This window comes from Salvelinus fontinalis, chromosome 4 (genome assembly GCF_029448725.1).
Source record: "Salvelinus fontinalis isolate EN_2023a chromosome 4, ASM2944872v1, whole genome shotgun sequence".
In the NCBI taxonomy this organism is placed as follows: Eukaryota; Metazoa; Chordata; class Actinopteri; order Salmoniformes; family Salmonidae; genus Salvelinus; species Salvelinus fontinalis.
The window spans coordinates 18,176,724-18,248,812 of NC_074668.1; the positions used below are offsets into that span (position 1 = coordinate 18,176,724).

General features: G+C 43.6%; 1 protein-coding gene across 1 annotated transcript; it reads right to left on the minus strand.

Moving 5' to 3' along the window:
- Positions 1–1,517: 1,517 nt before the first annotated feature.
- Positions 1,518–49,222, minus strand: LOC129853230 (major facilitator superfamily domain-containing protein 3-like). Its single transcript, XM_055919032.1, has 6 exons — positions 49,164–49,222; positions 46,888–47,653; positions 36,020–36,167; positions 22,024–22,124; positions 14,379–14,488; positions 1,518–9,055 (listed from the first exon to the last, which is right to left on the minus strand). The coding sequence occupies exons 2-6, from the start codon at positions 47,576–47,578 to the stop codon at positions 8,864–8,866; spliced, it is 1,242 nt and encodes a 413-aa protein (XP_055775007.1). The 5' UTR covers positions 47,579–47,653; positions 49,164–49,222; the 3' UTR covers positions 1,518–8,863.
- Positions 49,223–72,089: the final 22,867 nt, after the last annotated feature.

A 72,089-nucleotide genomic window follows, 5' to 3' on the forward strand; every position in this document is an offset into this window, starting at 1 on the left:
CCACCATTTTTTTACTCCATCAGTAGCTATCACAAATTCGAACAAATAAAGATATAAATAGCCACTAACCAAGAAACAACTTCATCAGATGACAGTCTGATAACATATTTATTGTATAGCATACGTTTTGTTAAAAAAAAAAGGTGCATATTTCAGGTATAAATCATAGTTTACCATTGCAGCCACCATCACAACTCTCACCAAAGTGACTAGAATAACTACAGAGACCATCGTGTATTACCTAATTACTCATCATAAAACATTTCTTAAAAATACACAGCGTACAGCAGATGAAAGACACAGATCTTGTGAATCCAGCCAATATTTCAGATTTTCTAAGTGTTTTACAGCGAAAACACAATATAGCGTTATATTAGCTTACCACAATAGCAAACATCACAACAGCATTGATTCAGGCCAACAATAGCGATAACGAATAAACCACCAAAATATATAAATTTTTTCACTAACCATCTCAGAATTCTTCAGATGACAGTCCTATAACATCATATTACACAATGCATATAGAGTTTGTTCGAAAATGTGCATTATTAGCGCCACAAATCGTGGTTATACAATGAGAAAAGTAGCAAAGCTGCCCAGAAAATGTCAGGAGAAATCTTTGAAGAGGCACCTATTCTAATCAGTAACTATTCCAAAACTTGACTAAAAAATACAGGTTGGACAGCAATTGAAAGACAAATTAGTTCTTAATGCAATCGCTGGGTTACATTTTTAAAATTAACGTTACTTCAAAATACAGCGTGCGATAAAGCGAGGCTGCACTGCAATTAATGGTGGCATATGCATTTGACATTTTTCAACAGAACAACGAATTATCAGCATAAATAGTTCTTACTTTTTGATGAACTCTCATCAGAATCTTGGGAAAGGTGTCCTTTGTCCAAAAGAATCGTTGCTAGGTTGTATAACGGCCTCTTCAACGCTGCAATTAGCAGTAAACATTAGCATGCGAGAGAGAGATACCCAACCCCCTAGAACGCCAGGAAATGAAATACCCGAAAATCGCAATATACTGACATAAACTGATATAATTCGGTTTAAAATAACAAGATTATGATGTCTTTAAAGCCTATATCGAATAAAAACACAGCCGGAAATTTCTAAGATCTATAACCGATGGTTCTAGAACAATATGCCAAGGTCCTCAGTGCGTCAGAGCGAAGAGGGAAAAGAACAGACACGTCTTTGCCAAGTGATTTATAACCTTTGAGATCTACGTAGAAACTCCATTTCAAGTCTCCCTATTCGCTAACATCCAGGGGAAGGCGTATGCAATGCATCTCAACCAATAGAAGACAGGCAGATTTATACACAGGTCTCAGAGCAGCTTGCAAAATTTGGCATTCTCACATACACATAGGAAAATTGCTCTAAGTCCAGTTCTGTTTCACTCACAAATATAATTCAAACGGTTTTAGAAACTCGAGAGTGTTTTCTATCCAATAGTAATAATAATATGCATATTGTACGAGCAAGAATTGAGTACGAGGCAGTTTAATTTGGGAACGTCATTATTACAAAGTGCCAACAGCACCCCCTAATGACAAGAAGTTTTAATCTTCAGGCTTGAAATCAGATCCTGGTATCTGTACCGTGTGTACTAGTGGAATACATGCATTCAAGTAGAGTATTACATTCCATAGTCATTTAATTTGTACAGAAGTCATTTCCATATAGAATCTGTACTCTCTGCCAACATAATCAGTCAGCTATTTTTAGAGGTGTACTCTAATCTGCATGAATATTCCAATGAGATGGCAGAGGCGTCATGCCCATATGGGGCACAGGGGCTCTTGCCCCCTCACAGGACACTATTCATCACGATCAGACAGGATTCTTAAAAGGAAGATATATTGGAGACAATATTAGACAACTACTAGAAATAATGGGAAACTTTGAGAATGCAGGGAAACCAGGTATAATCTTTATAGGAGAAAGTATTTGAGAAAGCATTTGATACAGTATGTCTAGAATCTGTTTATAAGTGCCTGGATTTTTTAATCTTTAGAGAATCTCTCAAGATGGGTAAAAGTCATGTACAACAATTATTTATATAAAAAAATTATAATGGTTACATCTGAGAACTTTTAAGTGTCAAGAGGCATAAAACAAGGTTGCCCTCCGTCACCAAACATACAGTATTTATTATGGCCATTGAATTGTTGGCTTTAACAATCAAATCTAAAGATAACATTTAAGGGACCAAAAATTAAGGAATTAGAGTATCAATGTACGCATATGATTCAAGTTCTCTCTTGAGTCCTTAATCTTCAACCTTGAAGAGCCTCATTGAGGAACTGGATAATTTCTCCAGTTTCTCTGGACTAAAACCCAACTATGATAAGTGTACTATATTACGGATTACTTTAAATTGCTATGTGGTCTCTCGATTTAAATGGGTGGATGGTGAAGTTGATGTACATATCCTGGAAAAGTTGAGCAATTTTGCAACTATTAACTTTCATATCAAATGTAGCAAAATATATAGAATCTTGAAACCATGGAGATGGAAAAACCTATCCAATTACGGGAAGATTAATATTTATGAAGGACATTGTAAACAAGAACTGTAAAATTGTCACACAAGCAACTAACAACAGTGTATGGCGGTGCATGCTCAATACAAAATTATAACCAACTCATCGCGGCTCTGCTACAAAATATGAAAATACAATTACTTAAAGAAATGAAAGAATTTGTCTGTCACCCATTAAAATTCACCAATGGCTTAAATTGATTAGTATAAATTGAGAAATGTAGCAGTTTCACTTGAACTCAAAAGGTTTCACCGCAATGCCATATAAAATTCAAGTAAGTTGGGAACAGGTTTTTGATGTCCCATAACCTTGGCTTCGGGTCAATGAACTGACAAATAAAACAATTGCATTCAGAAATTATTCAGACCCCTTCCCTTTTTCCACATTTTGTTACGTTACAGCCTTATTCTAAAATGGAATAAATTAACATTTCCTCATCAATCTACACACAATACCGCGAAATGACAGTGAAAACAGTTTAAAAAAAATGCTATACCCTTTGCTATGAGACTCGAAATTGTTTCGATTGATCATCTTTCAGATGTTTCTACATGATTTGGAAAGGCACACCTGTCTATATAAGGTCCCATAGTTGCCAGTGCATGTCAGAGCAAAAACCAAGCCATGAAGTCGAAGGAATTGTCCGTAGAGCTCCGAGACAGGATTGTGTTGAGGCACAAATCTGGGGAAGGGTACCAAAACATTTCTGCAGCATTAAAGGTCCCCCAAAACACAGTATTCTCCTTAATTCTTAAATGGAAGAAGTTTGGAACCATCAAGACTCTTCCCAGAGCTGGCCGCTTGCCCAAACAGAGCAATCGGAGGAGAAGGGCTTTGGTCAGGGAGGTGACCAAGAACCTGATGGTCACTCTGACAGAGGTCCAGAGTTCCTCTGTGGAGATGGGAGAAACTACCAGAAGGACAACCATCTCTTCAGCACTTCACCAATCAGGACTTTATGGTAGAGTGGCTAGACGGAAGCCACTCCGCAGTAAAAGACACATGACAGCCCGCTTGGAGTTTGCCAAAAGGCACCTAAAGGACGTTCAGAACATGAGAAACAAGATTCTCTGGTCTGATGAAACCAAGATTGAACTCTTTGGCCTGACTGCCAAGCGTCACGTCTGGAGGAAACCTGGCACCATTGCTACGGTGAAGCATGGTGGTGGCAGCATCATGCTGTGGGGATGTTCTTCAGCGGCACGGACTGGGAGACTAGTCAGAATCGAGAGAAAGATGAACGGAGCAAAGTACAGAGAGATCCTTGATGAAAACCTGCTCCAGAGCACTCAGGACCTCAGACTGGGGTAAAGGCTCACCTTCCAACAGGACAACGACCCTAAGCACAGAGCCAAGATAACGCAGGAGTGGCTTTGGGACAAGTCTCTGAATGTCCTTGAGTGGCCCAGCCAGAGCCCGGACTTGAACCGGATCAAACATCTCTGGAGAGCTTAAAATGGCTGTGCAGCGATGCTCCCAATCTAACCTGACAGAGCTTGAGAGGATCTGCAGAGAAGAATGGTAGAATCTCCCCAAATATAGGTGTGCCAAGCTTGTAGCGTCATACCCAAGAAGAATTGAGGCTGTAATCGCTGCCAAAGGTGCTTCAACAAAGTACTGAGTAAAGGGTCTGAATACTTACGTAAATGTCATATTTCAGTTTTTATATTTAATATATTTGCAAAAAATTCAAATTCATTATGGGGTATTGTGTGTAGATTGATGAGGATAAAAAAAAAAACTTTTAGAATAAGGCTGTAACATAACAAAATGTTGAAAAAGTGAAAGGGTCTGAATACTTTCCAAATGTACTGTAGTCTACATATTTCATCATCAATTAATTTGGTATCTTGTGTCATGGCTTAATCGACTCCATGAAAACAAAATCTATTAATAGCCTATCAAACAGATGAAAGAATATTCCGCTTGAGTGTTATAAGAATCATTACTGAAGACAAAATGATCAGTGATCAGTTCTCAGCAGGGTTGTTGTGAGAAGATCTATTGCTCTGAGTAACAAGACTGAATCAGAGATAAAGTGAAAACTTTCACTGGCAGTTACAATCAAAGAAGATTAGACTGAGATTGCAGGCCGATGATGGCTCGCCAAACGCAACATTCCACAGCTGTGGATGGTCAGTCCTTGCATCCATTGCTCTGTCTATGAATTGGAAAGTGGATACATTTCTCCAGTGGTGGAGTAACCGCTTTGTTGTTGTTTGAATCCCAGATTGCCCCTTTAATGGACACGTTAACGGACATATTTTCTGAAAAGACCTCATTGGACAGAATAAGGGGCACACAGTTACACGCCCAGAAGCAAAAGATCAATTAACATTTTATAATTACTGCATCCTCACTTTTGTAACTGCAATAGTGCCGTCATTTTGTAACTGCAATAGTGCCGTCATTTTGTAACTGCAATAGTGCCGTCATTTTGTAACTGCAATAGTGCCGTCATTTTGTAACTGCAATAGTGCCGTCATTTTGTAACTGCAATAGTGCCGTCATTTTGTAGTTCAACTGTAGATATTTTGCAGTACACACTGCAATTACTGCGTCCAAATTAACATTGTTTATTTTTTTTTAAAGTAGGTATCCAGGTAACGAGGATTGCCTGTGTCAATGTCTTTTAAGAGTTACCTACATATTTGTTTGTTTTGATAAATCTGTAGACATTAGTGAGAGGAAACCATTTACCCTTTTTCATCTTTGCAGACACTGCTCTCCATATTTGAAAACACCTCACATTCCTGCGCATGATGAATGACTGTCCATCCACACCTGTAGCAGGAACCCAGCAGTCACTGTCCACTGATCTGATCGAGCCTACCTGGCCACGGGGGTTATGTAATCTCATGTCTATGGTGTACGTAAAAACCAAACACCTAGTTATCTTAGCTGTCTATGGTGATGTGTTTGGTAATGGGAGTTAGTTTGTATACTGAAGTACTACTGTATAAAGTGATAGAAGCTGGTCTGTAGGGAAAAGTCCAATAGAGAGGGTCCTATAGAGTCCTTTCTGATGGGTGGAGATGTGACAGGCTGCCAGCTCATATGGTGTTGTGCTTGAGTCACTTCACAGTGGGTCGTGGGCCCCTCTCGCCCCCATCCCTGGCCTCAACCCTATTCTCTCACAACCTCGTTTGAGCCATTAGGGCCATAGCAGAAGACGCCCCATGTTTCAAACCACCCCTCTCTGCACCCCACCTCCCCATCCCTTCATTCCTCTGCCCTCTACTACTACTCCATCCCATAACCCCCTCTGTGTCTCATAGACAACCTGTCGTGGCACGTTGGCTGAGGGCCGCATCACAGTGTTCAGGGTGTTGTGAAAAGCCCTCTCTAACGATGCCATGATTACATGTCTGTCCATCAGCCAGTGCTGTAGCAAATCATCAACTCTGAGAAGACAAGGGGCCAGGGACTTGAAGGGGTTAACTGCCTTTGTATGATTGATTGAACTGAAGCGATTCATCAGGATACTCTGTCTCACATTCAAGGTAGTCGAATGAATATGTATCTTCGTGTCATTTATCTTTGTTGTATCTGTATCATTTTCCAAAATCATATATTAAATGATCTGGGAAGAGTGTTAAGCCATGCCCTTTTAACTGGCAAGGGGAAAAAATTGGGCTGGTAGGGGTTATCTGGATTTTCTGCCAGGTTACCTATTGTACAGATGAAGACAAGTGTTGGGTTTTCCCTAATCTGATACATAACACCTGTAGCAAATACACGGATTACAACTGACTTGAAACAGACAAATTAGGCAATGTAATACTCAACAGTGATGTACTGCGGGAAAACTGAACACCCGACATCATCGCTCGATGTTACGTTAGAATTTAAATGGGTCTATTGATTAAATGGTCATTCATGTAGTCATTGTTCCAAACACCTGTGTTTTGATTCCCCGACAGAGAACCAAACCTGATCAATGTGTGTTGAAAATGCCAATACCACCTGTGATTTCTGAGAAATATCAATGCTGTAGCTAGAATGTGGTGGGTGTGTTGCATGGAGCAAGGGGAGAGGTATAGGAGAGAGATGGAGTCACACACACACACACACACACACACACACACACACACACACACACACACACACACACACACACACACACACACACACACACACACACACACACACACACACACACACACACACACACACACACACACACACACACACACACACACACACACACACACACAAACACACACAGAGCTATGGTTATCAGGAGGACCCTGATGTAATGAGATCTTTATCCAAAATGACATAGGGTGTGGATATATGAGAGACGTGTGTGAGGAAAACATAATTGTGTCCCAAGATTTGGCATGGTGTAATGTCCCCAACAATGGCTAGCTTCAATCCCATTCAGTCCACTGGATATAACTGGTATGATATATTAACTTTATGCTTCTATCTTTCAAATGTACAGGGGTTTATTATGATTCTTTTTTAGACTGATGCCAAAGTGACGGTATTAAAAACAGGTACGTTCAGGTAGAGGATTATTACAGGATATGACATTTGGGCAGCAGCTTTATTTAGTGACAATCTCTCAGCATATATCAGAAGCAGGGGTGTGCTTTGCAACAGGTGCTTTACATTAGTGTGGACTTGGCTGTATTGGTCAGTGACCTTGCTGATCATAACAGTTCATAACATGGCTGCTCTGGTTCTATCTCCCCACGGCTGTCCCTATCTGAAACTGCCTAGGCCTAGTGTCACTATGCCACCTCTGTGAACTGTCATCCCTTTGACTTGTCCCCTGGATTGTCATCCCTGTGACTATCTGTTATATTGTAATTCAGCCATCACAATGTGTGATACGGTAAACAAAAGACAGATGGTAGTCAATCAGTGTGAGGCATTGGTTGAATATGTCAGTCTATTTGCCAGTAGATGCCTCTCACCAGTCGAATGAACTGCACCACAATCTAAGTTGCTTCAACTGCTGTGATTAGATAAGGTGTGTGTTATTCTTAAGAACTTTACACATTATTTAACAACTCAAACAAGCAATATCAGCAGGTAGTTAAACAACCAGCATCTATGTAAAATTACATATTAATATAATTTCCCCCCAGAATTCATAAAAATGTACAATATATATTTTTCATTTTTTTTGTTGCCAATCTTGGAAAACTAACCACCATACAAAATGTAAGGCTACAGTACTGTTCTCGGTAATACTTTATTTGGATAGTCCATCTGTAGATATAGACCATCAGTAACATTTCAACTAACTATCTACTAACCCTAGCTGTAACCCTAACCTAAACCGTTATCATAACCCTAAGCTTAGACCGTACCCTAACCTTAACCCTAACCCTAAACCTAACAGTAACCATAGCAAGCAGTTGCTTATCAACAGATTGTTTGTTGATAGTATGACCATCTGTAGAGCATCTACAGATTTAAAATCCGGACTATATAAATAAAGTCTGACCTGGTTCTCTAATTGCGCTAACAACTAACCTCGGCTAGCAGAGTAATGGTTCAAGCTAGCTATCTCTAATCAAAATTGCACGCTAGCTAGCAAATGTTGTACTTTACTGCTCACTAGCTTCTTCTGCGTATCTTACAGTGTTGATAAGAGGTAGTAGGGATTCATTCAAAAATGTCACCACAGAACAAGTTCAAAAAGGAAACTGATATGACATATATAACCTTCATCGCTGGCTAATCAATGGCTAAGTATAACTGCTGGATTAAATTTTACTGCAGCCTTGGCAAATATGAAAATGGCTCAGATGGTACTGTATGTCCTCCAACAACCCCTTAACAGCTTTCCCATTTATTTATTTCCCTCCCTATCCCTTATGCTACTGATCCAATCTCCCAACTCAATATAGCTACTCATCAGTGTCCTGGAAAAATCTTGTATAAAAAAGTTCACTTTTCAGGAATCTGAAACAATGTTGTTGTTGCCATATATTAATGGGAATTCACAAGGCTTTTTGAATTACTTATATTAGTACTAGATTCATTAATCTTTCACAGAACATGGAGTGGAATGTTCTGTGAAAAGTTAAATTTATGTTTAAAAAAAGTGAGAGTTTTTCTAGGACGCCGACGTACGACAGAATTTGCTTCGCACTCATGCAACACACTTCTTCCTCCTCCTCCTCAATCTCAGTGATCACCATCTCTAGTCCTGGACACATATAGGGTGTGGAGGTTTTTGTTCCAACCCTACACTCACACACCTTGTTCAACGACTCAACTGATCATCGACCCCTTGAGTAGCTTGATCTGATGTGTTAGTAAGGGCTAGAACAAAAAGCTGATCACTTGGGCTCTTCCCTGAGCGCCCCTGTGTCTGTGGCCTTCCAGATGTGGAGGGCTGTCCCGGCAGAGAGGACCAGGAAAAGGAGGAAGGCGGTGGGGAAACCCACCCAGTCCACCAGGCCCCCTGCCAGGGCACCGAACATCAGCTTCCCCAGTACCTCCAGAGTGGACAGGAAACTGTAGTGGGTGGCCTGTAGAGGGAAGAGGAGAGGGTTAGGTAGGGACAAGCTCAGAGAGAAACTAGAGGCCACACCACACCAACACAGATTACCTAACATCCCAGACTCCACCTCTCAGGCCCACAGCAACACAACAAGGCAACATAGCCAACGCATCTCCATGGGTCTCCACCCTCCACTGACACCTCAATGTTCACACAATGGCAACCCTATTCCATATACTCAGGTGTATGACATAAAGACTCTACAAATGAAACAATGTAAACTGCTAACCTCTTAACTGAATGGATTAATTTCAGCAGAAACCACTAAGACATCTGCTGTGGCATGCGTAGGTATCAGTACAGTTCTGGCTATCCCTAAATCCACATGATCAAAGTGAGATGGATCTTAATCAATAAGGGGAGGGAGTGATCATGGTGAGCAGATGACTTAGATCATTAGAACTTTGGTGCGGTGAAAAGGCGACAAGGTCTTCCTTAGTTGTGCCTTTGACGCCATGTAACATAGCTCCTGTGTGGCTAATTGTAATTTAGCCAGTTACCTGACTCGGAAAATGTCACCGGCGACGAAACAAGAAAACCGTAAAGGAGACATTACCCAAGCATCTTTGTTGGGTCTCAGTATTGAGAAAAGTACTGGTTTGAGCCAGGTTCACACAGTTGAAGTGCCTGTAGACCCGAGTTAAGTGAAGTGCTTTTATTCGGGCTAACTTGCTTAAGAGATTCCGTCTCTCTCTCCTGGGCCATTGACAAGCACTCACGGTATCAGCTTTCTGTCACTGGATATGACCTTAAAAAGGTAGCTATATGTGTCACTGTCATGAGAACATTTCAAATTAACCCCAGAGGTTATTAGCTTTGTTTCATTATGTTTTTCTTCCTTAATTGCCCAGATACAGCCCTGTATCCTCCTTGGCGTAGTTTTCCTAGTCAACGACTCCTTGGTAGAACTGTGGTAACTCGTCCCCTTCAGAATTGATTGAGTGCCGATTGAGAGGCTGCGAACAGAACACCTCCAGGCAGCGATGGCCCAGTTTAAACAGGACAAAATAAGTTATGTCAAAGAAGAGGGGGAGAGAGAGGGAAATATAGATATGTAAAAGGGGAGAGAGGGTTAGCTAGGAGAAGAAAATGGCCTTGTTAGTCCCAGCTGAAGGGTGGGTGTTGTTTCTGTGAGGAGGACTACCTGTCCTGCCTGTTGACATCGTAGGATATAATCTAACTCCAGGAGTTTCCATTTTGCTCGCTAACATATCAGACCATTCCAGAGGCCGCCGGGTTTCAGAGAATTTTGTCTTCTTCTATAAAAATCATCTCCTCCAAGTGGAGGTAAAAGGATGCGAGCCTCACTCTGTAAATGTGTGCATACGCTCAAAGATTGGGCCACATGCAAAAATGTTAACAATTGAGCAAATGCATCCCCATGACAAATAGCACTTGATTTCTGACACATCTCAAGGAATGACTTTACCTTTTAAAACATGATTTGAAGTTGAACATAATTGTCCGTTGACGACAAAAATGTAACCAATGGAGTTCAGTTTTTTGGTAAAGATCATTTTATCTTTATTTAACTAGGCACGTCAGTTAAGAACAAATTCTTATTTTCAATGACGGCCTAGGAACAGTTGGTTAACTGCCTTGTTCAGGGGCAGAATGACAGATTTTTACCTTGTCAGCTCGGGGATTTGATGTAAGCTTTCGGTTACTAGTGCAACGCACTAACCACTAGGCTACCTGCCGCCCCAATGTACTGATGATGTTAGACATTTGTACTTACCTCAGTCACATTCACCAAAATCAAGGGATATACAGTTGAAGTCGGAAGGTTACATACACCTTAGCCTTAGCAAATACATTTAAACGCAGTTTTTCACAATTCCTGACATTTAATCCTAGTAAAAAGTCCCTGTCTTAGGTCAGTTAGGATCTCCAATTTATTTTGAGAATGTGAAATGTCAGAATAATAGTAGAGAGAATGATTTATTTCAGCTTTTATTTCTTTCATCACATTCCCAGTGGGTCAGAAGTTTACATACACTCAATTAGTATTTGGTAGCATTGCCTTGAAATTGTTTAACTTGGGTCAAACATTTCGGGTAGCCTTCCACAAGCTTCCCACAATAAGTTGGGTGAATTCTGGCCCATTCCTCCCATTCCTCCTGAGCTGGTGTAACTGAGTCAGGTTTGTAGGCCTCCTTGCTCGCACACGCCTTTTCAGTTCTGTCCACACATTTTCTATAGGATTGAGGTCAGGGCTTTGTGATGGCCACTCCAATTCCTTGACTTTGTTGTCCTTAAGCCATTTTGCCACAACTTTGTAAGTATGCTTGGGGTCATTGTCCATTTGGAAGACCCATTTTCGCCCAAGGTTTAACTTCCTGACTGATGTCTTGAGATGTTGCTTCAATATATCCACATAATTTTACCTCCTCATGATGCCATCTATTTTGTGAAGTGGACCAGTCCCTCCTGCAGCAAAGCACCCCCACAACATGATGCTGCCACCCCCGTGCTTCACGGTTGGGATGGTGTTCTTCGGCTTGCAAGCGTCCCCCTTTTTCCTCCTAACATAACAATGGTCATTATGGCCAAACAATTCCATTTTTGTTTCATCAGACCAGAGGACATTTCCCCAAAAAGTATAATCTTTGTTCCCATGTGCAGTTGCAAACAGTAGTATGGCTTTTTTTATGGCGGTTTTGGAACAGTGGCTTCTTCCTTGCTGAGCGGCCTTTCAGGTTATGTCGATATAGGACTCGTTTTACTGTGGATATTGATACTTTTGTACCTGTTTTCTCCAGGATCTTCACAGGGTCCTTTGCTGTTGTTCTGGGATTGATTTGAACTTTTCGCACCAAAGTACGCTAATCTCTAGAAGACAGAGCGCGTCTCCTTCCTGAGCGGTATGACGGCTGCGTTGTCCCATGGAGTTTATACTTGCGTACTATTGAATGTGGCAGCGCAATACACAAGGGGTGGAACAGTGGCAAAGGTACCCACAGGACAAACAGAATAATATTAGTCTGATGACTGAAACGAAATGTGTATATTTACATGTATGTCTTCTCTCATAGTTGCATTGAAAAGTTTGGTACATTAATTTAGGCCAAACTAATTTATATTTGCCGTAGTATACAGTTTCTTTTGGACAATTGCCTAATTAATTACAATTGTTTGATACTGTTTCTGTGAATTTTTTTACATTTTGGTTATCTTCCAATGAAGGTTAAACAACTTGCTGTACTTGTGCAGATGACATAAAGGAGCAATAGTTTGTTGTAATAAAGAAATCTTTAATGCTGCCAGCTAACTTAAGTCACAAGTTGGTTCTCCACCCGGTGTCAGTACAGCTTCTTTTTGTTAAAGGTATTGGATATTTTTTTCCTATTTGGCCAATTTTACGGTTTAGAAGGAGAGGATGTAGATGGCAAGAAATTCTGAATTCTGGATAAAACTCTCATATGCAGATAACATCTATGCTGGCTGGGTAGCATACAGGTTTTTAGCAAATGTTCGAAAAAGGCCCCTTCACAAAAGATATTGTGTCAAATCCAGTGCTCTTCAAATCCGCTTCTATGCATTTGTGAGGGTATTTACATGTCCTGTTTGAAATGTATAAAACCTGTCCATGCAGCATGCATAGGTCTTTATGAAACGCAACCTCTGTTTATGCTGAGTATAGGAGCTCTCAGCCATAAAACTCTCATATGCAGATAACATCCATGCACATCTTCAAATAATATTTTTGCAGGAATCTCCTTGCGAATGATTTTGCCGAAGATTGTATCTCCGCCGGGCTGGGCTTCATCTTCAAATAATATTTTTGCAGGAATCTCCAATTCCTTTTTAGATTCTAACTAATGTCTGAGTCTAAAGGAAATTAAGTTAATGTATATATAATTTGATATACAGAAGAATATACTTAACTGTCTTATGATTTATATTATCTTGTTTGATATTGTACATTTAATTAAAACATAAGTTAGTTGAAATCAAATAAAATAATTTAAATAAAGTAAGACAATGTTAGTTTGGCAAAAAAAACCTAAGCAAACATTTGTGGGTTACATCTTTTGTCCAATGGAAAATAATTGCAAAAAAGGCAGAGGACCTATGTAGCAAATTAGGCTAAAGTATCATTTGAGGGCTCACTAATGCAATAAAGTGAGCAGAAAGTAAACAAAATGTACACTAAATTGTTTGTCTTTCACAGATAGATGTGGATATATAGTACAAGTCAAGAGTTTGGACACCTGCTCATTCAGGTGTTTATCTAGATTTTTTTTCTTCTGTTTTCTGCATTGTGGAATAATGGTGACGGCGTCGGAACTATGAAATAACAAATATGGAATCATTTAGTAACCAAGGAGGAGTGAAACAGATCAATGTGTTTAGATGAAAACATGAAACATTGAAAACATGGAGCAGAAGAGTAACGTTCACATCAGGAGTAAAGGAGAGTGCTGAACCAATAAAGGATTTATTCAAGTATGTGTTGATGACCAGAAATATAATTTTTTTCCATTCTTTGAATGTTTTTACTTTTATGAAGAAAAAATACATCTTTAACTTTGTAAAGTAAAGGTGTGTTTAGAATTATTTTTGTTGTATTAATGCTATTTAATCTCTCCTCAGACTAATATTATTCTGTTTGTCCTGTGGGTACCTTTGCCACTGTTCCACCCCATGTGTATTGCGCTGTCATGGTGTATTTGTTGTACATTTTGTTGTACAGATGAATGTGGTAACTTCAGGCGCTTGGACCAGACTTGTGGAGGTCTCCAATTTTTTTCTGAGGTCTTGGCTGATTTCTTTTAATTTTCCCATGATGTCAAGCGAAGAGGCACTGAGTTTGAAGGTAGGCCTTGAAATACATCCACAGGTACACCTCCAATTATGTCAATTCACCTATCAGAAGCTTCTAAAGCCATAACATCATTTTCTGGAATTTTCCAAGCTGTTTAAAGGCACAGTCAACTTAGTGTATGTAAACTTCTGACCCACTGGAATTGTGATACAGTGAATTATAAGTGAAATAATCTGTCTGTAAACAATTGTTGGAAAAATTACTTGTGTCATGCACAAAGTAGATGTCCTAACCGACTTGCCAAAACTGTAGTTTGTTAACTTTGTGGAGTGGTTAAAAAACAAGTTTTTAATAACTCCAACCTAAGTATATGTAGACTTCCGACTTATACTGTATGTGATTATTTAATATCACTGAAAAAAATTCAGATCTGTCTTTAATACTTGTTTCTCACATAAAGGACCTGACTTTGCCATGGGAAACAATGTTCTAGGTTGACAGGTGTGTAGAGGGTGACTCTTACCTGTACACTCTCCTCCGCTCTCTGTGTGCAGTGCATCATGGTTGTGAAGGTGAGCGTTGTGATGAGGCCGCCCAGAAAGTGCTGAATGCTCAAACTCAACACTGCCATACCTGAGGGGCAAACACAGTAACAGCCTTGACACTGTCTCAAACTCAACACAATATTGCGTAACATTATGGGTGCTTATATTTGTCCTATTTCACACATGTGAATTGGGAATGTGTTTTTTGCATATACCACTCTCCCTAAGACCCTTGGAGAGGGGGGTCAAGGCCAGGGTGTGCCATTATCAACGGCGACCCTGGAACAATTAGGGGTTAAGTGCCTTGCTCAAGGGCGCATCGACAGATATTTCACCTTGTCGATTCCGGTATTCGAACTAGTGACCTTTCGGTTACTGGCCCAACGCTCTAACCGCTAGGCTACCTGCTGCATCCTGTCTTAAAGTGGTGTTATCTAAATTTGCCTCTTTCTTTTCACTCAGAGTCCCTACTGGATGGATGGTGTGAGAAGGAGAGCTCAGTGGCACAGCATATATCAGTGGAGTCTGATCTGTCGCTGAACCGAGACAACAAAGGTGGAAGTGAGGGGGGTGCTGTCTCCTCGCGTTCCCCCAAACAAGTTGTTCCCTCTCAGAAGACAGCAGAACACAGGCGACACAGAGTGTCTCTCAGCTCCCACTGACGTTGAATTATTCACCGGAGATGTCGAGTTTTGCAGAATAAGACTTCTCCATTTCACAGGATTCAGAGAGCGAGACACTAACTCAGCGTATCAGAGTGAGAAAATGGGGCACTCATGTAATATTGAGAATTTTACAGCAAAACATTTTTTAATCTTTGACATCATTGTTCCTGCTCTAAAGAGGGAGGCCTCCATTTCCAGAGGTTTCCAGAGTGAACAGCTCAACATAGGTTCAAACAGGTCACTGAGAAAGCTTCTGTTCTACTTTCAGCTTTCCTTCAATTTAGTCGATTAAAATGGGATGTTTGTGAGAGATGCTCAAAGCGCTGTAAACTGATCTCTTCACGCACCTCTTCTTCCACCACATACAGGGCCTTCAGAAAGTATTCACACCCCTTGACCTTTTCCACATTTTGTTGTGTTACAGCCCAACTTTAAAATTGCTTAAATTGAGATGTTGTGTCACTGGTTTACACACAATACTCAATAATGTCAAAGTGGAAATATGTTTTTTGAAATGTTTACAAAAGAATAAAAAATTAAAAGCTGAAATGTCTTGAGTCAATACGTTTTCAACCCCTTTGTTATGGAAAGCCTAAATAAGTCCAGGTGTAAAAATGTGCTTAACAAGTCACATAATAAGTTACATAGACTCTGTGTGCAATAATAGTGGTTAACATATATTTTTTTATGACTACCTCATCTCTGTACCCCACACATACAATTATCTGTAGTCCCTCAGTCGAGCAGTGAATTTCAAACATAGACTAGGGAAGTTTTCCAATGCCTCACAAAGAAGGGCAGCTATTAGTAGATAAAAAGCACACATTGGATATTGCTTTGAGCATGGTGAAGTTATTAATTACACTTTGGATGGTGTATCAATACACCCAGTCACTACAAAGATACAGGCGTCCTTCTTAACTCAGTTGCTGGAGAGGAAGGAAACTGCTCAGGGATTTCACCATGTGGCCAGTGGTGACTTTAAAATAGTTACAGAGTTTAATGGCTGTGATAGGAGAAAACTGAGGATGGATCAACAACATTGTAGTTACTCCACAATACTAACCTAAATGACAGAAGGAATACAAATATTTCAAAACATGCATCCTGTTTGCAATAAGGCACTAAAGTAAATTTGCAAAAAAAAAAGTCAAAGTAATGAACTTTAAGTCCTGAATACAAAGCGCTATGTTTGGAACAAATCCAACACAACACATCACTGAGTACCACTCTTCATATTTTCAAACATGGTGGTGGCGGCATCATGTTATGGGTATGCTTGTCATCGGCAAGGACTAGAAAGTTTTTATTAGGATAAAAATAAACGTAATAGAGCTAAGCACAGCCAAAATCCTAGAGGAAAATGTCTGCTTTCTAACAGACCCCGGGAGACAAATTCACCTTTCAGCAGGAGAATAACCTAACCATCAGATCCTCCTCTCCACCCTCTCCGAGTTGGGCATCTCCGGCACGGCCCACGCTTGGATTGCGTCCTACCTGACAGGTCGCTCCTACCAGGTGGCGTGGCGAGAATCTGTCTCCTCACCACGCGCTCTCACCACTGGTGTCCCCCAGGGCTCTGTTCTAGGCCCTCTCCTATTCTCGCTATACACCAAGTCACTTGGCTCTGTCATAACCTCACATGGTCTCTCCTATCATTGCTATGCAGACGACACACAATTAATCTTCTCCTTTCCCCCTTCTGATGACCAGGTGGCGAATCGCATCTCTGCATGTCTGGCAGACATATCAGTGTGGATGACGGATCACCACCTCAAGCTGAACCTCGGCAAGACGGAGCTGCTCTTCCTCCCGGGGAAGGACTGCCCGTTCCATGATCTCGCCATCACGGTTGACAACTCCATTGTGTCCTCCTCCCAGAACGCTAAGAACCTTGGCGTGATCCTGGACAACACCCTGTCGTTCTCAACTAACATCAAGGCGGTGGCCCGTTCCTGTAGGTTCATGCTCTACAACATCCGCAGAGTACGACCCTGCCTCACACAGGAAGCGGCGCAGGTCCTAATCCAGGCACTTGTCATCTCCCGTCTGGATTACTGCAACTCGCTGTTGGCTGGGCTCCCTGCCTCTGCCATTAAACCCCTACAACTCATCCAGAACGCCGCAGCCCGTCTGGTGTTCAACCTTCCCAAGTTCTCTCACGTCACCCCGCTCCTCCGCTCTCTCCACTGGCTTCCAGTTGAAGCTCGCATACGCTACAAGACCATGGTGCTTGCCTACGGAGCTGTGAGGGGAACGGCACCTCAGTACCTTCAGGCTCTGATCAGGCCCTACACCCAAACAAGGGCACTGCGTTCATCCACCTCTGGCCTGCTCGCCTCCCTACCACTGAGGAAGTACAGTTCCCGCTCAGCCCAGTCAAAACTGTTCGCTGCTCTGGCACCCCAATGGTGGAACAAACTCCCTCACGACGCCAGGACAGCGGAGTCAATCACCACCTTCCGGAGACACCTGAAACCCCACCTCTTTAAGGAATACCTAGGATAGGATAAAGCAATCCTTCTGACCCCCCCCCCCCCCCTTAAAAGATTTTGATGCACTATTGTAAAGTGGCTGTTCCACTGGATGTCATAAGGTGAATGCACCAATTTGTAAGTCGCTCTGGATAAGAGCGTCTGCTAAATGACTTAAATGTAAATGTAAATGTAAAACACAAGGCCAAATATACACTGGAGTTGCTTACCAAGATGACATTGAATGTTGCTGAGAAGCCTAGTTAAAGTTTTGACTTAAATCGGCTTAAACATCTATGTCTCTTGAAACAATCAATAACCAACTTGGCAGAGCTTGAAGAATTAAAAAAATAATAATGTGCAAATATTGTACAATCCAGGTATGCAAAGCTTTTAGAGTCTTACCAAGAAAAACACAGCTGTATTCGCTGCCAAAGGTGATTCTAACATGTATTGACTCAGGAGTGTGAATACTTATGTAAATAATATATTTCTGTATTTCATTTTCAATACATTTGCAAAAATGTCTAAAAACATGTTTTCACTTTGTCATTAAGGGGGTATTGTGTGTAGATGGGTAATACATTTTTTTTTAATCCATTTTGAATTCCAGCTGTAACACAACTTATTTATTTTTTATTTTCCCTTTATTTAACTAGGCAAATCAGTTAAGAACAAATTCTTATTTACAATGACGACCTAGGAACAGTGGGTTAACTGCCTTGTTCAGGGGCAGAACGACAGATTCGATCTAGCTGGCCCAACGCTCTAACCACTAGGCTACCTACCGCCCTCGAGACTAACTTAAACCTTTTGTCAATAGGGGGAGCAGTTAGCATTATTTTTTTCTGGGTGTCGCCAAATTAAACTGCCTCGTGCTCAATTCTTGCTCGTACAATATGCATATTATTAATTCTATTGGATAGAAAACACTCTCTAGTTTCATAAACCGTTGGAATTATGTCTGTGGGTGACCCAGAACTCTTTCTACAGCGAAACCCATGACAGGTACTGCGATGGTCTGAGAGCGAAGCTCTGGTCTCAGATCAGTTTTAAAAGTCTGTGTGTATCCTATGGAACGACATGAACTGCACCCGCCTTCCCCTGGATGTCAGTAACCAATGAGAAGTGGAATGGGCTTGCTACGTAGCTCTCAGAGGTTATAAAAGGCCAAGGAGTGAGGGGAGCCTTCCTTTCGACGCTGACCATTGCGCAGAGAGGGACCTCAGGATGCCATTTTTAAACGCTCAATTATCAACGTTAGATGTATCCGTCTGTAATTTAATTAGATATAGGTGTTAGAAGCATCATAACGAAGCTATTTTAAACCGAGTTATATCAGATTATGCGAGTATATTGCTATTTTTCGGAATTTCCTCAGTATTGCGCCTTGAGGATTTGGACACGTTGGGGCAAAATAGCTATTGTTAGCTATTGTTAGCTGCTATATCAGAAGTTGAATGCAACGTTTTACAACCAAGCAACGATTCTTTTGGACAAAGGACCACCATGCCAAGATTCTGATGGAAGCTCGTCGAAAAGTAAGAGCTATTTATGATGTTATTCCGTTTTTATGTGGAAAAATGTAAACTCCATAATGGCGATTAGTGACGCGATTATTGCAGCACTAGTCTGGCTGTAACGCACACTGTATGTCTAGTAACGTTAATTTTAAAAATCTAACTCAGCGGTTGCATTAATAACTAATGCATCTTTCATTTCATGTCCAACCTGTATTTTTTTTGTCAAGTTTATGAATAGTTTTTGATAAAAATATTTGTATTTTCAAAATGGCGCCGGGCAGATTGCTTGAGTAGTTGAACACTATTTACATTGTGTAAGCACGATTTGTGCCGCTAAATATGCACATTTTCGATCAAACTCTATATGGATTGTGTAATATGATGTTACAGGAGTGTCATCGGAAGAATTCTGAGAAGGTTAGTGAAAAAATTAATATGTTTTGGGGATGATAACGATATCGCTCTCTTTGGCTTGAATCAGTGCTCGGGTAACGTTTGCATATGTGGTATGCTAATATAACGATTTATTGTGTTTTCGCCGTAAAACACTTAGAAAATCTGAAATGTTGTCTGAATTCACAAGATCTGTGTCTTTCCATTGCTATGTGCTGTGTATTTTTAAGAAATGTTTTATGATGAGTAAATTGGTAATACAAGTTGCTCTCTGTAGTAATTCTAGTCGCTTTGGTGAGATTTGTGATGGTGGCTGCAATGGCAAACTATGATTTATACCTGAAATATGCACATTTTTCTAACAAAACCTATCCTATACCATAAATATGTTATCAGACTGTCATCTGATGAGGTTTTTTCTTGGTTAGTGGCTATCAATATCTTAGTTTAGCCAAATTGGTGATAGCTACTGGTGGAGAGAAAAAATGGTGGACAAAGAAAAATGGTGTCTTTTGCTAACATGGTTAGCTAATAGATTTACATATTTTGTCTTCCCTGTAAAACATTTTAAAAATCTGAAATGGTGACTTTATTCACAAGATCTGTATCTTTCATTTGGTGTCTTGGACTTGTGATTTAATGATATTTAGATGCTACTATTTAAATGTGACGCTATGCTAGCGATGCTAATCAGTGTGGGGGGGGGTGGGGGGTGATCCCGGATCCGGGTTTCTGAGGCGGTAAAAGTTAATGTGAAATAAGTCAAGGGGTATGAATACTTTCTGAAAGCATTGTATGTGTGTGTGTTGTATGTATAGGCCTTATGTACCAGGTCTTTATTGAAAAATGTATTTCTATCTCAACGAGACAAACCTGGTTCAATAAAGGTTCAATCAAGAAGGCCTGAATGTGAACGGGTTACACATATATTTTTTATTTATGTATAGGCCTAAATGTGGATGGGTAACATAAGACACAACGTGTTATTTGTTTCGCCATGGGGTCAGGGGGTTAGAGTGTAGCCGTTGTAGATGCATACGATGGGTATCCAGTAAAGTTCATCATGTGTAGCAAAGCGGATGGATCTGCGAGCCCAGTGGGTTTGTTCATAATAGTCTTGACTACCTGTGTGAGTCAGTGAGGTCACATGGAGGTGCCTGCCTTCATTCATCAGTCACACGTTTACCTGCCTCCTGCTCCCACTTTGTGCAAGGTGAAAGAAAGATGTCGAGCTACGGATAGACAAACAGATGTGGCTTGTGGGGGACTAGAGACACGGACAGGTCTAGATCAGTGGAAAAGGACATGCTGGTTAGAGTCAATGGTGTATGTCCATGGTTAGTGAACTGATGACATTGACCCCGTTTACATGCACACCAATATCCCGTTATTATTCGGGATACTCAAGTATTCTATTTTTGAGTTGACGCATATAAACATCATATCCCGTTTACAATAACCGCAAAAAGCTTGTATCACGGTCATAAGAAAGCCAGATAAGATGCCTGGGATATGCGGATGGGATACTGTAGCACGTAAACATCTTATGCCATTTACTGTTGATTTTCCGGCTCAGTTGTGCATATCATGGGTGTTGTGCATTTTAGGGTGTTGTGTGATGATCTTTTTATCTGATTATCAAACAAATCACTTAACAAGTAGCCTACCTGTGCAGTTCCAACCACCATTATTAATTCCATAATAATTTTGCCTACTATAATTCATTTCCGATATTTCAAATCAAGTTTCTGCTTATAATTTCCGACATTTGGTAGGCCATTTGTTTGTAAACTGTAGTTTGATAGCCTACATGCAGCTTTGCTTCTGTCATAACTTGTTGCCCCAGAACACTAAATAAATTAGTGCTCACCAGAATAATCTCTTATTTCAATAGAATGAATACATTAATCTAGTTAACACCAGTAAAGTTGTTTCGTTTAGGAACCGGGGAGGAAACACAATATCTGTGCAATTGGTCCTGTGCAAAATGTCCAAATGCCATCAGTTTGACTGGTTTTAAGGAAAGGAAAAGCTAAGAAAACGACTAAACAAGTTTCTGATAAGACTTTCTGATAAGACAGTTCGTCTTGGCTGCATATTTGATGTGGTTGAAATACTGTCTGCTTGCATAACAGTGTCAAAGACAAAACATTACACGCACATTCACATTTTCTCAAGAGATACTAAAAGAAAGAAATCAGACTTTTCCACTCCTGTTCCAGACACAAAATTAACATTTGTTGTCTAATTTTACTGTAAGAAATGCTGAAATTCTGCAGGAGTTAATATTATATTACTCTACATGTGAGAGGTTACAGACCTACAGTCAGTGTCCAGATTTCAGTTACTATTCCATTTAACCCATCTGAACTTCAATGAGGAATATTCTGTTTATTCATGGATACAGGGATACTCGTGAGCAGGATATCAAAGGTGCATGTAAACAGCTTATCCCGAACAAGACCTTAAGCGGGATATGAGCTACTATCTGGAATACTGTGCGCATGTAAACGTGGTCAAAGCTGCCTAGTCAAGTTGTGGTCAGAGTGCGGTCTGGTCTTCTCTCACCTTTCATGAGTGGAGAAGGTTCCAGCACGGTCAGGAGGGAGCTCTGGAACACCATGCTGACAGTCCGCATCACAAATACCCGCCTCATCAGAGAGCCAATACTGTGGAGACACACAAGACAGACAACCAGTCACAAATGCCATTTGACACACACACAGGCAAAGAATACTGTGTAGTATGTGTATGCTAACAAAAACAAACACCATATTTCCTTCTACAGTAGCACACACACCCACACTCCAGGGTTTCCATGAGGAAAATGTGGCACCAGACATTTGACTGGTAGCATTTTAATTTATTGGACATTCGAGAATTTTTTTAACCTCTTTTCTCCCCAATTTCGTGGTATCCAATTGGTTGTTACAGTCTTGTCCCATAGCTGCCACTCCCGTACGGACTTGCGAGAGGCGAAGGTCGAGAGCCGTGCATCCTCCGAAACACAACCCAGCCAAGCCACAATGCTTCTTGACACAATGCCCGCTTAACCCGGAAGCCAACCGCACCAATGTGTTGGCGGAAACACCGTACACCTGGCGACCGTGTCAGCGTGTATTGCGCCCGGCCCGCCACAGGAATCACTAGTGCGCGAAGGGACAAGAACATCCCTGCCAAACCCTCCCCTAACCCGGACGACGCTGGGCCAATTGTGCGCCGCCCTATGGGTCTCCTGGTCGCGGCCGGCTGCGACAGAGCCTGGAATCAAACCAGGATCTCTTGTGGCACAGCTAGCACTGCGATACCTGACATTTGAGAAATTTACCAAACCCATACGTAACATGATCAGGGCGTCCACCCACGGTATTCAGAATGACAGAAATCACATTTTAATTATAGTAATTAATCTTAACAAATCATGAACCTCAAGGAGGAACGGTGTGGATCTTCTTGCCGAATTCCATTTAAAGATGTTAGAATAACTCCCACATTTACTTTTGCTAAGCCAACAAGACGAGTAATGAACAACCAAACCACAAGCCTATGTCAATCTACTAACCCCAATTTCTTATTTGTTTAGGCTCTGTAATCCAGCACTTTGAATCTGAAATGATACAATGACTATGAAGTGCAGACTGTCAGCTTAATTTGAGTGTATTTTCATCCATATCAGGTGAACCATTTAAAAATGAATGGTAAATAATGTAATCATTGCGTGCTAGGAATATGGGACTACTTTAATACACATAAGTGAATTTGTCCCAATATTTGTTGTCACCTAAAATGAAGGGACTATGTACAAGAAGTGGTGTAATTTCTAAACGGTTCACCCACTATGAATGAAAATACCCTCAAATTAAAGCTGACAGTCTGCACTTTAAACTCGCTCATTGTATAATTTCAAATCCAAAGTGCTGGATTACAGACCCAAAACAAAACAAACAAAACATGTGTCACTATCTCGATACTTTTGGAGCTCACTGTAGGTTACTGGTTTCAATAATATAAAGTTTTTATAAAATAATTGCATCCACATTTGGTCTTATTTTGGCTAGACTACTTTAAAGAATGGTAAACATGCCTCATAATATGTAGTATAATGTTCAGGTTTCAAACTATTTAGTATATGTTTTCCAAATGCATACGGCCTCCAGCTCATTGCAAAGTGGTGTGTGACGCACTGAAGCCTACCTGCCATTATAGGCACTTAGAATGGCGAATGGGAAGTGCACTTCAAATACCAGTTGAGAAATAAAAATAGTATCTCATTTTTATCATGCTATCAAAATTGTTTTTAACATGAGATTTTAGTTAGAATTGTTGCACAATTGATTGGGCTTATAAAAGCACATTTCCCTCCAGCAGCACCAGGAGCTGTAGCTGCAGGTCTCGTGCTGTCAAAGATGTTCAGCTTAAACTAGGCTCTGTATGCTAGGCTCTACATGCTAGGCTTTGTATGCTAGGCTCTGTATGCTAGGCTCTGTATGCTAGGTTCTGTATGCTAGACTCTGTATGCTAGGCTCTGTATGCTAGGCTCTGTATGCTAGGTTCTGTATGCTAGACTCTATATGCTAGACTCCGTATGCTAGGCTCTGTATGCTAGGCTCTGTATGCTAGGTTCTGTATGCTAGACTCTGTATGCTAGACTCTGTATGCTAGACTCCGTATGCTAGGCTCTGTATGTTAGGTTCTGTATGCTAGGCTCTGTATGCTAGACTCTGTATGCTAGGCTCTGTATGCTAGGCTCTGTATGCTAGGCTCTGTATGCTAGGTTCTGTATGCTAGGCTCTGTATGCTAGACTCTGTATGCTAGGTTCTGTATGCTAGACGCTGTATGCTAGACGCTGTATGCTAGACTCTGTATGCTAGACTCCGTATGCTAGGCTCTGTATGCTAGGCTCTGTATGCTAGGTTCTGTATGCTAGACTCTGTATGCTCGACTCTGTATGCTGGGCTCTGTATGCTAGGCTCTGTATGCTAGGCTCTGTATGCTGTGCGTGTGTGATAAATAAGAATCATAACGACTAACAAAAATATACACATGCCAATTTAATTCCACTAAATTATGGAAATTAACCCATAGACCAATAAGCATGACTGGTCAAATGTATTTACATCAACTGGCATTTCCATCAATGAATAGGCTAAAAGGCTTTATTTTGCTATGGGATTTTTTTTCCTCTCCCAGACAATTGGCCGGTGCAAATTTTATTTATCAGCTTAAAAAATATATATTGGGGGGGATTGGAGGGACGCCATGTGCGACTGACGTGTTTTCCGTTTGCTCCCGTGGTATTTTTAAAGTTTATGTGAATTTTGCAGCAGAACCGTATTTATTTTCATATATTATTTTGGTGATCCCTTCCCGTAAAAACCAAGACTACTTTACTTCCAAATGTCAGCATGTCGACGAAACATAAGGCTAAAAGCATGACTTTGAGAAAACCCGGCCTACAAGACACACTCTCATCACCGCCCTCTCCTGAGCCTGACGGCCCGGGGACTGACACTTTACCCGGGGGGGCGGCTTGGCCTGGCGGCGCTGAAATGAACATTCTCGAGGCCATCAAACTACTACACTCTGAGATAGTTGAAATGAAAACGGAGGTGGTTAATACGATTGAGGCCCGAATAAAGGAGGTTTCTGATACTTTAAAAGCAGATCTAACCATCCTGCGGAACGAGACGGTGCCAGCAATCACATCACTCAAAACAACAATGGCGTCGCACACTACAACGATTGCAGCACTGGAGACCTCCGCTACAAATGTCTCCGACTTAACTACATCCCTGGAGGCTGACGTGAAACGCCTCGCTGCGGATTTGAAAAAGGTGAAGGAGAGCTGTGTAAGTTTAGAGGGATTCTCTCGCCGCAATAACCTGAGACTTGTATCAGTCCCAGAATCAGCGGAAATGCCTCGCGCCACGGATTTCGTTTCTGGGCTGCTGAAGGATGTTCTTGCCTTAGATGAAAAGCCCCTGATTGATCGTGCCCACCGGTCGCTGCGCCCAAAGCCCCGGGATGGGGAGAGGCCCCGTGACATAATTCTTCGAGTGCACTTTTTCCATGAGAAGATGGAGATTCTCCGACGAGCCCGCAATACCACTCTGAGCTTTCAAGGACAGAGCTTCTCCATCTACCAGGACTACTCCCCCACTGTTTCCAGGCAGCGCGCAGCTTTCGGGCAGGCCAAGCGACTACTTCGGGACCATCCAGGTGTGAAGTACGGTCTGCGATTCCCGGCCCGTTTATGGCTATCTCATGATGGTAAAGACTACACATTTGATTCTCCGGATGAGGCTCTCTCTCACATTCAACGTCACATCAAGAAGTCTTGAACTTGCTCATAGTTCAGCAACTGTTGCTTGCGAACTGTGGATAGTAAGTAACCCACCTGTGGTACAATTATGTTTAGCTACAACATGCTAATTTTGTATAGTTGGGGAGTTGGCGAACCCATTCAGGCTTATTTGATGTGATTAAATATTTTGATCATCTAGTGTGCTTGCCTTACAAGCATTCAGTCATTTTAATTTCATTGTATTGAGGTTTTACTTTACTCCTGTGTTTCTAGGCTGTCTTGCTCACCTATTCAGTTTGTTTACATAGTGTCTCAATGACTCAAAATATTCTTGGCTATTTGTTTACTACATCCGTTTGCATTGACCCAGTAAACAGTAAAGGCTTCCCGAGGCGACACGTTTTTTGGGGTCCTCACTTAAATTTTAAAAGTTCTGAGCGTCATTTATGCCCAGCAAGCGTTCAACGTTGCGCACACGTTGTTTTTTGGTATTGGTTGTAAGCTGTCTCAGCATTCGACTAGACAACTATTATAATAATAATCATTATTGTTATTTTTGATTGTCTTACTACGATTTCCTTACTTCAAATTAGGTCTTCGGCTGAGAGCCTTTATACATTTTATTTATTTTCTCTCTCAAATGCCTGTTATAAGACTGGGAATATAATTATATACATCTACAAGTGGTGCTTTTGTAATTTCGTTTGCACAAGGGATTCACTTTTATTTATTTTTTTATTTAAAAAATGATTCTCTTTTTTTTTTTTTTTTTTTTTTTTTTTTGCTGTTTGATCCACTAACAAAACGCGACTTTAAAGAGCGGGACTGTGGGTTTAGGTTTAAGACCGCACTCTCACAGACATACTGTGCGAAGAGAACATGTTCTATTTAGGCTTGTACCTCGTTTGGGGAGGTACTGTCTGGGATGGGGGGAGGGGGGGGGGGGAGGGGTTGAATTGTTCAGTTCTAATGTTGTCATTCTGTCTTTTTCGTTTTTTTTTCTGTACTTTTTCCAAACATCTACCACCGTACATTATTACTCTGAGACAAGTTATTCTGGGGTTTTTGGGCGCTCATTGCTTTTCCATTCTATGCTCTAATGACAGGGTTGTATAACGGGAATGCCCAGAGGGGCCGAAACAATGCGATCAAGTACATTTCGTGGAACATCAAAGGGGTTAATAACCCAGTGAAGCGTAAGAGGGTGTTGACACACTTAAAGGGTTTGAATGCAAATATTGCATTCCTACAAGAGACTCACTTGAGGACTGGTGAGCACTTTAGGATGCGTAGGGACTGGGTTGGTCAAGTGTTCCACTCTAACTTTCATAGTAAATCAAGAGGGGCTGCCATTTTGGTTGATAAAGCTACTCCCTTTGTAGCTTCTGAGGTTATCGCTGATCCTAAGGGACGATACATCATAGTAACCGGTAAGCTGTTTTCTACCCCTCTTGTGTTGGCTAGTGTTTATGCTCCCAATTGGGATGACACAAGTTTCATTTCTTCCTTTTTGTCTGCTATACCCAATTTAGATTCTCATTTGTTGATTTTAGGGGGGGATTTCAACTGCAAAATGTCCCCAGTTCTTGACAAGTCCTCACGAACAACTACAGGCCCATCTAAATGTGCCCTACTTATTCAAGCCTTTCTTCAGAAATATGCCATGTTTGAGGCCTGGCGTTTCCTACATCCTACAGATAGACAGTATTCCTTTTATTCTCATGTCCATCAAACATACTCCCGGATTGATTACTTCTTTTTGGACAAAAAACTTCTGCCTAACCTTCGGCAGTGTACTTACAAGAGTATTGTTATTTCTGACCATTCACCATTAGTGCTTGAACTAGAGTTTCCCCAGCGACCTCCTATGTGTTATCAATGGCGTCTCAACCCCATTTTACTCTCAGATAAGGAGTTTGTCAATTTAATTTCTTCTGAAATCACCTTATTCCTAGAAACTAATTCAACACCAGGTATGTCCTGCTCTACCATATGGGAGTCTCTCAAAGCATACCTACGTGGCCAAATTATCTCTTATACAGCCAACCAAAACAGAGTTCGCTCTCAGCGACTTCGGGACCTGAGCGAATCCATAGCCACATTGGATGAGAAGTATGCTACTGTTCCTTCCTCTGATCTGCATAAAGAGCGCCAACTACTCCAATCTGAATTTGATGAGCTTTCTACCAGGCAAGCTGAACAGTTACTCTTGCGAGCTCGGTACAGAGTGTATGAACAAGGCGACAAGGCCAGTAAACTCCTTGCACATCAGATCCGTAAGTCTGAGGCCTCACGTTTAATCCCACAAATAAGGACCCCGTCTGGTGCCACCACAGTTATACATAAAGAGATCAATGATCAATTCAAACAATTTTACTCTGCGCTATACACCTCTGAATCCCCTCAAAACCCTTTGCTGATTGATTCCTTCTTTAATGGCCTGAATATGCCTTCAATTGATACAGACACCCATGACTGTCTAGAAGAAGAATTTACACCTGAGGAGATTGCAACAGCAGTGTCCGCAATGAAAAGTGGTAAATCACCGGGTCCGGATGGTTTTCCAACCGAATTTTACAGGACGTTTTCTGGTCTGCTTTGCCCATTCTTGTCTCGACTATTTGCAGAGTGCCTTGATACCTCAAAGCTACCGCCTACTCTTTATCAGGCTTCAATTTCATTACTATTAAAGAAAAACAAAGACCCCCTGGAATGTGGATCCTATCGCCCAATCTCGCTTTTAACCTGTTGGGGATGGGGGCGCTGTTTAGACTATTTATGCTAATGTGGCTAATTTTTTAAACGGCTTCCCACAAAATCCTTGATCGTACAATATGCATATTATTATTATTATTGGATAGAAAACAGTCTATAGTTTCTATAGGAGTTGAAATTTTGTCTCTAAGTGGAACAGAGCCCATTCTACAGCAATTTCCCTGACATGGAGTCAGATTTGAGAAATGTTGGCCACTTTTCTGAAGTCAGTTAAAAGGGCACTGTCGTTGCTATGACTATACGGACACTTCTTACGTCTTCCCCTGGATGCCTTTACGTGATGACGATTCCAACGGGCTCGATTGCGCGTTCACAGGCCCTACAAATGAAAAAACTCTGAAGCTAGTCATTCTTTGGGAGCTGCGTAACGCGCGTGGAAGACACCGACCCTCTCCTGTTCCAAGCGTTAGTTTAGCCTGTTATATTTCTCCGGTCATCTTTTCACTCGTTATAGGAGTTACAAACATCATAAAGTAGTTAATTTAAAGCGTTTTATAGCAATTTATATCCGTTTAGTGCGATTTTGGGACATTTATTTTTGCAACGATGTGAAAAGTTGGGCACGCTTTTCAGTTCATCCCGAACGTAGTTGACATTTCCACATGGCAAGAGGACAGCTTTCCACCAAAAGACGATTTCTCCCAAGAAAGGATCCTTTGCCCAAGATACTGATGGAAGAACAGCTCAAGGTAGGACATTTTTATTATGATAAATCGTGTTTCTGTCGAAACATTTTAGTGGCTTAGGACGCCATGTTTTTTGACGTAGCTTCGCTTGGCGCAAACTGTATTGAAAAGTAAGGATAAATTAAAAAATGTAATAACGCAATTGTATTAAGAATTAAATTGTCTATCAATCCCTGTCCACCCTATGTTTTTTAGTCACGTTTATGAGTATTTATGTATAAGAGTAGATCACTGTCTAAGTGGCGCAAGGACATTTTCTGACCAGCTGAGCTACATTTCACATTGTCTAACCATGATTTTGGTGGCTAAATATAAACATTTTCGATCAAACTGTATATGCATGTTGTAATGTGATGTTACAGGAGTGTCATCGGAAGAATTCTGAGAAGGTTAGTGAAAAAATTAATATCTTTTGGCGATGTTGACTTTTATCGCTCACTTTGGCTAGAATCAATGCTGGGCTGCTAATTGCTATGTGCTAAGCTAATATAACGATTTATTGTGTTTTCGCTGTAAGACACTTAGAAAATCTGAAATATTGTCTGTATTCACAGGATCTGTGTCTTTCGATTCGTGTATGCTGTGTATTTTTACGAAATGTTTGATGATTAGTAGTTAGGTAAACACGTTGCTCATTGTAATTATTCTAGTCCATTTGTGATGGTGGGTGCAATTGTAAACTATGCCATATACCTGAAATATGCACTTTTTTCTAACAAAACCTATCCCATACCATAAATATGTTATCAGACTGTCATCTAATGAGTTTTTTTGTTGGTTAGGGGCTATAAATATCTTAGTTTAGCCGAATTGGTGATGGCTACTGGTGTTGGTGGACAAATAAAAGATGGTGGATTATGCTAATGTGTTTTTAGGTAATAGATGTACATCTTTACATATTGTGTCTTCCCTGTAAAACATTTTAAAAATCGGAAATGTTGACTGGATTCATAAGATCTGTGTCTTTCATTAGCTGTATTGGACTTTAATGTGTGAAAGTTAAATATTTTAAAAAAATATTTTTTTTGAATTTCGCGGCACTGGTTTTTCAGTGGGGGGGGGGGGGGGTGTGCCGCTAGCGCCACGCTGATCCTAGACAGGTTAAACTGTGATTACAAAATTCTAGCCAAGCTTTTAGCCATCCGTATGGAAGGCTCGCTGCACCAAGTAATACACTCTGACCAGACTGGCTTTGTGAGAAATAGGCATTTGTTTTTCAATATTAGGCGCCTTATGAATATACTGTACTCCCCAGCGTCGGAGGACCCAGAGGTAGTGGTCTCACTTGATGCAGAAAAAGCGTTTGACCGCGTTGAGTGGGATTACCTAACAGCTACCCTTTATAGATTTGGCTTTGGTCCCAAATTCATTGCGTGGATAAAGATTCTTTATTTTTCCCCCATGGCTTCGGTACGGACTAACAACTTGTCCTCTGACTATTTTCCCTTGCACCGCGGATCCAGACAGGGCTGTCCACTCTCCCCCTTGTTGTTTGCTTTGGCAATCGAACCTCTCGCCATTGCACTACGCTCTAATGATGCCATTCAAGGAATAATCAGGACGGGCTCAGAGCAGAAAGTCTCGCTATATGCGGATGACCTCCTTTTGTTTATCTCTAACCCTGATACCTCATTGCCACGCGCCTTATCTGTTCTTAAAAGGTTTGGATCAATCTCAGGGTACAAGCTGAATCTAGGCAAGAGTGAGCTTTTTCCTGTAAACAAGGCTGCTTTAAAGTGCTCTTTTACAAGTTCTCAGTTTAGGATTGTCCGGGATCAATTCACCTACTTGGGAGTTAAAGTGACAAGGAAATATTCAAATCTGTTTCAGGAGAACTTGGTTGCTCTAGCAGACAGTTTGAAACAATCTTTTACTTTTTGGAAGTCGCTACCTCTTTCTCTTATCGGAAGGATTAATGTCATTAAAATGAGTGTGTTGCCCAAATTTCTATATTTATTTCAATGTTTACCCATTTTTATTCCAAAATCTTTTTTTATTTCACTGGATCAAACATTCATACATTTCATTTGGGATGGCAAGGTACCACGGATTGGTAAAAAACATTTACAGAAGCCTAGGTCATTGGGGGGTTTAGCTCTACCAAATTTTCAGACATACTATTGGGCTGCAAATTTCAGAGCCCTTCTGTACTTGCTGCAGACTGATCCTACTGGCCCCAGACCACTCTGGGTCCAGATGGAGTCTGAATCGTGTAAACCTGCTGCACTTTCTTCTGTGTTGTGCTCGTCTCTCCCAGTGTCCCTAGGCAAAAGGTGTGTCAACCCAATTGTAAAGCAGTCTCTTAAAATTTGGAATCAGTTCCGTTTAGCCTTTGGCCTCCGAGGCTTTTCTCTATCAGGCCCAATCAATCAGAACATTTTATTTCCTCCATCTTTGAATGATGGGGCTTTTGGCATCTGGCACTCACTAGGCCTCTCCTCACTAGCCCAATTATTCTTTGATGACACATTTGCCTCTTTTGCTCAGCTACAGGAAAGGTTCAACCTCCCCCAATCCCACTTTTTCCGCTATCTCCAGACTAGGAACTTTGTCAGAGCTAACACACCTGAATTTCCCCATAGGCCTGCGAATACAGCTATAGAGAGCATCTTGGAGCTGAACAAGCTTCCTAGGGGCACAATTTCAGATGTATATGCAATCATTCATGACTTACAGAACCCCTCTTTGGTGCCTTTAAAGACTCGATGGGAAAAGGATTTGGGGGAGGAACTTGGGGAAGACACCTGGGAATCTGTACTGCGCAGGGTGCATTCGTCCTCTTTTAGCACTAGACACAGCCTCATTCAATTCAAGGTGGTTCACCGTATCCACTGGTCTGGGGCCAGACTTGGAAGAATATTCTCTGATTTTGATCCTACCTGTGTCAGATGTAAAATTGAACCAGCCACACTGTTGCATATGTTCTGGGGCTGTCATAAACTGTCAGGTTTCTGGGAATTAATATTTAAATGTTTCTCTGATATATATGACACTGTTATAGATCCGTCTCCCCTTACAGCCCTTTTTGGTGTACTGCCCATAGGTACCCCCCTGTCAAGAATCCAGTCGGACACTGTTGCTTATACAACTCTTTTAGCTAGACGGCTAATACTACAGAACTGGAAGATGGCAGCTCCCCCATCTTATACATATTGGGTGAGAGATGTGTTGTGCTCTCTGAAACTAGAAAAAATTAAATTCAATTCACGTGGGAACCCCAAACTGTTTAATGAGGCTTGGGCTCCATTCCGGTGTTACTTTAAACAGTCCATCCTCTGATGGCATTCCTATTAAAACCAAAATAAGTCTGTATTTGACCCCCCTGTGACTTACTTAGGGGTTGGATGAGCATTTCTCTGTGTTTTTTCTGGGGGGGGGGGGGCATTAAGGTTGATGTGCTTATTGATTGTGACCTGCGGATGCCTTGTTCATCTTGCCGGGGCAGAGACTAAGGTGTGAGCTTGTTTTTCCCAGTTATTTTTATTTTTAAATTTTGTTCACGCCTACATAAAATTATTATTATTCATTTTTTATTTTAAAGCATTGTAAACTTTTCATTTTTGGTCCAGTGGATGGTTGGTCTGTGGCCTTGACTGTCTGTGAGTGGTTGCATTTCTCCACCCCATCCCTTGACTGTTTACAGGAACAATGGTGAGGTGGTTGCTCTGTCCCTATACTATAGATTGCCCCTTTAACCTTTGTAGCCTTCTGCCTGGTGTGTTTAACTTGTCTAAAGTATGGTATCTTTAAAGCAATTTTTTTAAAATGTATTATTTGTTTTTTTTTTCTAGTTGAGTATATTATTTATATTGCTTTGTCTTGTCTGTGTGTGTAAAACTTAATAAACAGAGTTTTCAAAAAAAAAATATATATATATTGGCCATAAGCCGGCTATTACCGGCTAACGGAAACCGTGACACACACACAGACACGACGTGTCCCCAGACGCTAATTGATTCCTTGTTAGTCTAAGAGCTGTGTCTCCCGATAGGCATGGCTCATGGGGTAATCAATAACCCAAGGAGCTCCCCACTTCTCACCCTCTTAGAGCATTGCGTTGTGTGTGTGTGTGTGTGTGTGTGTATCTCCCAGGGATTACCTCTGTGCCAATCAGTCCCCAAAGGATCCTGTCAATCAGACAAACCAGACACGTGTCACTGTCTGGTATCTGACATCTATACCATCTGACAAGGACATTACCACATGGACATTACCACAGCTTAGTTTGATTTAACTATGACATGAGAAATAGACCAACTATACTTAAATCTGATACATTTACATTTACATTTAAGTCATTTAGCAGACACTCTTATCCAGAGCGACTTACAAATTGGTGCATTCACCTTAAGACATCCAGTGGAACAGCCACTTTACAATAGTGCATCTAAATATGCAAATAGTATCTGTCCATTCTGTCAGTCTTTACGTCTACAGGCTCTACAACACCTCTCTCATTTCTCCTTCTTTACCCTTTCCACCAGAAAACCAATCTGCTGTCATTCACATGCTAAAAACATTCTTTCCTTCATTTTTATTCTCTCCTTCTCAATGACACTCTTTCAAATCTGTCTCTCTGAGGAGTTGCAGTAGTGATGGGGTGACAGGAGAACCTGCCTCGCTACTGACACCTCACACGGGCCGGGCTGCGATACCATATAGGCTCTCGGGTTGCCGATGGCGATCTGTGTGAGGAGGTCAGTCTCTGACCACGCAGGCGTTTCTGATGGGGCCCAGGATAAATGTTCAAATTTGATTTGAGAGCATTGAGACGGCTTGGTGGATTAGCTTTGTGTAGTATGTATATGTGTGCTTGTGTGTTGGGAGGTGGGGGAGAGTGGTGGGGAGTCATTCTGTGGGAATCTGGACTGGGTGTACAGTGTCAGGTGAACGCACCTCTGTGTGTGAAAATGTGACTATTCTGCCCGAGTCCTAACGAAGACATCAAAACTATGAAATAACACATATGGAATCATGTAGTAACCAAAAAAAGTGTTAAACAAATCAAAATATGTTTAATAAAGATTAGGGGGATAAAAATTAGGGGGAAGGGTAGGAAGGAGGACAGAGGAAGAGTGAGAGAAAAATAGACGGATGTTGAGGATAGCAACAGAGAGTCTGAGAAACAAACTGCACAATTCCTTCTCTTTCCCACTCTATCCCTATTCCTTGATAGGATGTTTCTCTCTTTGCTTCTGAACTATTCTCTACATTTTGTGAAGGTATCCATTGATTCACTGCATGGCAGCTAAGTGAAATTGTTCTCTCTCAGACCCAACTCAATCAGGGCACTGTGACGCCCTACCCGCATTTCAGTGCCGATGGGGATGCAGGCATCTTGGATAAGGCCATCAAGGCCAAAGGTGAGGTTGTCTCTCTCTCTCTCTCTCTCTCTCACACGCACGCACGCACGCACGCACCCCCCCCCCCCCCCCCCCCCCCCCCCCCCCCCCAAGTGGGTGATATCTGTGCACAGAAAGGGACGCTAAAATGGGCACTATCTGAGATAGTGTTGCTTCCAAACGCTAACAGGAGAGTGCTGCCTCTGAACGCTAACAAGAGAGTGCTGCCTCTGAACGCTAACAAGAGAGTGCTGCCTCTGAACGCTAACAAGAGAGTGCTGCCCCTGAACGCTAACAAGAGAGTGCTGCCTCTGAACGCTAACAAGAGAGTGCTGCCTCTGAACGCTAACAAGAGAGTGCTGCCTCTGAACGCTAACAAGAGAGTGCTGCCTCTGAACGCTAACAAGAGAGTGCTGCCCCTGAACGCTAACAAGAGAGTGCTGCCTCTGAACGCTAACAAGAGAGTGCTGCCTCTGAACGCTAACAAGAGAGTGCTGCCTCTGAACGCTAACAGGAGAGTGCTGCCTCTGAACGCTAACAAGAGAGTGCTGCCTCTGAACGCTAACAGGAGAGTGTTACGTCTGAACGCTAACAGGAGAGTGCTGCCTCTGAACGCTAACAAGAGAGTGCTGCCCCTGAACGCTAACAAGAGAGTGCTGCCTCTGAACGCTAACAAGAGAGTGCTGCCTCTGAACGCTAACAAGAGAGTGCTGCCTCTGAACGCTAACAAGAGAGTGCTGCCTCTGAACGCTAACAGGAGAGTGCTGCCTCTGAACGCTAACAAGAGAGTGCTGCCTCTGAACGCTAACAGGAGAGTGTTACGTCTGAACGCTAACAGGAGAGTGCTGCCTCTGAACGCTAACAAGAGAGTGCTGCCCCTGAGCGCTAACAAGAGAGTGCTGCCTCTGAACGCTAACAGGAGAGTGCTGCCTCTGAACGCTAACAGGAGAGTGCTGCCTCTGAACGCTAACAGGAGAGTGCTGCCTCTGAACGCTAACAGGAGAGTGCTACGTCTGAACGCTAACAGGAGAGTGCTACGTCTGAACGCTAACAGGAGAGTGTTACGTCTGAACGCTAACAGGAGAGTGTTACGTCTGAACGCTAACAGGAGAGTGTTACGTCTGAACGCTAACAGGAGAGTGTTACGTCTGAACGCTAACAGGACAGTGTTACGTCTGAACGCTAACAGGAGAGTGTTACGTCTGAATGCTAACAGGAGAGTGTTACGTCTGAACGCTAACAGGAGAGTGTTACGTTTGAACGCTAACAGGAGAGTGTTACGTTTGAACGCTAACAGGAGAGTGTTACGTCTGAACGCTAACAGGAGAGTGTTACGTCTGAACGCTAACAGGAGAGTGTTACGTCTGAACGCTAACAGGAGAGTGTTACGTCTGAACGCTAACAGGAGAGTGTTACGTCTGAACGCTAACAGGAGAGTGCTGCCTCTGAACGCTACCTGAACTGGGAGAGCAGCAGGCCACCGAGGGAGGAGCCACAGATTGAGAAGCACATGGCGATCATGCCGTTCCAGAACCCCAGCTCCCGGGCTGTCATGTGATGGTCCAAAAGGAAGAGAGGGAACATGGTCACCGCACCCTGCTCACCTGTGGATAGAGAGAGAGAGAGAGAGAGAGAGAGCGACAGAGACAGAGACAGAGACAGAGACAGAGACAGAGAGAGAGAGAGAGAGAGAGAGAGAGAGAGAGGACAAACCAGTTGGAGTTCAGGTTAGACAAAAGAGAGTTAGACTCTAAACACAAATCTGTTCATCTGTAGTTTTAGTCGTTTTATCTACAACATAGCCAAGAGTCAACTACAAAGGATTAGCCATTGTTGGAAATAAACACACTCAAAAACACCCACAATCCACCTTCCTGTGACAGAGCTATTTAAAGGAAAAAAAGAAGAAGAAAACAATAGTGGATGTCTTCACTGTGTATGACAATTCCAACTTTCTTAAACACTGTGACAGTGAACAAAGCAGTTACTTTTAATAGACTGGACAATGTTATATTGGTGCTTTCTTAATCTAACAACATACACTATTCCTAGATAGTATCAATAATAGATGTAAAAAAAAAAACAATGAATAACATGCGTCATTTTTCAAAAGGGCCTAATGTAAAACTTCCTCAGATAACACAAGCCTCAGTCACAGAGCTTTCGGGTGAAATAAAAGTCTGTCAGTGAGACAATAGTGTCTCTGTCGCTGTGTGGTTTCGAAAGCGGGACAATGTTCTGCCGAACGACACTGTAAAATATTCAGCGCTGACGCCATTATTAATGGAGAGTGACTTCACAAAGACAGGGAGACGGAGTGTTGAGTGACAGCTCAGAGACTGCTGTCAAAGAGACGACACACACACACACACACACACACACACACACACACACACTTGGCCAGAAGAAAAACAAAAATAGAGAGAGAATCTTTCACATGAAATGGAGAAGGATATCAAAAAGAGTTCTTAGAGAAGACGCTGAAAACCTCCTGGCACACGGGAACGCTACGACAACGTACACGTTATGACAACGCTATGTGACAGCCAAGCTAAATGTATGGCAGGAGAATGAGAGGGATAAACAGAGGTTGCTATGATGACATATTCATTCAGCGTCTATATTCTATATTCCAAGGCAGCACTAACAGCTATCAGCTACTGTACTACTCACTATTTCCCACCATCACCGGTTGAAACCTGGGGAACTTTTTATCATCCAACAGGGTAGATAGTTTGAGCATTTGTCATTACGGCAAGACATTACTTAAATGGGCAATCTGCCATTGCTACATCAATTTTTTGACTTTGAAATGATCGATATACACCCATTGATTCTTGAAGAATATATACTGAGTGTACAAAACATTAGGAACACATACCTAATATTGAGTTGCACCCCATTTTGCCCTCAGAACAGCCTCAATTTGTCAGGGCATGGACTCTACAAGCTATTGAAAGCGTTTCACAGGGATTCTGGCCGATATTGACTACAATGCTTCCCACAAATGTGTCAAGTTGGCTGGATGTCCTTTGGGTAGTTGACCATTCTTGATACACATGGGAAACTGTTGAGAGTGAAAAACCCTCAAACTAGTGAGCCTGGCACCTATTGCCATTCCCTGTTCAAAGGCACTTAAATCTTTTGTTTTGCCCATTCAACCTCTGAATGGCACACACACAATCCATGTCTCAATTGTCTCAAGGCTTAAAAAGCATTTTTTTTACCTGTCTCCTCCCCTTCATATACACTGATTGAAGTGGATTTAACAAGTGACATCAATAAGGGGTCATAGCTTTCACGTGGATTCACCTGGTCAGTCTGTGTCATGGAAACAGCAGGTGTTCCTAATGTTTTGTACACTCAGTGTAATTCAAATGCCTCAAGAGCTTAGTTAAATTCTTTTACTCCATCAAGACCCCAAATATACATTTGTTTTACTCTTTTGTTTGTAAACAGTGTAGGTCTTATTGTAAACAAACACTGCATCAAAATAGCCAAAAAATATGGTTATAACTATAATTTTGATGTCATATTTAATTTTTACATTTGAGTCATTTAGCAGACGCTCTTATCCAGAGTGACTTACAGTTAGTGCATTCATCTTAAGATAGTTAGGTGGGACAACCACATATCACTGTCATAGTAAGTACATTTTATAGTGTTAGTTCACAAAATGCATTTTTATGCAGGGGGGGGGGGGGGGGGGGGTGCTCTGCTGTCCTAGCTTAAGGGGGAAGCCAGTTCCACCATTGGGTTGTGCAAGGGAAGAGAAGAGCTTGGACTGGGCTGAGCAGGAGCTGTCCTCACATAGGGGTTGGAGGGCCAAGAGACCAGAGGTGCTCAGGTTGGGGTGTAGGGTTTGAGCATAGCCTGAAGGTAGGGAGGGGCAGTTAGTCACTCATGGGATGGTCAGTCCTTGCATCCATAGCTCTGTCTATGAATTTGAGAGTGGTTACATTCCTACAACCCGATCCCTGAGCTATTTACCAAAACACTGGATAGGGTAACACCTTTGTTGTTAATTGAACAACAGATTGTTCTTTTAAAGCCTTTATGGTGTCTAATAACCCACAGGCTACTGTTGCACATGGAAACCATGTGTTTGATGTATTTGATACCAATCCACTCATTCCACTCCAGCCATTACCACGAGCACTGTCCTCTCCAATTAAGGTGCCACCAACCTCCTATGCTTGATTCTTTACCAGTGGTTCTGTGTCTACAGCTTTCAGTGCTCCCACTGCTTCAAACTCATTATTTCTTTAAAAGGGGAGTGCAGACAAACACAACAGGGCTGATTATTCAATTCTATAAATATTCTCAAAGCAACAATTGTCCATTTCAGTGGGGATTTCATTAGGCATCCACAAAGAAGAAACTAGTAGAGAGGGGGGTATGGGAGAAAGATAGAGAGGCAGAGAGTGGGATAGAGACAGAGGGGGAGAAAGACAGAGAGAGAGAGAACAACAGAGACAGAAAATGGGAAAAGGTGGAGAGAAAAATAATGGATGAGAGAAAGACAGAGATAGAGGGGTAAGGGAGAAACATGAACAGACAGAGAGAGGGGTAAGGGAGAAACATGAACAGACAGAGAGAGAGGGGTAAGGGAGAAACATGAACAGACAGAGAGAGAGGGGTAAGAGAGAAACATGAACAGACAGAGAGAGAGGGGTAAGGGAGAAACATGAACAGACAGAGAGAGAGGGGTAAGGGAGAAACATGAACAGACAGAGAGAGAGGGGTAAGGGAGAAACATGAACAGACAGAGAGAGAGGGGTAAGGGAGAAACATGAACAGACAGAGAGAGAGGTAAGAGAGAAACATGAACAGACAGAGAGAGAGGGGTAAAGGAGAAACATGAACAAACAGAGAGAGAGGGGTAAGGGAGAAACATGAACAGACAGAGAAAGGGGTAAGGGAGAAACATGAACAGACAGAGAGAGGGGTAAGGGAGAAACATGAACAGACAGAGAGAGAGGGGTAAGGGAGAAACATGAACAGACAGAGAGAGAGAGGGGTAAGGGAGAAACATGAACAGACAGAGAGAGAGGGGTAAGGGAGAAACATGAACAGACAGAGAGAGAGGGGTAAGGGAGAAACATGAACAGACAGAGAGAGGGGTAAGGGAGAAACATGAACAGACAGAGAGAGAGGGGTAAGGGAGAAACATGAACAGACAGAGAGAGAGGGGTAAGGGAGAAACATGAACAGACAGAGAGAGAGGGGTAAGGGAGAAACATGAACAGACAGAGAGAGAGGGGTAAGGGAGAAACATGAACAGACAGAGAGAGAGGTAAGGGAGAAACATGAACAGACAGAGAGAGGGGTAAGGGAGAAACATGAACAGACAGAGAGAGAGGGGTAAGGGAGAAACATGAACAGACAGAGAGAGAGGGGTAAGGGAGAAACATGAACAGACAGAGAGAGGGGTAAGGGAGAAACATGAACAGACAGAGAGAGAGGGGTAAGGGAGAAACATGAACAGACAGAGAGAGGGGTAAGGGAGAAACATGAACAGACAGAGAGAGGGGGGTAAGGGAGAGAGATAGTGAGAATGATTTATGGAGAGAGACAGGGTTTATAGAGGAGGAGGGATGCAGAAAAATGGGCAAAATGTGGAAGAATGAGACTGAGGAGAATGAGGAATTTGGTACAGGAGGGGTGATGGGGAGAGGAGGGTTGACAGGTTGCTGGTAGGAAACAAGAGGTGTTTGTGTACGAGTAAGAAAGAAAGAAATAGTGAGAGAGAGAAGAGGAGGAGGGATCAGCATGAGAGGGTAGGTGGGGTGAAGGGTCAATTAGGACACAGAATGGTCAGGTAACAGAGTGATCACATGAAGCTCAGAGACTAGAGGCCAGGATCAGATGGGATCACGAGGACACTTAGGAGAAAACAAGACACAAAACACACCCTGGGAACACGACAGAGAGAGAGAGGCCCAGTAAATCAGTAAGCTACAGTTCTACGTACACCTTCCATAGACAATAGACACCCCACACCCTCACATGACCAGCCCTATTGACACACACACACTAACAGCAATCCCTACAGGTGTGCACTTTGCAGGGTGTCACAGAGTTTGTTGAACCCCTAAGGAACTAGGCTGAAGCATGGGGAAAAAACTTGAACCCCACCCACCCTACCCAGATGGGTCACTTTGCTAAAATGCTCTTACGTTACCAACTATGTTTTACTCCCATAACCACATGAACTATAACTGTCCTCTCTAACCTTTCTACAGAAAGCTGTTGCGCTCCATAGTACCAAGAGATCCACACCATTCCATCAATCAGGGGTCCTAACATTCCATGTAGGACTGGGCGATATGGCCAAAATAACATATCACATTCTTTTGACTGCATGGCAGTATGTAACGGCAGTCTAGCTCTTCCTCCTCCTCGGACGAGGAGAGGCGAGAAGGATCGGAGGACCAATGTGCAGCGTGGTAAGTTTCCATGATTTAATGAACATGAAAACAAGACACTATACAAAAATACAAACAAACTAACCGTCACAGTCCCGTGTGGCACAAACACTGACACAGAAAACAACCACCCACAAAATCCCAACACAAAACAAGCCACCTTTATATGATTCTCAATCAGGGACAACGATTGACAGCTGCCTCTGATTGAGAACCATATTAGGCTGAACACAGAAACAGACAAACTAGACACACAACATAAAATGCCCACCCAGCTCACGTCCTGACCAACACTAAAACAAGCCCAACACATAAGAACTCTGGTCAGGACGTTACAGTACCCCCCTCCTGAGGTCCGGACTCCGAACGCACCCCTAAAACTCAAGAGGAGGGTCTGGGTGGGCATCTGTCCGTGGTGGCGGCTCCGGCGCAGGACGAGGACACCACTCCACCATTGTCTTTGTCCCGCTCCTTAGCGTCCTTTGAGTGGCGACCCTCGCCCCCGACCCTGGTCTAGGAACCTTCATAAAGGTCCCCCCTAGATAGAGGAGTAGCTCAGGACAGAGTGGTAGCTCAGGACAGAGAGGTAGCTCAAGACAGAGAGGTAGCTCAAGACAGCAAGGTAGCTCAAGACAGCGAGGTAGCTCAGGACAGAGAGGTAGCTCAGGACAGAGAGGTAGCTCAGGACAGAGAGGCAGCTCTGGACTGAGTGGGCGCTCCGGACTGAGTGGCAGCTCCGGACTGAGTGGCAGCTCCGGATTGAGTGGCAGCTCCGGACTAGAGGGCAGCTCATGATTGGAGGGCAGCTCATGACTGGAGGGCAGCTCATGACTGGAGGGCAGGTCATGACTGGAAGGCAGCTCATGACTGGAGGGCAGCTCATGACTGGAGGGCAGCTCATGACTGGAGGGCAGCTCATGACTGGAGGGCAGCTCATGACTGGAGGGCAGCTCATGACTGGAGGGCAGCTCATGACTGGCGCGCAGCTCATGACTGGCGGGCAGCTCATGACTGGCAGGCAGCTCATGACTGGAAGGCGGCTCTGGCAGCTCCTGACTGGCTGGCGGCTCTGGCAGCTCCTGACTTGCTGGCGGCTCTGGCAGCTCCTGACTGGCTGGCGGCTCTGGCAGCTCCTGACTGGCTGGCGGCTCTGGCAGCTCCTGACTGACGGACGGCTCTAGTGGCTCTTGACTGACGGACGGCTCTAGCGGCTCCTGACTGACGGACGGCTCTGAAGGCTCGGGACAGACGGGAGGCTCTGAAGGCTCGGGACAGACGGGCGGCTCTGAAGGCTCGGGACAGACGGGCGGCTCTGAACGCTCGGGACAGACGGGGGGCTCTGAAGGCTCGGGACAGACGGATGGCTCAGATGGCGCTAGGCAGATGGATGGCTCAGATGGCACTGGGCAGACGGATGGCTCAGACGGCGCTGAGCAGACGAGCAGTGCAGGCGGCGTTGAGCAGACGAGCAGTGCAGGCGGCGTTGGACAGACGGCCGACTCTGACCTGCTGAGGCACACAGTAGGCCTGGTGCGTGGTGCCGGAACTGGTGGTACCGAACTGGAGACACGCACCTCAAGGCTAGTGCAGGGAGCAGGAACAGGGCACACTGGACTCTCGAGGCGCACTATAGGCCTGGTGCGTGGTACCGGCACTGGTGGTACCGGGCTGAGGGCACGCACCTCAGGGCGAGTGCGGGGAGGAGGAACAGTGCGTACAGGGCTCTGGAGACGCACAGGAGGCTTGGTGCGTGGTGCCGGAACTGGAGGTACTGGGCTGGAGACACACACCACAGGGAGAGTGCGTGGAGGAGGAACAGGGCTCTGGAGACGCACTGGAAGCCTGGTGCGTGGTGTAGGCACTGGTGGTACTGGGCTGGGGCGGGAAGGTGGCGCCGGATATACCGGACCGTGAAGGAGTACACGAGCTCGTGAACACCGAGCCTGCCCAACCTTACCAGGTTGAGTGTTCCCCGTAGCCCTGCCAGTGCGGCGAGGTGGAATAGCCCGCACTGGGCTATGCTGGCAAACCGGGGACACCCTACGTAAGGCTGGTGCCATGTACACCGGCCCGAGGAGACGTACTGGAGGCCAGATGTGTTGAGCCGGCTTCATGGCACCTGGCTCGATGCCCACTCTAGCCCGGCCAGTTCGGCGAGGTGGAATAGCCCTCACTGGGCTAAGCACGCGTACTGGGGACACCGTGCGCTCCACCGCATAACACGGTGTCTGACCAGTATGACGCCCTCTCACTCCACGGTAAGCCCGGGAAGTTGGCGCAGGTCTGCTACCTGACTTTGTCACACTCCCCTTTAGCCCCCCCCCCCCCCCAAGAAATGTTTGGGTGAGCCGCTCTGCATTGCTAGCGCCTCATAATGCCGCCTCTCCGCTTTCACTGCCTCCAGCTCCGCTTTGGGGCGGCGACACTCCTCTGGCTCTGCCCAGGGTCCTTTACCGTCTAGGATTTCCTCCCATGTCCATTCCTCCTTGTACCGTTGCTGCTGTCGCTGCTGCCCGTTTCCACGCTGCTTGGTCCGAGTTTGGTGGGTGGTTCTGTAACGGCAGTCTAGCTCTTCCTCCTTCTCGGACGAGGAGAGGCGAGAAGGATCGGAGGACCAATGTGCAGCGTGGTAAGTTTCCATGATTTAATGAACATGAAAACAAGACACTATACAAAAATACAAACAAACTAACCGTCACAGTCCCGTGTGGCACAAACACTGACACAGAAAACAACCACCCACAAAATCCCAACACAAAACAAGCCACCTATATATGATTCTCAATCAGGGACAACGATTGACAGCTGCCTCTGACTGAGAACCATATTAGGCTGAACACAGAAACAGACAAACTAGACACACAACATAGAATGCCCACCCAGCTCACATCCTGACCAACACTAAAACAAGCACAACACATAAGAACTCTGGTCAGGACGTTACACAGTATTTGACGGTATTCTATGTTTCTGAATAATACAAGCTATAAATATGTTTTATGACGAGTGCATAACCCTAGGATGGCAACATATTCATTCTAATTGGTTTAATGGTCTTTCTCCTTTCTGATTGTTTTATACTCAACCAAAAAATATGATACATCACCCAGCCCTAACTACATGCCACCAGTGTATTGACCAATGATTGATATCTATGCTGTTGACGAAGCAAACAAACACTGACTATGCAATGTAGGGGAGCAGTGTTATGGACAACCAAACAGGGTCACTGGTTGGTTTGGCTCCAGTATCGAAAAAGTCCTGTTATACCGTCCCAATACTGTCCTCTCTCTTTAGGCCTCTTTGCCTTTATTCATCGCTGTCTCTGTCTCCCTCTGGGCACCATGTGGTGGTTCTTCATTAATTCATCGCCCCTTCAGCCTCCCTGCCGTCCTCCTTTTTCCCTCTTAAAAATTACCCCACATGCCCCCCCCCCCCTCTTCCCCTCACCCATGCTCTGCCATCATCTCTCCCGTGTCTCACAGTCTATCCTCCCAGTATGGCTGTGCATGACAGAGGAGGGGGGGATTCCCATAGCAGGAAACAACAGGACATTTTAATTATTGCGTGGATTAAAATTAATGGACATTTTTGTAGGGGTTGATACATTCTTTGTTAGTGCAAATCAAGTCTGACATTTTGAAGTGGAAATTACCTGCAACAACAGGGTGATCAAATTAAGATCTTACATCTGTAGATGTTGGCCGCAAGTTAACCACTGACTGATACAGGGTCAGTTGTTCTCTGTTTGATTAGTGGTTAATGTTATTATTGTAGGGTAGGTTAATCTGATCCTAGATCAGTGGGTACTAAACCTAATAAGCGCAGCTCTATCACTTTCCCATCTACCAATACTAGCCCATCCCTCCACCGGTGTTCCCCGGACTACAATACACAGGTTCATTCTCCTTCTATCCCTTTTGCCCCCGACTCTCTCTCTGGGATTCTGCCCAGACAGCAAGTCCCATGGCCGCGACCTCAGATGACACAGGGGTCATCCAAACGGCTCCCTCTCATTGGTTGTGCGGTTCTACACAGAGCAAACTCACTGTGTTCATTAATAGTGTGTGGGAGAGAGGGGTCTGAGATGAGATGAGTGTGTTTGTGTGTTGGGGGAGGGGGGGGGGTTTAAGGCAGACCTTTCACTCCAAAATCTCACACACAAACAGTCTCACATTCACACGGGTTTCACCCGACAGTTGCACACAAACAGTATGACTTTTTTATTCTGAAATAAAGAGCGAACAACTAAGCCGGTTATTTGTAAATGCTGATTATATTAGATATGATTATTATGTTAATATTGATAACATCATGAGGATGAGGATGTTAACGATAATATCATGAGGATGTTAACGATAATGGCGATGATGAAAATTATTGCTATGGAGATGGTGACAGTGGTGATGATGACGATGCTGGTGAACCCCTCAAACAAACTGTCTTACTGTCCTGTCTAGTGTCTGCCTGGGATCATCTAATTACTGTGCCACCCCTAACACACTCTCTCTCAAACACATACGAACACATACAGGAAAAACAATGGCACACACATTCACAAAGAAGCACATGTATGCAAATGTATATAGAACATGTTTTCCCAACACCCAAACAAACACACACACCAGTGTGACGCTGCGTCTTCCATTTCAGTTTCCATGAAAAAAACACCAGACACACAGACACTCTAATCCTTACATAATCCCCTCCTGCTGCCAGACACCAAACTCTGTTCCTATCAATTCTCACACACACACACACACACACACACACACACACACACACACACACACACACACACACACACACACACACACACACACACACACACACACACACACACACACACACACACACACTGCTTAACACCAAACTGTGTTGATCATAGAATGTTTTCCCTTGCAAATATAAACTTGGACACAAATAAATGTTTTAAAGGACAACATTCCTAACATCTCACTAGCCCTAATATATACCTGTTACTTTGTACATAAAGGCTATTCACTGAGTTCAAAATGTCATTTTTTCCAAAAATGTAACTTTAAGTAGGTTCTGGACTCATTACCAAATCCCTGGGAATAACTCACTCATTCCCTGTATTCATCAACAGACTAGATGATCAGTCTAGATCAGGGTCATCGTTAGTTACCCCAGACACAAATGTTATTTTAAACCTAACCTTAACCACACTGGTAACTTTATGCCTAACCTTAAATTAAGACCAAAAAGTACATTTATACAATATAGCATTTTTTTACTTTGTGGCTGTAGTAAATAGTTCAGGGCCCTCTTGGATATGGCAACAGTGGTAAGAAATGAGACCACAGCCCACTGTCTTGCTTACTTCATTTTTACATTTTAGTCATTTCGCAGATGATATTATCTAGAGCGACTTACAGGAGAAATTAGGGTTAAGTACCATGATCAAGAGCACAAACAGATTGCATTTTTCACCAAGTCAGCTCAGAGATTTGAACAAGCGACCGTTTGGTTACTGGCCCAACGCTCTTAACCGCTAGGCTACCTGCCACCCACTTCACAAATGAGGCTACAGGTCATCAGGCTGGTATTCAATAGGCACCAAATGGAATAAAACAGACTGAAACAGGCAGGGACTATGGGAACTTGTCCAATAACAAACTATTTTTTTTTTGTATTCTGTTGCTAAATGTTTTGCTACGTTTTGCATTAATGAATGTAGGACTACTATTAGAAGAAAACATGTTTTGGCTAAGTCATTTATGGAATAGTGGGTTTCTTATGTAGTAGCCTTGTAGTGGATCAGCTTTAGTGTACAGTAGCTGAGAGTGCAGGTTAGTGTTAAGACTTTTAGCTACTTCTCCATTTGGTACAGTAGGTGAGTGTGCATGGTTGTCAGACTGACTAGCAGATTTACCCAGTTTGTATGTGAAAACGTAGATCATGGTCCAGGGTGTCCCAGGTACTGACAGCAGCTTCCGCCACACCCTCCAGGGATGCACAGCGTCCGACTGGACCCCCCTCCTCCCCTCTGCCTGGCCCCTCAACAGCTCATTGTCCAGCACAGGGGCCCCCCACACAAACAGTGCCACCCCGAAGTACACAAAGGCCAAAAGCATAAACATAGGGCCCCACCCAGCCACGTCAATCACAGCCAGGAGCCCGCCCCCGGCGAACACCGAGCCGGCCTTGTAGCCCACCACCTGAGCCATGTTGCCCAGGCCCAGCTCGCTGCGGCCCTTCAGCAGTCCCACAGCGGCCCCGTCCACTGTGATGTCCTGAATCGATGCCAGGGCGTTCATGGCCAGCAGAGTCCCCACCACTCCCCAGATGTGGGCCTCCGGGGCCAGAGCGGCACTGGAGAGACAAGTAAGCGCCAGGCCAGAGACTGTGGCCACCAGCCAGCACCGTTTGGTGCCCACACGGTCCACCAGGGGTGCCCAGAGGACCTTGAGCACCCAGGGGAAGTAGAGGATTTTGGTCAAGCCGATGTGGGTGAGGGAGTGGCCCGCCCCACGGAGGTAGACAGGGAGCAACAAGGACTGGAGACCATAGGGGATCCCCTGCACAAAGTACAGGAGGCCCAGAAAAAACAGCTTGTCATTCATGATTAAATAGGAAAGGGACAATTCGTCAGGTCATGACGATGTTCAACCAGGAGCTGATCAAATGGGTCGATCAGCCTAGGAGAGATGGGGAAGAGAGAGAGGGGATCATTTCCCTGACAGAAAACATGAACAAATGGGTGCCGGAGTCTGGTCTAGTTAGTCCGGCAGACTCCAGACCACACATGCAAGCTAGTGACGGGGTTCCAAATTCCACCTTGCTCCCTATACTCTTTCTCCCTCTGTATCTGTCACCTTGTCTACCTTCCGACTGCCAAGGTACATGAAAAAATAAATACTAAAACATATATAAAAATAAAATCATGAGCAAATGTTATTCCCCTGATAAAGTTTTGGGATTTAGTATATGTATTAAATGAAGGAAACTCAGGCAGAAGCACATTATACACTGAACAAAAATATAAATGCAACATGTAAACTGTTGGTCCTATGTTTCATGAGCTGAAATAAAAGATCCCAGAAATTTTCTAAATGCACCAAAAAAATGTTGATCTCAAATTTTGTGCACAAATTTGTTTCTCTTCCCTGTTAGTGGGCATTTCTCCTTTGTCAATATAATCCATCCACCTGACAGGTGTGGCATATCAAGAAGCTGATTAAGCAGCATGATCATTACACAGGTGCACCTTGTACTGGGGACAATAAAAGGCCACTCTAAAATTTGCATTTTTGTCACACAACAGTGCCACAGATATCACAAGTTTTGAGGGAGTGTGCAATTGGCATATGGACTGCATAAATGTCCAACAGAGCTCTTGCCAGAGAATTGAATGTTCATTTCTCTACCATAAGCCGCCTCCAACGTAATTTTAGAGAATTTGGCAGTATGTCCAACCGGCCTCACAACCGCAGGACCTCCACATCCGGCGTCTTCACCTGTGGGATTGTCTGAGACCAGCCACCCCGACAGCTGATGAAACTGAGGAGTATTTTTGTCTGTAATAAAGCCCTTTTGTGGGGAAAAACACATGTTGATTGGCTGGTCCTGGATCTCAAGTGGGTAGGCCTATGTCCTTCCAGGCCCACACATGGCTGCACCTCTGCCTAGTCATGTAAAATCCATAGATAAGGCCTAATGAATTTATTTCAATTGACTGATTTCCTTACATGAACTGTAACTAAGGGAAATCGTTAATTGTTGCGTTTATATTTTTGTTCAGTATAGATTTTGGCAAACTGATGCATCAGACAGCTGTCAAGCTTTATTCACATGCAATAATTAACTTTCATAACTAGTTCATTTTCCTTTTAATTAAACGTATAACACATGGGGCAGTGTAGATATCCGTTTACGCCCCAAACTTGACCTTAAGATAGTAGCAAGCTAAACTGATGTCTCGGTAACTTGGCTAGTTATACCACACGCAAAAACCAATAAACATGCATGGCCAAATAGCTAGTATTCAAGCTAACGCTGTCATACTACCAATTCAGAGTTAGTTAAGTATCAGCGCGTGCCAATAGATAGCAAATTCCGTGGTGAATTTGTATAAATATTATATTTTAAAACGTTAATCTGAGTGCAATCTGTTATGATAGTTGTGTCGTTAGCTAGCTGGCTACATACTGGAAAGGGAGAACCTGTTTTCAGCGTCTCGTCAGCAACACTAACAGAGTACAGCCGGGTCACGGAATTTCTGAATTTTTCCAAATAAAAGTCCCCCAAGTAATAGTAGAAACGTGTCAATAACCTGTATTTGTCTTAACATTAACAATGATTCCTATTTGTTCATATTTAAGTGACATTTGCATTAAATGTGGGTTTTAAAACTTGTTACACTGTCAAATAAATGGCCACAATACAAATCACCATATGGAATACATATTGGTTTATAGAGCAAAAACTATTCTGGGTGTCGCAGTAAAAGTATTGTAGGAAAAACTCAGTAGGGTCTGTAGAATGTATATACTGTATGTGTGGTGTCATTTCATGGGGCTCTAAACAATACAGAGTGTTGCTGGCCTTTTACTCAACCCATTCCATTAGCCGCAATGGGAATAACTGTATATGGAATACATATTGTCTTATATATAAAAAAAAACTATTCTGTTTGCCTCAGTAAAATAATTGAAAGGAATTATCAGTAAGGTCTGTATAATATATATTTATGGTGTTATGTCACGGTGGACAGAGGTCTATATGCCCAGCAACACTTTTTACACCACACACTCCATTGGTCACAATGCAATACACTACAGGCCAATAGATTACATATTTTCTTATAGAGAGAAATTAGGTTTAGGTGTCGAAGTAAAATGTACAGTACCAGTCAAAAGTTTGCATAAACTTACACATTCAAGGGTTTTCTTTATTTTTTACTATTTTCTATATTGTATAATAATAGTGAAGACATCAAAACTATGAAATAACACATATGTATTCATGTAGTCACCAAAAAAGTGTTAAACAAATCAAAATATATTTTATATTTGAGATTCTTCAAAGTAGCCACCCTTTGCCATGATGACAGCATTGCACACTCTTGGCATTCTCTCAACCAGCTTCATGAGGTAGTCACCTGGAAATGCATTTCAATTAACAGGTGTGCCTTGTTAAAAGTTAATTTGTGGAATTTCTTTCCTTAATGCATTTGAGCCTATCAGTTATGTTGTGACAAGGTACGTGTGGTATACAGAAGATAGCCCTATTTGGTAAAAGAGAAATGACAGTCCATCATTACTTTAAGACATGAAGGTTAGTCAATCCGGAAAATTTCAAAAACTTTGAAAGTGCAGTCGCAAAAACCATCAGGCACTATGATGAAACTGGCTCTCATGAGGACACCCACAGGAAAGGAAGACCCAGAGTTACCTCTGCTGCAGAGGATAAGTTCATTAGAGTTACCAGCCTCAGAAATTGCAGCCCAAATAAATGCTTCACAGAGTTCAAGTAACAGACACATCTCAACATCAACTGTTCAGAGGAGACTGTGTGAATCAGACCTTCATGGTCGATTTACTGCAAAGAAACCAACCAAAGGACACCAATAATAAGAAGAGACTTGCTTGGGCCAAGAAACACGAGCAATGGACATTAGACTGGTGGAAATTACCAGTGGAAATGTGAGATTTTTGGTTCCAACCGCCGTGTCTTTGTGAGATGCAGAGTAGGTGAACGAATGATCTCTGCATGTGTGGTTCCCACCATGAAGCATGGAGGAGGAGGTGTGATGTTGTGGGGGTGCTTTGTTGGTGACACTGTCTGTGATTTATTTAGAATCCATGGCACACTTAACCAGCATGGCTACCACAGCATTCTGCAATGATACGCCATCCCATCTGGTTTATGCTTAGTGGGACTATCATTTGTTTTTCAACAGGGCAATAACCCAACACACCTCCAGGCTGTGTAAGTGCTATTTGACCAAAAAGGAGAGTGATGGAGTACTGCATCAGATGACCTGGTCTCCACAATTACCCAACCTCAACCCAATTGAGATTGCTTGGAATGAGTTGGACCGCAGAATGAAGGAAAAGCTGCCAACAAGTGCTCAGCATATGTGGGAACTCCTTCAAGACTGTTGGAAAACATTCCTCATGAAGCTGGTTGAGAGAATGCCAAGAGTGTTTAAAGCTGTCATCATAATCCTGTTGAACGCGGAACGAGGGAGAGTTAGTTGTTTTAACGTTTTATAGTAGGTAGCTAACTTTTTAGGTTGGATCCCGTGACGCAGTTGGGATCAGTTGCTGGGTCTGTTACTCTCTGTCCAGTAATCCTGCCGACCACACACACACACACAACAATTGATTAATGGACTGCTGAATGTATATATTTTTTTATCTTGTTGAGTTTGCTTTTTTCCATATTTTGTACAGTATATATCTGATAAGCATTGCAAATTTGAAAGAAAAAGCATTGCAAATTTGAATTTTGTAAAGTTAGTGTGGAAAAAATATTGTTATCGATCAATAATGACAAACCTCCTGGCATTGACAACTTAGATGGAAAGCTACTGAGGATGGTAGCTGACTCTATAGCCACTCCTATCGGTCATATCTTTAATCTGAGTTTAGAGGAAAGTCTTTGTCCTCAGGCCTGGAGAGAAGCCAAAGTAATTCAACTACTCAAGAGAGGTAAAACTCTAACAGCAGACCAATCAGCTTGCTGCCGCCACTTAGCAAACTGTTTGTGGATTGCCCATTGGGCCCGGTGTGTTCTGGTGGTATAAATCTACCTAACCAGTTTTAATAGAATGGGAAGTCCTTCCACAATTGATGGCTCATCATCAGGAAATTAATTATTATAAGCTGCCTGTATTGTTTTCGTGTTTGTTTTTGCTAAGCAGACTGTCAGGTCTGTGAGAGGACTTTGTGCATGTAGGAACAGTGATATATGCTTTATTACAGAATTGTGTAGGTTAACAGGAAGAACAAACCAATATCCTGATATGCCTTGCTCATATCGATATAAAACGGTATCGATATCATATCAAATTATCGATAAGGGGCCCACCACTATATGAAATAAATAAAACATTTATATTTAAATATAATATCATTATTAAGCATATAGCTTCATTTCATCAGTCTGCTGTATCATTCAAGCTTAAAACAGTTGCAGTTATGGTGTTTATGTGTGCTTGTTCTTTAAAGCAGTCATGTGAGAAGGCAATGTGAATACACCTTTTCACAATAGCAAGCAACACTATGTTTTACATGAGTTATCGGAAAGGAAACTACTTAGTTGAAATACGTTAAGGTTTTAAGCTTGAATGATACAGCAGACTGATGAAATGAAGCTATATGCTTAATAATGATATTATATTTAAATATAAATGTTTTATTTATTTCATATAGTGGTGGGCCCCTTATCGATAATTTGATATGATATCGATACCGTTTTATATCGATATGAGCAAGGCATATCAGGATATTGTTTTTTTCTTCCTGTTAACCTACACAATTGCCTTGTTCAGGGACAGAACCACTGCCTTGTTCAGGGACAGAACCATAGATTTTTATCTTGTCAGCTCGGGAATTCGATCTTGCAACCTTTCGGTTACTAGTCCAACACACTAACCACTAGGCTACCTGCCACCCCAATGTATTGAGGATGTTAGACATTTGTACTTACCTCAGTCACATTCACCAAAATCAAGGGATATACAGTTGAAGTCGGAAGTTTACATACACCTTAGCCAAATACATTTAAACTCAGTTTTCACAATTCCTGACATTTAATCCTAGTAAAAATTCCCTGTTTTAGGTCAGTTAGGATCACAACTTTATTTTAAGAATGTGAAATGTCAGAATAATAGTAGAGAGAATTATTTATTTCAGCTTTTATGTCTTTCATCACATTCCCAGTGGGTCAGAAGTTAACATACACTCAATTAGTATTTGGTAGCATTGCCTTTACATTGTTTAACTTGGGTCAAATGTTTCGGGTAGCCTTCCACAAGCTTCCCACAGTAAGTTGGGTGAATTTTGGCCCATTCCTCCTGACAGAGCTGGTGTAACTGAGTCAGGTTTGTAGGCCTCCTTGCTCTCACAGGCTTTTTCAGTTTTGCCCACAAATCAAATTTTCGATAGGATTGAGGTCAGTGATTTGTGATGGCCATTCCAATACCTTGAATTTGTTGTCCTTAAGCCATTTTGCCACAACTTTGGAAGTATGCTTGGGGTCATTGTCCATCTGGAAGACCCATTTGCGACCAAGCTTTAACTTCCTGACTGATGTCTTGAGATGTTACTTCAATATATCCACATAATTTTCCTCCCTCATGATGCCATCTGTTTTGTGAAGTGCACCAGTCCCTCCTGCAGCAAAGCATCCCCACAACATGATGTTGACACCCCCGTGCTTCACGGTTGGGATGGTATTCTTCAGCTTGCAAGCCTCCCCCTTTTTCCTCCAAACATAACGATGGTCATTATTACCAAACAGTTCTATTTTTGTTTCATCAGACCAGAGGGCATTTCTCCTAAAAGTATGATCTTTGTCCCAATGTGCAGTTGCAAACAGTAGTCTGGCTTTTTTATGGCGGTTTTGGAGCAGTGGCATCTTCCTTGCTGAGCGGCCTTCCAGGTTATGTCGATATAGGACTCGTTTTACTGTGGATATAGATACTTTTGTACCCGTTTCCTCCAACATCTTCACAAGGTCCTTTGCTGTTGTTCTGGGATTGATTTGCACGCCATGAAGTCGAAGGAATGTATTTTCTAGAAACTGATATAATATCAATATCAAATCGAAAAATGCAATTGATATCGATATACACCGAGTACACCAAACATTAGAAACACCTTTTGTCCTCAGACCAGCCTCAGTTTGTCGGGGCATGGACTCTACAAGGTGTCAAAAGCGTTACACAGGGATGCTGGCCCATGTTGACTCCAATACTTCCTACAGTTGTGTCAAGTTGGCTGGGTGTCCTTTGGGTGGTGGACCATTCTTGATACACACAGGAAACTGTTGAGCATGAAAAGCCCAGCAGCGTTGCAGTTCTTGACACAAACCGGTGTGCTTGGCACCTACTATCATACCCTGTTCAAAGGCACTTAAATATGTTTCTTTCCCATTCACCCTCTGAATGGCACACATACACAATCCATGTCACAATTGTCTCAAGGCTTAAAAATCCTTCTTTAAATAACCTGTCTCCTCCCCTTCATCTTCATTGATTGAAGTGGATTTAACAAGTGCCGTCAATAAAGGATCCTAGCATTCACCTGGATTCACCTGGTCAGTCTATGTCATGAAAGGAGCAGGTGTTTTGTATACTCAGTGTAGATTTTTCACTAATTCAATGGATTTATTCGACGAGGGATTGCAACGAATGAATGTATTATAAAGTGTGTTAGAGCCCACATTTACATCGGAACCAATTTTGTTTTTCCTGTACATTGTTATATTTGTACCCTATAGTGTCCAGGCACCCCATTTTAAGCAGTTTGAGCACATTAAAAGGCCAACAACACTCAGTATTATTCAGAGCTGTTTGTGTAGGGGGACCCCATGCCGGACAATGAGCTGTTGAGGGGCCAGGCAGAGGGGAGGAGGGGGGTCCAGTCGGACACTGTGCATCCCTGGAGGGTGTGGCGGAAGCTGCTGTCAGTACATTGGACACCCTGGACCATGATCTACGTTCTCACATACAAACTGGGTAAATCTGCTAGTCAGTCTGACAACCATGCACACTCACCTACTGTACCAAACGGAGAAGTAGCTAAAAGTCTTAACACTAACCTGCACTCTCAGCTACTGTACACTAAAGCTGATCCACTACAAGGCTATTACATAAGAAACCCACTATTCCATAAATGACTTAGCCAAAACATGTTTTCTTCCAATAGTAATCCTACAGGTCTAGGCGATTACTGCATCAATGTGCCTGTGTTGAAAAGCACAGCGATTAATCCATATATTATATCTATGTTGAAAACCCCTCCATCACTTCATAATTTATCTCCATGTTGAAAAGCTTTACCGTAGAGACTGGTTGAAGTTTTCCTGTGTTGCATCAGTACTTTCCCAGCATTTGAACACCACATTTTTCATTAAAATAGCCTTAACGTGTTCTCTACTCATTCTCTATGTAAGTGTGGTTTAGGTCATCGAGTTCAAGGGACAGAGGAGTTTTCAATACTAGTAGTGTCTGTTTGACTCCTATGAGAAAGCCCACAAAACCTTTTGGGGTTATATTCATTAGTGCACAATGGAGCAAAACATTTTGCAATGGAAAATGAAAACAAGCGTTTCTTATTGGACAAGCTCTCATAGTCCCTCCCTGTTTCAGTCTGTTTTCTCCCGTTTGGTAATAATGAATACAACCTTGATGACGCCATTCTAAACATCTCTTTCTCTGGGTCGTGTTCACTAGGGCATGCAAAAGAAAACATATTAAAACAGTTTGCAATGGTGAACAAAATTAAGTGTTTCATAGTGGTCTGATCCAAGTAATCCCCTCGCTGTTTCAGTCAGTTTTCTTTCGTTTAGTGCCTAAATGAACACAACTCAGATGACCTGTAATCTGATTTGTGAGGTAAGCAAGACTGAGTCGTCTTTTCTCCATTCACCTGTGGACTCATTTCTTACCATGAGATGTCACTGTTTTCATGTCTAAGAGGGCCCAGATCTAGGTTTTCCACTAGTTACGACAGCCACAGTAAAAATGGCTATATCATAAACATGTATGAAAACATAACTTAACTTTTTGGTCTTAATTTAAGGTTAGGCATAATGTTAGCAGTGTGGTAAAGGTTAGTGTTAAAATCACATTTTAAGAAGAGAAATTGTAGAAGTTAAGCAGGCTTTGTGGCTGTGGTAGTGACGACCCTGATCTATACTGATCAACTAATCTGTTGATGAATAAAGGGAATGAGTGGGTTATTACCAGGGATTTAATAGTGAGTCCAGAATCTAGCCTACTTAAAATCCTGTTTTTGGAAAATATGACATTTTGAGCTGTGTGAATAGCATTTATGTACAAAGAAACGGGTACATACATTTATATATTGTGTGTGTGTGTGTGTGAGAATTGATAGGAACAGAGTTTGGTGTCTGGCAGCAGGAGGGGATTATGTAAGGATTAGAGTGTCTGTGTCTGTGGTGTTTTTTTCATGGAAACTGAAATGGAAGACGCAGCATCACACTGGTGTGTGTGTTTGTTTGGGTGTTGGGAAAACATGTTCTATATACATGTGCTTGTTTTTGAATGTTGTGTTGTTAATTATAATCCACACAATAATTACAATTTCCTGTTGCTGCAGGATTATTTTCCTGTTGTGGAAACTACTCCCCTCCCTTCCATGCACAGCCGTACTGGGAGGATAGACTATGAGACACGGGAGAGATGATGGCAGAGCATGGGTGAGGGGAAGAGGGGGGGGGGGGCATGTGGGGTAATTTTTAAGAGGGAAAAAGGAGGACGGCAGGGAGGCTGAAGGGGCGATGAATTAATGAAGAACCACCACATGGTGCCCAGAGGGAGACAGAGACAGCGATGAATAAAGGCAAAGAGGCCTAAAGAGAGAGGACAGTATTGGGACGGTATAACAGGACTTTTTCGATACTGGAGCCAAACCAACCAGTGACCCTGTTTGGTTGTCCATAACACTGCTCCCCTACATTGCATAGTCAGTGTTTGTTTGCTTCGTCAACAGCATAGATATCAATCATTGGTCAATACACTGGTGGCATGTAGTTAGGGCTGGGTGATGTATCATATTTTTTGGTTGAGTATAAAACAATCAGAAAGGAGAAAGACCTTTGAACCAATTAGAATGAATATGTTGCCATCCTAGGGTTATGCACTCGTCATAAAACATATTTATAGCTTGTATTATTCAGAAACATAGAATACCGTCAACCACTGCCATGCAGTCAAAACATTAGAAAAATATTGTGATATGTTGATATGCAAGTTGATACATTGCTATGTTTTCATTTCTAAAGTCCCACTCTACCTAACTTTATTTCCAACCTTGAGACATACGAGATACCACACCCAGTCTCAGGGATGGCTAACTTTGGAAATTCCTTTGTTCTCTACCCCTCTCTCTGTCTGTTCAGGTTTCTCCTTTACCCCTCTCTCTCTGTCTGTTCATGTTTCTCCCTTACCCCTCTCTCTCTCTGTCTGTTCATGTTTCTCCTTTACCCCTCTCTAACTGTCTGTTCATGTTTCTCCCTTACCCCTCTCTCTCTGTCTGTTCATGTTTCTCCCTTACCTCGCTCTCTCTGTCTGTTCATGTTTCTCCCTTACCCCTCTCTCTGTCTGTTCAGGTTTCTCCTATACCCCTCTCTCTCTGTCTGTTCATGTTTATCTCTTACCCCTCTCTCTCTGTCCATGTTTCTCCCTTACCCCTCTCTCTCTGTCTGTTCATGTTTCTCCTTTACCCCTCTCTCTCTGTCTGTTCATGTTTCTCCCTTACCACTCTCTCTGTCTGTTCATGTTTCTCCCTTACCCCTCTCTCTGTCTGTTCATGTTTCTCCTTTACCCCTCTCTCTCTGTCTGTTCATGTTTCTCCCTTACCCCTCTCTCTGTCTGTTCATGTTTCTCCCTTACCCCTCTCTCTCTGTCTGTTCATGTTTCTCCCTTACACCTCTCTCTCTGTCTGTTCATGTTTCTCCCTTACCCCTCTCTCTCTCTGTCTGTTCATGTTTCTCCCTTACCCCTCTCGCTCTGTCTGTTCATGTTTCTCCCTTACCCCCCTCTCTCTCTCTGTCTGTTCATGTTTCTCCCTTACCCCTCTCTCTCTGTCTGTTCATGTTTCTCCCTTACCCCTCTCTCTCTGTCTGTTCATGTTTCTCCCTTACCCCTCTCTCTCTGTCTGTTCATGTTTCTCCCTTACCCCCCTCTCTCTCTCTGTCTGTTCATGTTTCTCCCTTACCCCTCTCTCTCTGTCTGTTCATGTTTCTCCCTTACCCCTCTCTCTCTGTCTGTTCATGTTTCTCCCTTACCTCTCTCTCTGTCTGTCTGTTCATGTTTCTCTCTTACCCCTCTCTCTCTGTCTGTTCATGTTTCTCCCTTACCTCTCTCTCTGTCTGTCTGTTCATGTTTCTCCCTTACCCCTCTCTCTCTGTCTGTTCATGTGTCTCTCTTACCCCTCTCTCTCTGTCTGTTCATGTTTCTCTCTTACCCCTCTCTCTCTGTCTGTTCATGTTTCTCCCTTACCCCTCTCTCTCTGTCTGTTCAGGTTTCTCTCTTACCCCTCTCTCTCTGTCTGTTCATGTTTCTCTCTTACCCCTCTCTCTCTGTCTGTTCATGTTTCTCCCTTACCCCTCTCTCTCTGTCTGTTCAGGTTTCTCCTTTACCCCTCTCTCTCTCTGTCTGTTCATGTATCTCTCTTACCCCTCTCTCTCTGTCTGTTCATGTTTCTCCCTTACCCCTCTCTCTCTGTCTGTTCATGTTTCTCCCTTACCCCTCTCTCTCTGTCTGTTCTTGTTTCTCCCTTACCCCTCTCTCTCTGTCTGTTCATGTTTCTCTCTTACCCCTCTCTCTCTGTCTGTTCATGTTTCTCCCTTACCCCTCTCTCTCTGTCTGTTCATGTTTCTCCCTTACCCCTCTCTCTGTCTGTTCATGTTTCTCTCTTACCCCTCTCTCTCTGTCTGTTCATGTTTCTCTCTTACCCCTCTCTATCTGTCTGTTCATGTTTCTCCCTTACCCCTTTCTCTCTGTCTGTTCATGTTTCTCCCTTATCCCTCTCTCTCTGTCTGTTCATGTTTCTCCTTTACCCCTCTCTCTCTGTCTGTTCATGTTTCTCCCTTACCCCTCTCTCTGTCTGTTCATGTTTCTCCCTTACCCCCCTCTCTCTGTCTGTTCATGTTTCTCCCTTACCCCTCTCTCTCTGTCTGTTCATGTTTCTCCCTTATCCCTCTCTCTCTGTCTGTTCATGTTTCTCCTTTACCCCTCTCTCTCTGTCTGTTCATGTTTCTCCCTTACCCCTCTCTCTGTCTGTTCATGTTTCTCCCTTACCCATCTCTCTCTGTCTGTTCATGTTTCTAGATTACACCTCTCTCTCTGTCTGTTCATGTTTCTCCCTTACCCCTCTCTCTCTCTGTCTGTTCATGTTTCTCCCTTACCCCTCTCGCTCTGTCTGTTCATGTTTCTCCCTTACCCCCCTCTCTCTCTCTGTCTGTTCATGTTTCTCCCTTACCCCTCTCTCTCTGTCTGTTCATGTTTCTCTCTTACCCCTCTCTCTCTGTCTGTTCATGTTTCTCCCTTACCCCTCTCTCTCTGTCTGTTCATGTTTCTCCCTTACCCCCCTCTCTCTCTCTGTCTGTTCATGTTTCTCCCTTACCCCTCTCTCTCTGTCTGTTCATGTTTCTCCCTTACCCCTCTCTCTCTGTCTGTTCATGTTTCTCCCTTACCTCTCTCTCTGTCTGTCTGTTCATGTTTCTCTCTTACCCCTCTCTCTCTGTCTGTTCATGTTTCTCCCTTACCTCTCTCTCTGTCTGTCTGTTCATGTTTCTCCCTTACCCCTCTCTCTCTGTCTGTTCATGTTTCTCCCTTACCCCTCTCTCTCTGTCTGTTCATGTTTCTTTCTTACCCCTCTCTCTCTGTCTGTTCATGTTTCTCTCTTACCCCTCTCTCTCTGTCTGTTCATGTTTCTCCCTTACCCCTCTCTCTCTGTCTGTTCAGGTTTATCCTATACCCCTCTCTCTCTCTGTCTGTTCATGTTTCTCTCTTACCCCCCTCCCTCTCTCTGTCTGTTCATGTTTCTCCCTTACCCCTCTCTCTGTCTGTTCATGTTTCTCCCTTACCCCTCTCTCTCTGTCTGTTCATGTTTCTCCCTTATCCCTCTCTCTCTGTCTGTTCATGTTTCTCCTTTACCCCTCTCTCTCTGTCTGTTCATGTTTCTCCCTTACCCCTCTCTCTGTCTGTTCATGTTTCTCCCTTACCCATCTCTCTCTGTCTGTTCATGTTTCTCCCTTACACCTCTCTCTCTGTCTGTTCATGTTTCTCCCTTACCCCTCTCTCTCTCTGTCTGTTCATGTTTCTCCCTTACCCCTCTCGCTCTGTCTGTTCATGTTTCACCCTTACCCCCCTCTCTCTCTGTCTGTTCATGTTTCTCCCTTACCCCTCTCTCTCTGTCTGTTCATGTTTCTCTCTTACCCCTCTCTCTCTGTCTGTTCATGTTTCTCCCTTACCCCTCTCTCTCTGTCTGTTCATGTTTCTCCCTTACCCCCCTCTCTCTCTCTGTCTGTTCATGTTTCTCCCTTACCCCTCTCTCTCTGTCTGTTCATGTTTCTCCCTTACCTCTCTCTCTGTCTGTCTGTTCATGTTTCTCTCTTACCCCTCTCTCTCTGTCTGTTCATGTTTCTCCCTTACCTCTCTCTCTGTCTGTCTGTTCATGTTTCTCCCTTACCCCTCTCTCTCTGTCTGTTCATGTTTCTCCCTTACCCCTCTCTCTCTGTCTGTTCATGTTTCTTTCTTACCCCTCTCTCTCTGTCTGTTCATGTTTCTCTCTTACCCCTCTCTCTCTGTCTGTTCATGTTTCTCCCTTACCCCTCTCTCTCTGTCTGTTCAGGTTTATCCTATACCCCTCTCTCTCTCTGTCTGTTCATGTTTCTATCTTACCCCTCTCTCTCTCTGTCTGTTCATGTTTCTCTCTTACCCCTCTCTCTCTGTCTGTTCATGTTTCTCCTTTACCCCTCTCTCTCTGTCTGTTCATGTTTCTCCCTTACCCCTCTCTCTCTGTCTGTTCATGTTTCTCCCTTACCCCCCTCTCTCTCTCTGTCTGTTCATGTTTCTCCCTTACCCCTCTCTCTCTGTCTGTTCATGTTTCTCTCTTACCCCTCTCTCTCTGTCTGTTCATGTTTCTCCCTTACCCCTCTCTCTCTGTCTGTTCATGTTTCTCCCTTACCCCCCTCTCTCTCTCTGTCTGTTCATGTTTCTCCCTTACCCCTCTCTCTCTGTCTGTTCATGTTTCTCCCTTACCCCTCTCTCTCTGTCTGTTCATGTTTCTCCCTTACCTCTCTCTCTGTCTGTCTGTTCATGTTTCTCTCTTACCCCTCTCTCTCTGTCTGTTCATGTTTCTCCCTTACCTCTCTCTCTGTCTGTCTGTTCATGTTTCTCCCTTACCCCTCTCTCTCTGTCTGTTCATGTTTCTCCCTTACCCCTCTCTCTCTGTCTGTTCATGTTTCTTTCTTACCCCTCTCTCTCTGTCTGTTCATGTTTCTCTCTTACCCCTCTCTCTCTGTCTGTTCATGTTTCTCCCTTACCCCTCTCTCTCTGTCTGTTCAGGTTTATCCTATACCCCTCTCTCTCTCTGTCTGTTCATGTTTCTCTCTTACCCCCCTCCCTCTCTCTGTCTGTTCATGTTTCTCCCTTACCCCTCTCTCTGTCTGTTCATGTTTCTCCCTTACCCCTCTCTCTCTGTCTGTTCATGTTTCTCCCTTATCCCTCTCTCTCTGTCTGTTCATGTTTCTCCTTTACCCCTCTCTCTCTGTCTGTTCATGTTTCTCCCTTACCCCTCTCTCTGTCTGTTCATGTTTCTCCCTTACCCATCTCTCTCTGTCTGTTCATGTTTCTCCCTTACACCTCTCTCTCTGTCTGTTCATGTTTCTCCCTTACCCCTCTCTCTCTCTGTCTGTTCATGTTTCTCCCTTACCCCTCTCGCTCTGTCTGTTCATGTTTCACCCTTACCCCCCTCTCTCTCTGTCTGTTCATGTTTCTCCCTTACCCCTCTCTCTCTGTCTGTTCATGTTTCTCTCTTACCCCTCTCTCTCTGTCTGTTCATGTTTCTCCCTTACCCCTCTCTCTCTGTCTGTTCATGTTTCTCCCTTACCCCCCTCTCTCTCTCTGTCTGTTCATGTTTCTCCCTTACCCCTCTCTCTCTGTCTGTTCATGTTTCTCCCTTACCTCTCTCTCTGTCTGTCTGTTCATGTTTCTCTCTTACCCCTCTCTCTCTGTCTGTTCATGTTTCTCCCTTACCTCTCTCTCTGTCTGTCTGTTCATGTTTCTCCCTTACCCCTCTCTCTCTGTCTGTTCATGTTTCTCCCTTACCCCTCTCTCTCTGTCTGTTCATGTTTCTTTCTTACCCCTCTCTCTCTGTCTGTTCATGTTTCTCTCTTACCCCTCTCTCTCTGTCTGTTCATGTTTCTCCCTTACCCCTCTCTCTCTGTCTGTTCAGGTTTATCCTATACCCCTCTCTCTCTCTGTCTGTTCATGTTTCTATCTTACCCCTCTCTCTCTCTGTCTGTTCATGTTTCTCTCTTACCCCTCTCTCTCTGTCTGTTCATGTTTCTCCTTTACCCCTCTCTCTCTGTCTGTTCATGTTTCTCCCTTACCCCTCTCTCTCTGTCTGTTCATGTTTCTCCCTTACCCCTCTCTCTCTGTCTGTTCATGTTTCTCCCTTACCCCTCTCTCTCTGTCTGTTCATGTTTCTCCCTTACCCCCCTCTCTCTCTCTGTCTGTTCATGTTTCTCCCTTACCCCCCTCTCTCTGTCTGTTCATGTTTCTCCCTTACCTCTCTCTCTGTCTGTCTGTTCATGTTTCTCTCTTACCCCTCTCTCTCTGTCTGTTCATGTTTCTCCCTTACCTCTCTCTCTGTCTGTCTGTTCATGTTTCTCCCTTACCTCTCTCTCTGTCTGTCTGTTCATGTTTCTCCCTTACCCCTCTCTCTCTGTCTGTTCATGTTTCTTTCTTACCCCTCTCTCTCTGTCTGTTCATGTTTCTCTCTTACCCCTCTCTCTCTGTCTGTTCATGTTTCTCCCTTACCCCTCTCTCTCTGTCTGTTCAGGTTTATCCTATACCCCTCTCTCTCTCTGTCTGTTCATGTTTCTATCTTACCCCTCTCTCTCTGTCTGTTCATGTTTCTCCTTTACCCCTCTCTCTCTGTCTGTTCATGTTTCTCCCTTACCCCTCTCTCTCTGTCTGTTCATGTTTCTCCCTTACCCCTCTCTCTCTGTCTGTTCATGTTTCTCCCTTACCCCTCTCTCTCTGTCTGTTCATGTTTCTCCCTTACCCCTCTCTCTCTGTCTGTTCATGTTTCTCTCTTACCCCTCTCTCTCTGTCTGTTCATGTTTCTCCCTTACCCCTCTCTCTCTGTCTGTTCATGTTTCTCCCTTACCCCTCTCTCTCTGTCTGTTCTTGTTTCTCCCTTACCCCTCTCTCTCTGTCTGTTCATGTTTCTCTCTTACCCCTCTCTCTCTGTCTGTTCATGTTTCTCCCTTACCCCTCTCTCTCTGTCTGTTCATGTTTCTCCCTTATCCCTCTCTCTCTGTCTGTTCATGTTTCTCCCTTACCCCTCTCTCTGTCTGTTCATGTTTCTCCCTTACCCCCCTCTCTCTCTGTCTGTTCATGTTTATCCCTTACCTCTCTCTCTGTCTGTTCATGTTTCTCTCTTACCCCTCTTTCTCTGTCTGTTCATGTTTCTCCCTTACCCCTCTCTCTCTGTCTGTTCATGTTTCTCCCTTACCCCCCTCTCTCTGTCTGTTCATGTTTCTCCTTTACCCCTCTCTCTCTGTCTGTTCATGTTTCTCCCTTACCCCTCTCTCTCTGTCTGTTCATGTTTCTCCCTTACCTCTCTCTCTCTGTCTGTTCATGTTTCTCCCTTACCCCTCTCTCTGTCTGTTCAGGTTTCTCCTATACCCCTCTCTCTCTGTCTATTCATGTTTCTCTCTTACCCCTCTCTCTCTGTCTGTTCATGTTTCTCTCTTACCCCTCTCTATCTGTCTGTTCATGTTTCTCCCTTACCCCTTTCTCTCTGTCTGTTCATGTTTCTCCCTTATCCCTCTCTCTCTGTCTGTTCATGTTTCTCCTTTACCCCTCTCTCTCTGTCTGTTCATGTTTCTCCCTTACCCCTCTCTCTGTCTGTTCATGTTTCTCCCTTACCCCCCTCTCTCTGTCTGTTCATGTTTCTCCCTTACCCCTCTCTCTCTGTCTGTTCATGTTTCTCCCTTATCCCTCTCTCTCTGTCTGTTCATGTTTCTCCTTTACCCCTCTCTCTCTGTCTGTTCATGTTTCTCCCTTACCCCTCTCTCTCTGTCTGTTCATGTTTCTCCCTTACCTCTCTCTCTGTCTGTCCGTTCATGTTTCTCTCTTACCCCTCTCTCTCTGTCTGTTCATGTTTCTCCCTTACCTCTCTCTCTGTCTGTCTGTTGATGTTTCTCCCTTACCCCTCTCTCTCTGTCTGTTCATGTTTCTCCCTTACCCCTCTCTCTCTGTCTGTTCATGTTTCTCCCTTACCCCTCTCTCTCTGTCTGTTCAGGTTTATCCTATACCCCTCTCTCTCTCTGTCTGTTCATGTTTCTCTCTTACCCCCCTCCCTCTCTCTGTCTGTTCATGTTTCTCCCTTACCCCTCTCTCTGTCTGTTCATGTTTCTCCCTTACCCCTCTCTCTCTGTCTGTTCATGTTTCTCCCTTATCCCTCTCTCTCTGTCTGTTCATGTTTCTCCTTTACCCCTCTCTCTCTGTCTGTTCATGTTTCTCCCTTACCCCTCTCTCTGTCTGTTCATGTTTCTCCCTTACCCATCTCTGTCTGTCTGTTCATGTTTCTCCCTTACACCTCTCTCTCTGTCTGTTCATGTTTCTCCCTTACCCCTCTCTCTCTCTGTCTGTTCATGTTTCTCCCTTACCCCTCTCGCTCTGTCTGTTCATGTTTCACCCTTACCCCCCTCTCTCTCTGTCTGTTCATGTTTCTCCCTTACCCCTCTCTCTCTGTCTGTTCATGTTTCTCTCTTACCCCTCTCTCTCTGTCTGTTCATGTTTCTCCCTTACCCCTCTCTCTCTGTCTGTTCATGTTTCTCCCTTACCCCCCTCTCTCTCTCTGTCTGTTCATGTTTCTCCCTTACCCCTCTCTCTCTGTCTGTTCATGTTTCTCCCTTACCCCTCTCTCTCTGTCTGTTCATGTTTCTCCCTTACCTCTCTCTCTGTCTGTCTGTTCATGTTTCTCTCTTACCCCTCTCTCTCTGTCTGTTCATGTTTCTCCCTTACCTCTCTCTCTGTCTGTCTGTTCATGTTTCTCCCTTACCCCTCTCTCTCTGTCTGTTCATGTTTCTCCCTTACCCCTCTCTCTCTGTCTGTTCATGTTTCTTTCTTACCCCTCTCTCTCTGTCTGTTCATGTTTCTCTCTTACCCCTCTCTCTCTGTCTGTTCATGTTTCTCCCTTACCCCTCTCTCTCTGTCTGTTCAGGTTTATCCTATACCCCTCTCTCTCTCTGTCTGTTCATGTTTCTATCTTACCCCTCTCTCTCTCTGTCTGTTCATGTTTCTCTCTTACCCCTCTCTCTCTGTCTGTTCATGTTTCTCCTTTACCCCTCTCTCTCTGTCTGTTCATGTTTCTCCCTTTCCCCTCTCTCTCTGTCTGTTCATGTTTCTCCCTTACCCCTCTCTCTCTGTCTGTTCATGTTTCTCCCTTACCCCTCTCTCTCTGTCTGTTCATGCTTCTCCCTTACCCCCCTCTCTCTCTCTGTCTGTTCATGTTTCTCCCTTACCCCCCTCTCTCTGTCTGTTCATGTTTCTCCCTTACCTCTCTCTCTGTCTGTCTGTTCATGTTTCTCTCTTACCCCTCTCTCTCTGTCTGTTCATGTTTTTTCCCTTACCTCTCTCTCTGTCTGTCTGTTCATGTTTCTCCCTTACCTCTCTCTCTGTCTGTCTGTTCATGTTTCTCCCTTACCCCTCTCTCTCTGTCTGTTCATGTTTCTTTCTTACCCCTCTCTCTCTGTCTGTTCATGTTTCTCTCTTACCCCTCTCTCTCTGTCTGTTCATGTTTCTCCCTTACCCCTCTCTCTCTGTCTGTTCAGGTTTATCCTATACCCCTCTCTCTCTCTGTCTGTTCATGTTTCTATCTTACCCCTCTCTCTCTGTCTGTTCATGTTTCTCCTTTACCCCTCTCTCTCTGTCTGTTCATGTTTCTCCCTTACCCCTCTCTCTCTGTCTGTTCATGTTTCTCTCTTACCCCTCTCTCTCTGTCTGTTCATGTTTCTCCCTTACCCCTCTCTCTCTGTCTGTTCATGTTTCTCCCTTACCCCTCTCTCTCTGTCTGTTCATGTTTCTCCCTTACCCCTCTCTCTCTGTTTGTTCATGTTTCTCCCTTACCCCTCTCTCTCTGTCTGTTCATGTTTCTCCTTTACCCCTCTCTCTCTGTCTGTTCATGTTTCTCCCTTAACCATCTCTCTCTGTCTGTTCATGTTTCTCCCTTACCCCTCTCTCTCTCTGTCTGTTCATGTTTCTCTCTCACCCCTCTCTCTCTGTCTGTTCATGTTTCTCCCTTACCTCTCTCTCTGTCTGTTCATGTTTCTCTCTTACCCCTCTCTCTCTGTCTGTTCATGTTTCTCCCTTACCCCTCTCTCTCTGTCTGTTCATGTTTCTCCCTTACCCCCCTCTCTCTGTCTGTTCATGTTTCTCCTTTACCCCTCTCTCTCTGTCTGTTCATGTTTCTCCCTTACCCCTCTCTCTCTGTCTGTTCATGTTTCTCCCTTACCTCTCTCTCTCTGTCTGTTCATGTTTCTCCCTTACCCCTCTCTCTGTCTGTTCAGGTTTCTCCTATACCCCTCTCACTCTGTCTATTCATGTTTCTCTCTTACCCCTCTCTCTCTGTCTGTTCATGTTTCTCTCTTACCCCTCTCTATCTGTCTGTTCATGTTTCTCCCTTACCCCTTTCTCTCTGTCTGTTCATGTTTCTCCCTTATCCCTCTCTCTCTGTCTGTTCATGTTTCTCCTTTACCCCTCTCTCTCTGTCTGTTCATGTTTCTCCCTTACCCCTCTCTCTGTCTGTTCATGTTTCTCCCTTACCCCCCTCTCTCTGTCTGTTCATGTTTCTCCCTTACCCCTCTCTCTCTGTCTGTTCATGTTTCTCCCTTATCCCTCTCTCTCTGTCTGTTCATGTTTCTCCTTTACCCCTCTCTCTCTGTCTGTTCATGTTTCTCCCTTACCCCTCTCTCTGTCTGTTCATGTTTCTCCCTTACCCATCTCTCTCTGTCTGTTCATGTTTCTAGATTACACCTCTCTCTGTCTGTTCATGTTTCTCCCTTACCCCTCTCTCTCTCTGTCTGTTCATGTTTCTCCCTTACCCCTCTCGCTCTGTCTGTTCATGTTTCTAACTTACCCCCCTCTCTCTCTCTGTCTGTTCATGTTTCTCCCTTACCCATCTCTCTCTGTCTGTTCATGTTTCTCTCTTACCCCTCTCTCTCTGTCTGTTCATGTTTCTCCCTTACAACTCTCTCTCTGTCTGTTCATGTTTCTCCCTTACCCCCCTCTCTCTCTCTGTCTGTTCATGTTTCTCCCTTACCCCTCTCTCTCTGTCTGTTCATGTTTCTCCCTTACCCCTCTCTCTCTGTCTGTTCATGTTTTTCCCTTACCTCTCTCTCTGTCTGTCTGTTCATGTTTCTCTCTTACCCCTCTCTCTCTGTCTGTTCATGTTTCTCCCTTACCTCTCTCTCTGTCTGTCTGTTCATGTTTCTCCCTTACCCCTCTCTCTCTGTCTGTTCATGTTTCTCCCTTACCCCTCTCTCTCTGTCTGTTCATGTTTCTTTCTTACCCCTCTCTCTCTGTCTGTTCATGTTTCTCTCTTACCCCTCTCTCTCTGTCTGTTCATGTTTCTCCCTTACCCCTCTCTCTCTGTCTGTTCAGGTTTATCCTATACCCCTCTCTCTCTCTGTCTGTTCATGTTTCTCTCTTACCCCCCTCCCTCTCTCTGTCTGTTCATGTTTCTCCCTTACCCCTCTCTCTGTCTGTTCATGTTTCTCCCTTACCCCTCTCTCTCTGTCTGTTCATGTTTCTCCCTTATCCCTCTCTCTCTGTCTGTTCATGTTTCTCCTTTACCCCTCTCTCTCTGTCTGTTCATGTTTCTCCCTTACCCCTCTCTCTGTCTGTTCATGTTTCTCCCTTACCCATCTCTCTCTGTCTGTTCATGTTTCTCCCTTACACCTCTCTCTCTGTCTGTTCATGTTTCTCCCTTACCCCTCTCTCTCTCTGTCTGTTCATGTTTCTCCCTTACCCCTCTCTCTCTGTCTGTTCATGTTTCTCTCTTACCCCTCTCTCTCTGTCTGTTCATGTTTCTCCCTTACCCCTCTCTCTCTGTCTGTTCATGTTTCTCCCTTACCCCCCTCTCTCTCTCTGTCTGTTCATGTTTCTCCCTTACCCCTCTCTCTCTGTCTGTTCATGTTTCTCCCTTACCTCTCTCTCTGTCTGTCTGTTCATGTTTCTCCCTTACCCCTCTCTCTCTGTCTGTTCATGTTTCTCCCTTACCCCTCTCTCTCTGTCTGTTCATGTTTCTTTCTTACCCCTCTCTCTCTGTCTGTTCATGTTTCTCTCTTACCCCTCTCTCTCTGTCTGTTCATGTTTCTCCCTTACCCCTCTCTCTCTGTCTGTTCAGGTTTATCCTATACCCCTCTCTCTCTCTGTCTGTTCATGTTTCTATCTTACCCCTCTCTGTCTGTTCATGTTTCTCTCTTACCCCTCTCTCTCTGTCTGTTCATGTTTCTCCTTTACCCCTCTCTCTCTGTCTGTTCATGTTTCTCCCTTACCCCTCTCTCTCTGTCTGTTCATGTTTCTCCCTTACCCCTCTCTCTCTGTCTGTTCATGTTTCTCCCTTACCCCTCTCTCTCTGTCTGTTCATGTTTCTCCCTTACCCCCCTCTCTCTCTCTGTCTGTTCATGTTTCTCCCTTACCCCCCTCTCTCTGTCTGTTCATGTTTCTCCCTTATCTCTCTCTCTGTCTGTCTGTTCATGTTTCTCTCTTACCCCTCTCTCTCTGTCTGTTCATGTTTCTCCCTTACCTCTCTCTCTGTCTGTCTGTTCATGTTTCTCCCTTACCCCTCTCTCTCTGTCTGTTCATGTTTCTAGATTACACCCCTCTCTCTGTCTGTTCATGTTTCTCCCTTACCCATCTCTCTCTGTCTGTTCATGTTTCTAGATTACACCTCTCTCTCTGTCTGTTCATGTTTCTCCCTTACCCCTCTCTCTCTCTGTCTGTTCATGTTTCTCCCTTACCCCTCTCGCTCTGTCTGTTCATGTTTCTAACTTACCCCCCTCTCTCTCTCTGTCTGTTCATGTTTCTCCCTTACCCATCTCTCTCTGTCTGTTCATGTTTCTCTCTTACCCCTCTCTCTCTGTCTGTTCATGTTTCTCCCTTACCCCTCTCTCTCTGTCTGTTCATGTTTCTCCCTTACCTCTCTCTCTGTCTGTCTGTTCATGTTTCTCCCTTACCCCTCTCTCTCTGTCTGTTCATGTTTCTCCCTTACCCCTCTCTCTCTGTCTGTTCATGTTTCTTTCTTACCCCTCTCTCTCTGTCTGTTCATGTTTCTCTCTTACCCCTCTCTCTCTGTCTGTTCATGTTTCTCCCTTACCCCTCTCTCTCTGTCTGTTCAGGTTTATCCTATACCCCTCTCTCTCTCTGTCTGTTCATGTTTCTCTCTTACCCCCCTCCCTCTCTCTGTCTGTTCATGTTTCTCCCTTACCCCTCTCTCTGTCTGTTCATGTTTCTCCCTTACCCCTCTCTCTCTGTCTGTTCATGTTTCTCCCTTATCCCTCTCTCTCTGTCTGTTTATGTTTCTCCTTTACCCCTCTCTCTCTGTCTGTTCATGTTTCTCCCTTACCCCTCTCTCTGTCTGTTCATGTTTCTCCCTTACCCATCTCTCTCTGTCTGTTCATGTTTCTCCCTTACACCTCTCTCTCTGTCTGTTCATGTTTCTCCCTTACCCCTCTCTCTCTCTGTCTGTTCATGTTTCTCCCTTACCCCTCTCTCTCTGTCTGTTCATGTTTCTCTCTTACCCCTCTCTCTCTGTCTGTTCATGTTTCTCCCTTACCCCTCTCTCTCTGTCTGTTCATGTTTCTCCCTTACCCCCCTCTCTCTCTCTGTCTGTTCATGTTTCTCCCTTACCCCTCTCTCTCTGTCTGTTCATGTTTCTCCCTTACCTCTCTCTCTGTCTGTCTGTTCATGTTTCTCCCTTACCCCTCTCTCTCTGTCTGTTCATGTTTCTCCCTTACCCCTCTCTCTCTGTCTGTTCATGTTTCTTTCTTACCCCTCTCTCTCTGTCTGTTCATGTTTCTCTCTTACCCCTCTCTCTCTGTCTGTTCATGTTTCTCCCTTACCCCTCTCTCTCTGTCTGTTCAGGTTTATCCTATACCCCTCTCTCTCTCTGTCTGTTCATGTTTCTATCTTACCCCTCTCTGTCTGTTCATGTTTCTCTCTTACCCCTCTCTCTCTGTCTGTTCATGTTTCTCCTTTACCCCTCTCTCTCTGTCTGTTCATGTTTCTCCCTTACCCCTCTCTCTCTGTCTGTTCATGTTTCTCCCTTACCCCTCTCTCTCTGTCTGTTCATGTTTCTCCCTTACCCCTCTCTCTCTGTCTGTTCATGTTTCTCCCTTACCCCCCTCTCTCTCTCTGTCTGTTCATGTTTCTCCCTTACCCCCCTCTCTCTGTCTGTTCATGTTTCTCCCTTACCTCTCTCTCTGTCTGTCTGTTCATGTTTCTCTCTTACCCCTCTCTCTCTGTCTGGTCATGTTTCTCCCTTACCTCTCTCTCTGTCTGTCTGTTCATGTTTCTCCCTTACCCCTCTCTCTCTGTCTGTTCATGTTTCTTTCTTACCCCTCTCTCTCTGTCTGTTCATGTTTCTCTCTTACCCCTCTCTCTCTGTCTGTTCATGTTTCTCCCTTACCCCTCTCTCTCTGTCTGTTCAGGTTTATCCTATACCCCTCTCTCTCTCTGTCTGTTCATGTTTCTATCTTACCCCTCTCTCTCTGTCTGTTCATGTTTCTCCCTTACCCCTCTCTCTCTGTCTGTTCATGTTTCTCCCTTACCCCTCTCTCTCTGTCTGCTCATGTTTCTCTCTTACCCCTCTCTCTCTGTCTGTTCATGTTTCTCCCTTACCCGTCTCTCTCTGTCTGTTCATGTTTCTCCCTTACCCCTCTCCCTCTGTCTGTTCATGTTTCTCTCTTACCCCTCTCTCTCTGTCTGTTCATGTTTCTCTCTTACCCCTCTCTCTCTGTCTGTTCATGTTTCTCCCTTATCCCTCTCTCTCTGTCTGTTCATGTTTCTCCCTTACCCCTCTCTCTGTCTGTTCATGTTTCTCCCTTACCCCTCTCTCTGTCTGTTCATGTTTCTCCCTTACCTCTCTCTCTGTCTGTTCATGTTTCTCTCTTACCCCTCTCTCTCTGTCTGTTCATGTTTCTCCCTTACCCCTCTCTCTCTGTCTGTTCATGTTTCTCCCTTACCCCTCTCTCTCTGTTTGTTCATGTTTCTCCCTTACCCCTCTCTCTCTGTCTGTTCATGTTTCTCCTTTACCCCTCTCTCTCTGTCTGTTCATGTTTCTCCCTTAACCATCTCTCTCTGTCTGTTCATGTTTCTCCCTTACCCCTCTCTCTCTCTGTCTGTTCATGTTTCTCTCTTACCCCTCTCTCTCTGTCTGTTCATGTTTCTCTCTTACCCCTCTCTCTCTGTCTGTTCATGTTTCTCCCTTACCCCCTCCTCTCTGTCTGTTCATGTTTCTCCCTTACCCCTCTCTCTGTCTGTTCATGTTGCTCCCTTACCCCTCTCTCTCTGTCTGTTCATGTTTCTCCCTTACCCCTCTCTCTGTCTGTTCATGTTGCTCCCTTACCCCTCTCTCTCTGTCTGTTCATGTTTCTCCTTTACCCCTCTCTCTCTGTCTGTTCAGGTTTCTCCCTTACCCCTCTCTCTCTGTCTGTTCATGTTTCTCCCTTACCCCTCTCTCTCTGTCTGTTCATGTTTCTCCCTTACCCCTCTCTCTCTGTCTGTTCATGTTTCTCCTTTACCCCTCTCTCTCTGTCTGTTCATGTTTCTCCCGTACCCCTCTCTCTCTGTCTGTTCATGTTTCTCCCTTACCCCTCTCTCTGTCTGTTCATGTTTCTCCCTTACCCCTCTCTCTGTCTGTTCATGTTTCTCCCTTACCCCTCTCTCTCTGTCTGTTCATGTTTCTCCCTTATCCCTCTCTCTCTGTCTGTTCATGTTTCTCCTTTACCCCTCTCTCTCTGTCTGTTCATGTTTCTCCCTTACCCCTCTCTCTGTCTGTTCATGTTTCACCCTTACCCATCTCTCTCTGTCTGTTCATGTTTCTCCCTTACACCTCTCTCTCTGTCTATTCATGT

What these genes read in the sequence shown, in the direction of transcription:
- LOC129853230 (XM_055919032.1), bottom strand. Translation starts at nt 47,578, where the DNA reads ATGAATGACAAGCTGTTTTTTCTGGGCCTCCTGTACTTTGTGCAGGGG. An exon ending in CTGCTGCTCTCCCAGTTCAG is followed by an intron (nt 22,125 to 36,019) that starts GTAGCGTTCAGA and finishes GTGTCTCCACAG; the next exon opens with TATTGGCTCTCTGATGAGGC. An exon ending in ACCTTCTCCACTCATGAAAG is followed by an intron (nt 14,489 to 22,023) that starts GTGAGAGAAGAC and finishes TTTGCCCCTCAG; the next exon opens with GTATGGCAGTGTTGAGTTTG.